The sequence below is a fragment of the Halichoerus grypus genome, chromosome X, assembly GCF_964656455.1.
Source record: "Halichoerus grypus chromosome X, mHalGry1.hap1.1, whole genome shotgun sequence".
Classification (NCBI taxonomy): domain Eukaryota; kingdom Metazoa; phylum Chordata; class Mammalia; order Carnivora; family Phocidae; genus Halichoerus; species Halichoerus grypus.
This window is the reverse complement of record NC_135727.1, coordinates 58,686,323-58,758,411: the sequence shown is the minus strand read 5'-3', so window position 1 is coordinate 58,758,411 and position 72,089 is coordinate 58,686,323. Positions and strand designations below refer to the sequence as shown.

The 72,089-nt window shown below is 36.7% G+C and overlaps 1 pseudogene; it reads right to left on the bottom strand.

Moving 5' to 3' along the window:
- Nucleotides 1-39,287: 39,287 nt before the first annotated feature.
- LOC118521672 (protein lin-28 homolog A-like) lies at nt 39,288-40,239 on the bottom strand (annotated as a pseudogene).
- Between the last annotated feature and the right edge of the window lie 31,850 nt (nt 40,240-72,089).

Sequence of the window (72,089 nt, the reverse complement as noted above, 5' to 3'; positions counted from 1 at the left end):
TAAATGGAGATTAAACAACATGTTACTAAACAGTGAATGGGTCAACCAGGAAATAAATGAAGAAATGAAACAGTATACAGAAACAAAAGATGAAAACACAATGGTCCAAAACCTTTGGGATGCAACAAAAGTGATTCTAAAAAGAAAATTTTTAGCAATACAGGCCTACCTCAAGAAGGAAGAAAAATCTCAAATAAACAGCCTACCTTACACCTAATGAAGCTAGAAAAAGAAAAACAAACAAAACCTAAAGCACCAGAAGGAAGGAAATAATACAGATTAGAACAGAAGTAAATGATATAGAAATTTAAAAAGCAGTAGAACAGATCAATGAAACCAAGAGGTGGTTCTTTGAAAAAACAGATAAAATTGATAAACCTGTAGTCAGACTCATCAAGAAAAAAAGACTCAAATAAAGAAAATTAAAAATCAGGAAAAATAAAAATAAACAGCACAGAAATATAAAGAATTATAAAAGAATATTATGAAAAACTATATTCCAACAAATTGGGTAACCCAGAAGGAATGGATAAATTCCTAAAACATGTAAAGCACTAAAAATGAAACAAGAAGAAATAGAAAATGTGAAGAGACCAATGACCAAAAACAAATTGAATCAGTAATCAAAAATCTCCCAACAAGCAAATGTCCAGGGCCAGATGACTTCCCAGGGGAATTCTACCAAACATTTAAACAAAAGTCAAATTAAAAAAAAATTTTTTTTAAATAAAGAAGAGTTAATACCTATTCTCAAGCTATGCCAAAAAATAGAAAAGGAAGGAAAATTTCCAAATTCATTCTGTGAAGCCAGCATTACTCTCATACCAAAACCAAAGCCTCCACTAAAAAAGAGAACAACAGACCAATATCTCTGATGAATATACATGCAAAAATCCTCAACAAAATACTAGCAAACTAGATCCAACATCACATTAAAATAATCATTCACCACAATCAAGTGGGATTTATTCCTGGTTTGCAAGTATGGTTCAATATTCACAAATCAATCAATGTAATACATCACATCAATAAGAGAAATGATGAGAAACATGATCATTTCAATAGACACAGAAAGAGCATTTGATAAAATATAATATCCATTCATGATAAAAATCATCAAAAAGTAGGTTTAGAAGAAAAGATAGAAGCATAGTGATTCAAAGGGTCACATGAACCCCAGTGTTTATAGCAGCAACATCCACAATAGCCAAAATATGGAAAGAGCCCAGATGCCCATCAACAGATGAATGGATTGATGTGATTTTATATATAAATATATATATTCATATCTAAAGATATATTTATATATTAATATTTATATATGGAATATTACTCAGCCATCAAAGAATGAAATCTTGCCATTTGCAATGATGTGGATGGAACTAGAGGGTATTATGCTAAGTGAAATAAGTCAGTCAGAGAAAGACAAGTACCATATGATTTCACTCATATGTGGAGTTTAAGAAACAAAACAGACGTGGGGCGCCTGAGTGGCTCAGTCAGTTAAAAGGCTGCCTTCAGCTCAGGTCATGATCCCAGAGTCCTGGGATCAAGCCCCACATTGGGCTCTCTGCTCAGTGGGGAGCCTGCTTCCCCCTCAGTCTCTGCCTCCTGCTCCACCTGCTTGTGCTCTCTCTCTCTCTGTCAAATAAAAAAATAAAATCTTAAAAAAAAAATAACTGATGAACATAGGGGAAGGGAAGGAAAAATAAAATAAGATGAAAAAAGAGAGGGAGGCAAGCCATAAGAGACTCTTAAATGTAGGGAACAAACTGAGGGTTGTTAGATGGGAAGTACGTAGGGGGACGGGGTAACTGGGTGATGGGCATTAAGGAGAGCACTTGCAGTAATGAGTACTGGGTGTTGTATGCAACTGATGGATCACTGAATTCTACCTCTGAAACTAATAATACAGTATATGTTAATTAAATTGAATTTAAATAAAAAATTAAAAACAAACCAAAACAAAAAAATTGCTTTAGATGGAACATACCTTAACATATTAAAAACCATATATGAAAAACCCAAAGCTAACATAATCCTTAATGGTGAAATCTGAGAGTATTTTCCCTCTGGTCAGGACAAAACAAGGTTGTCTACTCTTACCATTTTTATTCAACATAGTACTGGAAGTCCTAGCCAAAGCAATCAGACAACAAAAAGAAATTAAAATCATCTAAATCCATAAGAAAAAAAGTAAAACTTGCACTATTTGTAGATGACATGATACTATATATAGAAAACCTGAACGTCTCCACCAAAAAACTGTTAGAGCTAATAAACAAATTCAGTAAATTTGCAGGCTACAAGATCAATGTGCAGAAATCTGTAGCATTTCTACACACGAAGAGTGAAGCAGCAGAAAGAGATATTAAGAAAACAATCCCATTTACAATTGTACCAAAAACAACAATATATCTGGGAATAAACTTAACCAAACAGGTGAAAGACCTATACTCTGAAAGGTATCAAACACTGATGAAAGAAGTTGAAGATGGCACAAAGAAATGGAAGGACATTCCACGCTCGTGGATTGGAAGTACCTATATTCTTAACATGTATTTACTACCCAAAACAATCTACACATTTAATGCAATCCCTATCAAAATACCAACACCATTTTACACAGAACTAGAACAAACAATCATAAAATTTGTATGACATCACAAAAGGCCCTAAATAGCCAAAAGAAACTTTAAAAAGAAAGGCAAAACTGGAAACATCGCAATTCCATACTTCAAGTTATATGAATAAGCTGTAGTAATCAAAGCAGTATTGTATTGGTACAAAAATAGACCCATGGGTCAAAAGAACAGACTAGAAAACCCAGAGATAAAGCCACAATTATAAGGTCAATTTTTAAAAAAGGTCAATTAATCTTCAGGACAGGGAAGAGAGGGTTAAGATGGTGGAAGAGTAGGGGGACCCTAAGCTTGCCTCCTCCCTCCAACACAGCTAGATAAATATCAAATCATTCTGAACACCGAAGAAACTGATTGGAAGTCTTAGAGAACAAAGCTGCACATCTACAAAGAGAAAAAGTGACCCATGCAAGTTAGGAACTGCAGGAATTTGATTCACAGGAGAAATGAGCAGTGGGAGCCGTGTAGGGGAGGGAGCCCTGGTAGCGGAGGGAGTAGCAAGAGAGAATGAGAGAGACAGAGTGAGAAAAAAATAAAAAGAGTAAAAGCATGTGCAGGGGACTGCACAAGAAAACTGGTCCTTAAAACCACTGACTGGGAAAAAGGAGAGGGTTTCAATACTGTCAGTATTTTATAAACAGTGGAGCACAGAGTCTGAAATTTCAGAGGTCAGTGTCATAGGCAGGATCATACCTGGTGTTGCTCTAGTGGGGAAGCAGGGTGGAGCCCCGAGAGTGGGCACCATGGTCTGAGGATCCCCTGGGTTGCACAGGGAGAAGTGGTTCCCTTGTTTGGAGTACATTTGGTAGAGGTGGTATGGCCTGTCTGGGGACAAAGGACCCTGCAGTCACCATTGAGCTGCCCTGGTCACCAATATAGGAATAAAGATGCTGGCTGAAGACAGCAATCCCTGGCGCCAGCAGTGTGTTGCTATTTGTTGTGAACTCCGAACCACTTCCCAGTCATGTGACTGCTTTCTGAGAGAAGCCAGCTCTGGCCACAGTGCAGCAAGATCATCCCCCAGAAGATCAGTGCAGGGCCACGCCATGGGGGCGGGTCTCTCTGAATTGTGGGGTTTTAAAACACAGCCATATCTGAGATAAACCACAGGAATGTTTCACCACTTGACAGGCAAACAACTTGGTCAAGGACAGGGTGAAGGCGGGGATCTGATGGAAGTCAGGAACACAGGAGGGGTGATTGTTTGCACCTCTGTGAGGGCTTCCTGAAGAGTGGTGGGTACAAATTTCATGCTCCAGAGACAAGAAAGGAGGGCAAAGTTTTTCACCTCTCTTCCACCAGGATTAATCAAATTCAGTGAGCTAAACAGAGTCATCAAGTGGAGAATGGAGATGCTACACCAAGTCCCGCCCCTCTGAACCCTGCAGGTGCATCTCCACTGGGGCAAATACACCTGAGAATCAGAGCAGCAAGCCCCTCCCCCAGAAGACCAGGACAAACTTCTTGCCTGCACCAACTCTACTGATCATAGAGTGCTGCAAAACTTCAGCTCTAGGGGAAACAGTATCTAGTTACCTTTGGGTTTTTGTTCATTTGTTTGCTGTGTGTTTGTTATTTTTTTTTTGTTTTTGTTTAGATACAGAAAGAGCAATTATTTTATTTTACTTATTTTATTATTTTTTTAATTTTTAATTTTTAAATCTTTTTTCTTTCTTTTTTTCTGTCAAGCTTCTCTTAAAAAGCAGACCAAAACAGACCTAGCTTCCTACAGTTTTTAAATTTTAAAATTTTTATTTTATTTTATTTTGCTTTTTTTTTTACTTCCAAAATAAGAAGACAGAGAAATTCACCCCAAAAGAAAGAACAGGAAGAAATGTCAGCCGGGATTTAATCAATACAGATATAAGTAAGATGTCTGAACTAGAATTTAAAACAACAATTATAAGGATACTAACTGGGCTTTAAAAAAAAAGAAGCATAGAAGACACCAGAGAATCTCTTACTGCAGAGATAAAAGAGCTGAAAGGTAGTCAAGCTGATACATGGATTCAGCAAAGTTGTAGGATATAATAACTTACAGAAATCTGTTGGATTTCTATACACCAATAATGAAGCAACAGAAAAAGAAATCAAGGAATTGATCAAATTTGCAATTGTACCAAAACCAATAAGATACCTAGGAATAAACCTAACAAAAGAGGTAAAAGATCTGTACTCTGAAAACTATAGAACACTTATGAAAGAAATTGAAGAGGACACAAAGAAATGAAAACACATTTCATGCTCATGGATTGGAAGAACGAACATTGTTAAAATGTCTATGCTACCCAAAGAAATCTACACATTTAATGCAATCCCTATCAAAATAACACCAGCATTTTTCACAGAGCTAGAACAAACAATCCTAAACTTTCTATGGAACCACGAAAGACCCCAAAGAGACAAAGCAATTCTGAAAAAGAAAAAATGGAGCCATCAAGATTCTGTATTTCAAGCTATATTACAAAGCTGAAGACATCAAGACAGTATGGCCCTGGCACAAAAACAGACACATAGATCAATGAAACAGAATAGAAAACCCAGAAATGGACCCACAACTACATGGTCAACTAATATTTGACAAAGCAGGAATGAATATCCAATGGGAAAAGGGCAGTCTCTTCAACAAATGATGCTGGGAAAACTGGACAGCAACATGCAAAAAAAAAAAAAAAAGAAAGAAAGAAAGAAAGAAACTGGACCACTTTCTTACACCGTACACAACAATAAATTCAAAATGGATTAAAGACCTAAATGTGACACCTGAAACCATAAAAATCCTAGAACAGAACACAGGCAGTAACTTCCTTGGCATTGGCCATAGCAATTTTTATCTAGATTTGTCTCCTGAGGCAAGGGAAACAAAAACAAAAATAAATTATTCTGGCTATATCAAAATAAAAATCTTCTGCACAGTGAAGGAAACAACCAACAAAACTAAAAGGTGACCTACAAAATGGGAGAAGATATTTGCAAATGACATATCTGATAAAGGGTTAGTATCCAAAACATATAAAGAACGTATAAAACTCATCACACCAAAAATTAATAATCCAATTAAAAATGGGCAAAAGAGGGGGGCCTGGGTGGCTCAGTCATTAAGTGTCTGTCTTCGGCTCAGGTCATGAACTCAGGGTCCTGGGATCCAGCCCAGCATTGGGCTCTCTGCTCAGCGGGGAGCCTGCTTCTCCCTCTCCCACTCCCCCTGCTTGTGTTCCCTCTCTCGCTGTGTCTCTCTCTGTCAAATAAATAAATAAAATCTTAAAAAAAAAATGGGCAGAAGACATGAACAGACATTTCTCCAAGAAGACATCCAGATGGCCAACAGACACCTGAAAAGATGTTCATCATCACTTACCATAAGACAAATGGAGTTTGAAACTATAGTGATATATCACCCCATACGTGTCAGAATGGCAAAAATCAACAACATAAGAAACAACAGGTGTTGGTGAGGAAGTGGAGAAGCGGGAACCCTCTTACACTGTTAGTGCGAATGCAAACTGGTGCAGCCATTCTGGAAAAGAGTATGGTGGTTGCTCAAAAAACTGAAAATAGAACTTCCCTGTTATCCAACAATCACACTATTGGGTATATACCCAAAGAATACAAGAACATTAATTGAAAGGGATACTTGTACCCCTATGTTTATAGCAGGATTATTTACAATAGCCGAGATACGAAAGCAGCCCATGTGTCTATCAATTGATGAATGCATAAAGAAGAGTGGTGTACACACACACACACACACACACACACACACACACACACACTGGAATATTATTCAGCCATAAAAAAGAACAAAATCTTGCCATTTTCAGTGACATGGGAGGAGCTAGAGAGTATAATGTTGAGCAAATAAGTCAGCCAGAGAAAGAGAAATATCATATGATTTCACTTATACATGGAATTTAAGAGACAATACAAATGAGCAAAGGTGAAAAAAGAGAGAGACAAATCAAGAAACAGTCTCTTACAAATACCATATGATTTCACTCATATGTGGAATTTAAGAAACCAAACAGGTGAACATGGAGCGGGGAGAGGCAAACCATAAAACACTCTTAACTATAGAGAACTAACTGAGAGTTGCTGGAGAGGAGGTGGACGGGGACATAGGTTAAATGGGTGATGTGTATTAAGGAGGGCACTTGTGATGAGCACTGGGTGTTATATGTAAGTGATGTCACTTAATTCTACTCCTGAAACTAATATTACACTAATGTTAACTAGATGGAATTTAAATACAAGCTTGAAACAAACCAGCAAAGAAATAAAAACAAACAAACAAAAAAAGTCAAACAAAACAAAAAAAAAAGAAAGTTTATTTTTTTAAAGATTTATTTATTTATTTATTTGAGAGAGAGAGAGAGCATGGGGGAAGGGCAGAGGGAGAGGGAGAGAGAGCCCCAAGCAGACTCTGCACTGAGTGCAGAGCCCAACTCAGGGCTCCATCTCATGACCCTGAGATCACAATCTGAGCTGAAACCAAGAGTCAGATGCCTAACCAACTGCACAGTCCAGGCGCCCCAAAATGGTTTCTTAACTATAGAGAATAAACTGGTGATCACCAGAGGGTAGGGATTTGGGAGAATAGGTTAAATAAGTGATGGTAATTAAGGAGTGCACTTGTTGTGATGAGCACTGGGTGATGTAAGGAATTGTTGAACCACTATATTTTATACCTGAAACTAATATAACACTGTATGTTAACTAACTGGAATTAAAATAAAAACTAAAAACAATGAGGGTGTCAAACTTAGGTTCTTTGAATTCCCTACTGGCTCTAACATTCCAGGATCCAAGTAGACATATGATAATAGAAATAGTTTCTATTTCTGGTAATAATTTCATTATTCCATAATTTTTTAAAGATTCTATTTGTCTGAGAGAGAGAGAGAGTGAGCACGAGCAGGTGGAAGGCAGAGGGAGATGCAAACACCCTGCTATGCAGGGAGCCCAACACAGGGTTTGATCCCAGGACCCTAAGATTATGACCTGAGTCGAAGGTAGATGCCCAATTGACTGAGCCACCCAGGTGCCCCCTTCATTATTCCATAATTTAACAAATTCACATAATAAAGATAATGTGGGCTAGGATACAAACCAGGCTTTCACTAATTACTTCAGAAGCATGTGAGGGAAGTGGAGATTGTGAAGCAGAGGGTATGTTTTGCTTTTATATATCTTTGCACTCTATTTTTTTTCATTTATTTCCACAAGCATGAGCTATTATTTGAAAAAAAAATAACATAAAGTAAAGAAACTAAAAGAAAAACAATTCATCCATTCCTTCAAGAAATATTTATCAAGCACTCAGTACTGCCACGCCCTGTACATTAGAACTGTGAACAAGACAGATACGGCTTTTTCTTTCATGGACCTTAAAACAAGGGATCTCTGAAGAAGTATAGAGACATCTGATCTACTCAAGACATGTTTCTTAATTGTGGTCTGGAGATTGCTTGTATAGGAATCACCTACGCACTTGAAAAATTCAGATTCTCAGGTCCCATCATAAACTTATTGAATAAAATATCGGGGTGAGACCAGGAACTCTCAAGTTTTAATAAGCAGCACGGGTGATTCTTCTGCACAATATAGTTTGAGAATTTCTATTCTAGGGCATGGGGTAGTTTTACATTTTGCTCTCTTTGCATATCTGCATTTTCTACAGTTTCTTCAGTGAATATGCAATATTTAAGAAAAAAAACTAGGTTACTTAAGAAAATTTAACCAAATGTATAGTTAGAATACCTGCTAACAGAAATCAGTGTTGTAATCAGGGTGTGAATTTTAAGATAAAAAATCAAAAGTTAGATTTTGAAGGATGGGATACCAATAGATTGGCTGAGAAAATATTCCAAAAATGTAACACAGACTCTGTTAAGAAATACATGGAGATAAGAGTAAACAAAATATGGTCAGAGAATTAATGAAGCCTATCTGCCCAAAGCAGAGAGGTTTTTAGTGAGGAAACTGATGATGTTGAGGAGCAAAAAAGGTAACATATTAAAAAAAAAAAAAAAAAAAGTCTTGTTTATCAAGCCGAGGTGTTTTGATTTGATTCAGGTCAATCAATAAATTTCATTGACCAGGGGTGGATGGAATAATGCAAATCAAGCCTTGGGAAGATTTGTTTGGTAGTGTTATGCAGGCTAAAGAGAGAAGAAGAAAGACTAGAATAAAGGGGATTAGCTATAAGGCTGGTGGAGTAATACAGACCTAAACAACAGTGATGGCTGTAAAACTGTACTAAATAAGGGGTTAAAATAGTAAGTAAAATTTTAAAAAATTGATGCTTATAAAAACCTCTATTCTCCATATTTTTGTATTAATAGACACGGTGTTTTGCTCTTTGATTAGAGGACAGTGCTTTCTGTATTAGGGTAATGGGCTCTTTCAGACATGATGACCCGACTTGCCATGTTTAAGCATTGACTCCTTTGAGCATTTAGTCTATACATTGTAAATTTTAGTAACGAGAAATTTATTCTTTTTAAATGCCAAAGAACAAAACAGCCTTTATACACTTTACTTGCTTATGAGTTATGAGACCCTAAGAGCAGAGCTTTAAGGGGGCATTATCTTATAGATTGAGGGTACAGTAATCTGATCGGAGAAAATCTTCACTGGATTTAGATAATTGTTAAATGTTAGAGCTGAAGGGGACTATGGAGATAATCTAGTCTTACTATCTGACTTTATTAATAAGGAATTTGAAGCCCAGAGAAGTTTAGCAACTAGATCTGCATTTCCAATAAGCCAGGGTCAGAGTCTGAAGCAGAACCCAGAGCTCTGCCTCCTAGTCTTGGTTCTTTCTGCTACACCATGTAGTTTCCTGATATCATTGCCTTATTTTGCTTTTGGCCAACATTTTTGATTGTCACCATCTCTGCCTTTGAAAAAAACCTCATCTGTTAACCTAGTAGTATTACAGGATTTTTTTGCCCCGTTAGTGCCTGCGGTTCTTGGTCCTGCTGCTTCGAAGAATGAAGAGGTAGACCAGACAGAGAGTGGTGGGCAGCAAAGTAAAGTTTACTAAATGAAAGTATAAAGCTCCCAGAGAAGGAGGGACCTTGAAGGGTTGCCATTTTGGTGTTCAAATATAGGGGTTTTAATAAGCTCTTTTGCAGAACTATCTTGAGCCCCCCGAGTATGAGCCCCCCGTGGATGGGCTGCTATGGTGTGCCCATTAGGGCTTTGATCATGCACCTGTCTACCTATCGGGTTATTGTTCACGTGTTGATGGTCTTTTGGGCTGACATGTGGAGACTAACTGCGTCAACTTGTGATAGTGACCGATGTTTTATGGTTGTTTTGTTTCAGGATGTTTTGCAAAAGTCGCTTCTGCAGAGGATGCTAGACAGGATGCTATTGTGGTCTTGTCTAAGTTGTAAAACAGGATGCTAGTGTGGTTTCATCTTAGCTGTCCCGGCTCCCTGCTTTCTTGTTGGGGACCCTGGCCCTGACTACCTAAGGGTCCAATTAACTCCTAACGGTAGGTTCCTTCTCATAAGCTTAGTCAAGTAGTGTCACATTTGCTAATGTTGATCAAAATGTACTAGTCTTCCTGTGAGAAACTTAGACATAAAATTTAAAGTTCTTTGGATCCGTATTTCCAGTTTTAACCTAATACACTTCCCACTCCTCAATTAGATAGCACTTTCAATGCCACATTGGAACTTCAGAGCCTTAACTTTTAAAAAATGGGGAAAAAAGATGCTGGATTTTATGGTTTTGTGCATGTAATATCACACTAGAACCATTTGGGTGTAAAAATTATTCCCATATTTAGATGGTCAAGGACAAATGTACGAGGACTAAGATCATAGGCAAAATTTGAAATATTGTGAATCCAACTATATTTACCCAGAGAACAAAAATGTAAGCTCGTTGTTATAGTACAGCTTGTTTGTTGCCAGCCTTTTCTGTGCTAAAAGAAGAAGCAATGCAGAGGGAGTGGGGGAGGGGATATTCCCTTCCTCCCATGGGACATACATGTAAAATTATAATTGTAATCTCTGGCAAGGAGAAGGTTTCTTTAACACATAAAAAAGACCATCAAGTTTTAACAAAGACAGTGAAAGACACTTTATGGATTTATGATCCGCCAAATCTAAGTCCAAGTTATTAAACAGAGTGTTCACCTTTTAGCACCAGGCATTTCACTCCAAGACCCAGGCCAAATGCCTGGTTGCCTTTCCTATATGCACCCTCACAATAACTGATCACCCCATGGCCAAATAAGGATGGGTCTCTCTGCATATGCAACGGCTGGACTTGCTTGGGGGAAAAAGGTAGTTCCACCTATCTCTCTCTTTCTCTCTCTCTCTTTCTCTCTCTCTCTCTCTCTCACACACACAGCAAAACCTCCAAATAAGAACCGTATCTTGTATTCAGCAATTGAAGTAATTACTGCATTATTTTTACTTTACTTTATCTTGACCTGACAGAGCATTCTTTACTAGTGTAAGAAAGTGATGCAGATGTAGAGGTTCACATAGAAAAGGAAAATAATGTATCCTGGGTATTAGAAAACTCCATCTGAAATCATACTTATGAAACCAGTTCATAGAAGGATACTCCCCAACACATAACTCCTTCTTTTCTTTTCTTTTCTTTCTTTCTTTCTTTCTTTCTTTCTTTCTTTGAGAGAGAGAGAGCACAAGAGGGGGTAGGGTCAGAGGGAGAAGCGGACTCCTGCGGAGTCCGATGCGGGACTCGATCCCAGGAATCCAGGATCATGACTTGAGCCGAAGGCAGTCGCTTAACCAACTGAGCCACCCAGGCGCCTGCCCGCATAACTCCTCCTTAATTACACATTTGCCCTCCTTCCTTTCTACTTTCACTGTGTAATCATTTTCTTTCCTTGACTGACCTTAAACCATGAAGTCCCAGCTGTCCCACTCTTCTCTAGTTTAGCAGATCAGCCCTTCTAAACTGTACTGGTCTGATTGCTAAAATAGCAACTTTTGCCCAGCCCATTAAAATATTTTAGACAAACTGATTCTGCCCTTGTTGACCCACCCATCTAGCAATTGTTATTCTCAGAACAGAGAATTCTGCATTAGATACTTTGTATAAATAGGTGGGCCTGGGTGGCTCAGTCAGTGGAGCATCTGCCTTTGGCTCAGGTCGTGATCCCAGGGTCCTGGGATTGAGTCCCACATCGTTGGGCTCTCTGCTCAGTGGGGAGCCTGCTTCTCTCTCTCCCTCTGCCTGCTGCTCTGCCTGCTTGTGCTCCCTGTCTGTCAAATAAATAAATAAAATCTTTTTTAAAAAAGATACTTTGTATAAATAAGCTCAAGTATTTTGTATCAAATACTATCAGTGTACTAAACAATGTACTGACATTGTGTGCTTTTATGTATGGAAGGAAAGAACATGTGGAAGGGAGTTGTTCAAGGACAATAAAAAAGTTTCCTCTAACCTCAAAGTACTTCCAATCTATTGAGAGGAAAACAAATTAAGCTACCTAGAATTTAAAATAACTTTTTACAAAGAACAAGAAAGTCATAGGAAAATGTCGCTTTAGCTATACTTTGGACCCAACAGATGATAATATCAATTACAACTATTTAACTACTTCCTTTCAGGACAAAGTAGACAAGACTCATAGCATAGTAGTTTTCTTTGAACTTCATTAACCAGTGTCTTCAAACATTTTCTGGATGTTCTGATACCTCTTTTCTGGTAAAGCTCATCTCAATGTTGCAATATATAAGATAAAGTAAAAAAAATCCAGATAACATTGATTTAAAGAAAATTAGTCTGAAGCTTTTTGGTGTTTTTGGTTAAGTGTCAACAAAGGAGATAAGAAAACTTCACCTTAAAAAAATATTTTCCAAGTGCAGGAAACAAACAAGAAAAACCTCATCTGTATTTAACTCCTAATAATTAATTTGGGAGTAAACCAAATTTGCGTCTGGAAAAATGTGTTAAAAATGTGTTACTTGTTACTGAAGGCAAATATTTTTGAGGGAATATATGCTTGGCAACACTAGAAGTTTTACTATCCTCCTTGACCTCTTAAAATACTTAGTCGCCCCATTGCTTTTTATAATCATATCTCCCCTTCTCTCTCTCTAACATAGAAAATTCTTCCATGAAATGCCAATAGTAACCATATCATTGCCAGACACTCTTTGTGCAGCAGGATTCAGCTAACCAAAATGGTAAGTGAGTCCATGCAGCAAACTGAATAGGATCATGACTGCAAGTCAGAAACATTCAAATTCCAACTTTGCCACAAACCAGTTGGACAAATCATATAACTTCCCTGTGCCCCAATCATCTATGAGTTAAATATAGCTGTAGAACTATGTAATCTCTTGGGGCCCTTAAAATTCCCACAATCTATTATTTCTTTTTAAAAATTTTTTAATTTAAATTCAGTTAGCCAATACATAATACATCATTAGTTTTTGATGTAATGTTCAACGATTCATCAGTTATGTAAAACACCCAGTGCTCATCACATCATGTGCCCTCCTTAATGCCTGTCACCCGGTTACCCCATCCCCCCACCCATCTCCCTTTCTGCAACCCTCAGACAATCTATGGTTTTAATTTAAAAGATTTAGTCAATAGGCACTGAAATCCCAGTAATGTTTCACAATCATATACCTTATCTTATTTGATACTCATAAAAACCCAGAGGTAAGGGAATGTTATCACTCCCACTTAAAATATGAACATATGTATTATAATCACAATGTTTAAGGGCCTTTTAACTAAGCCCACACAGTAAGTGGTAGAATAGTTATTCAAAGCCAAATTTTTTGGACCTTGATTGTTCCCACAACACCATACAGTTAGCAGCTTCCTCATATGGTATTTCTCCCAAAAGGCAGATAAATCAATTTACCTTATTGTTATTAACTATAGTCACCATGTTTTACATTACATTCCCATTGAGTAAGGAAAGGGTTAAGGTATAGGCAGGGAGAGATAGGAGGCCCCTGACTCCCCTGACTAGGCTCACACAGGGGTCTACATGACGGGGCTCACAGAAATCCCAGATGTGGAGAAATGCTGAAGCCTGCAAAACCAGAGACAAGGGAACATAAGGAATCCACCTTGTTTGTCTACAACATTTATGTTGTAGTCGAGATATTTTCATAATAGTTACAAATTGACCACTGAAAGTTATCAAGTTCCCTGGTCAGTTTTCTATAAAAGACCCACCATAAAGGCCCTCAGTGGCAACCCGTTCATGACCCCTCTCACTCTAGAGAGCTTTTTTCTTTCCTTTCTGTTCTCACCTTCACTTAATAAACTTTCACTTCACCTTTTTGTGTCAGGAAGATTCATTCTTCAACTCTGTGAGATAAAAACACTGCAACCCCATGACTTATTTTATAACTGAAAGTTTGTACCTTTTAAACCCTTCAACCATTTTGACCACCCAAATCCCCCACCTCTGGTAACCACCAATTGTTCTCAGTATTTTTGAACTTCATTGTGGTTTTTTTTGAATCCACATATAAGTGAGGTCATACAGTATGTCTCCTTCTCTGTCTAACTTATTTCACTCAGCATAATGCCCCCAAGGCCTATCCATGTTGTAGCAAATAACAAGATTTCATTCTTTTTTATGTCTGAGTAGTGTTCCATTGTGTGTGTGTGTATTCATATACACTACAATTTTTATCCATTCATTCATCAATAAGTAATCGTTTCCTGTATCTTGACTATTGCAAATAATGCTGCAATGAATATGGGGGTGCATGTGTCTGAATTATTGTTTTTGTTTTCCTTGAATACCAAAAAGTGGAATGGCTGGATCATATGGTAATTCTATTTTTAATATTTTGAGGAACTTACCATACTGTTTATCCACAGGGGCTACAACAATTTACATTCCCACCAACAGTACACAAGGGTTCTCTTTTCTCCATATCCTTTTTTATTTTAAGATTTATTTATTTATTTGACAGAGAGGGACACAGAGAGAGAGGGAACACAAGCAGGGGAAGTGGGAGAGGGAGAAGCAGGCTTCCTGCTGAGCAGAGAGCCTGATGGGGCAGGAAGCTCCTTGTGTACCTGAGAGGGACATAGCTAGCTGAGATAAAACTGAATCTCATGGAGTTTGGGCTTGTGAAGAAAAGATAACATAAATTATCTATGTCTTAGATGCTAACCTGGATAAATGAAGAACCACCTGGATATCACCTTCTATTACTGATACCTACATACTACATAACCCCTAACCCAACCCTGACACTCAGATTCAACCCTGGAAGATGAGGAAACAGTTGGTGGAATGAGGGCTCATGGTAAAAATTAAGTTCTGTCATATAAAAATAAATTTTATTTCATATGCACTTGTGTTTTTGCATTGAAATCTGTACTCTGTACACACTGAATACACATTATCCATTATTTTGTGTGATTATTTGATTAATGTCCATTTACTCCACAAGATTATATAATTGGTGTGAATTGAGACTGTCTTTGTTCTTGTTCACTAATATATCCGCCACACCTAGCAGTTCATGATACATAGTAGGAAATATGTTTATTTTCTAAGAGGATGATTAGTCCAAAGTTAAATTGATAAATGGTTTGTAAAAAAGAAACCCACTGTATTAGTTTCCTAGGACTTCTAAACAAAGTACCACAACTTGGGTGTCTTGTTCCAACAGCAATTTATTGTCTCACAGTTCAGAAAGCTAGAAGTCTGAAATCAATGTGTCAGTAGGGCCATGCTCCCTCTGAAATCTATAAGAAAATCTTTCCTTGCCTCTTCTTTTTTTTTTTTTTTTTAAAGATTTTATTTATTTATTTGACAGAGAGAGACACAGCGAGAGAGGGAACACAAGCAGGGGGAGTGGGAGAGGGAGAAGCAGGCTTCCCGCGGAGCAGGGAGCCCGATGCGGGGCTCGATCCCAGGACCCTGGGATCATGACCTGAGCCGAAGGCAGACGCTTAACGACTGAGCCACCCGGGCGCCCCATCCTTGCCTCTTCTTAACTTCTGGTGGTTTGCTGGCAATCTTTGGTATTTTTTGGCTTAAAGCTGCATAACTCCAATTTCTACCTTTGTCATCATATGATGTTCTCTGTACATATCTTTGTGTCTTGATATGGTTATCTTCTTATAAAAATATCAGTCATATTGGATTAAGGGCCCACTCTACTCCAGTATGAACTCATCTTAACTAATTACATCTATAATGACACTATTTCTGAAAGAGAGACTTATAAATTCAAAAACACTTGGGATTCAGACTTCAACATACCTTTTTTTTTTTTTTTTTTTTTTGGAGGGGGAAGACACAACTCAACACAAAATACCTATATTCCTCAAATATTTCAATGGTGATATTAAGTACCAGGCTGTGTGTTTGCTGTTGTATATTCGTTATATCAATCATTCAATCCTCACAGAAAATATTATTCCCATTTTACAGAAAAGAAAATGGAGGTTCAGTAAAGTTAACTCACTTATTTAAGGTCATTTAGCTAATTAGTAGTGAGTTTGGTTGTGTCTCACTCCACATAGCATGCTCTCTCAGAAATCTAAAGACAATAAAGTGTATTTTTGTGTTTTCCCCACCTATGAACAAATATATGAAAATAAAGCTTTACTCAGTGTTTGTATACACATTTTTACTTTATTTGTGCATCACTGATGGAAAATATGTTATATATACTACATGATAGGTAATTAAAATAATAATGGTACTCTTACATCTGTTAAGAACTCAAGTTTTGAAAGCATTTCCATGTAAATTTGTAAATTTTCTAAGTTAATGTGACCATAAACTTGCAGTCCACTAATACTCTGAAAGAAATAATACAAAGTGGATCAATTCACCCAGCCAAATAAGACAATATGTTGATCATGGAAATCAGTGCAGGATATCTCTTTCTAGTCTCAATATCTCTGATTAAACAGAAAGGCTTTTTTTCCCCCTTAAGAATGATTTATGGCTCTTACTTCTAGTATTTTATCCCATTTGTAAGTATGTTGTCTACTTGGTGTAAGGTTAAACTATACATTACAAAACTCAGAACTGCCTGGGGGTGGAAATGGGGCCATATTACTTAAGCACTTAATGGTTGATTTTGTGATATCTGTACATCCTTGGGGAGTGAAGCATTTTAGGATTTACTATAATAAATAAAGAAGCAGATGTTAGTTTATAGGGGAAAAATCAATATTGAGAATAATCCCAGAAGACATTTGTAACAACGAGCTCTTCATCTACTGTATAAAATTGTAACTCCCACTGGTTTTATTCTATTGAATATTCTATGAACAAGAGTCATAGCAAAATGTGCTAAGAAAATTTTCAAGAGTTCTGATATTCTTAACAGACGTGGTGTCTGAACAAATTGCTGGGTATCCTATGCTTATCTTCTATGCCTTCTATCTGAAATAAAACATCTTCCTTCTATAAGGACCCAGTACCCTTGTACTGTCTCCTTGCATTCATCCAGATCTGTTCTGCCTAAATGATGTTCTGAGCTTCTCCTTTGACTCTCCTCATTATAAAATTCTCTGAATCTTTTATAATCCAAACAATTAGACAGAGTAGAGATGACTGATAATATGTTATTCCACATAGGAAGATTGATATATCAATTAAAAATGCACTCTGTTGAATGATATATTTGATAAGGGGTTAATATCCAAAATATATAAAACTTATACACCTCAACACCAAAAAACCAAACAATATGATTTAAAAATGGGCAGGGCACCTGGGTGGCTCAGTTGGTTAAGTATCTGCCTTCGGCTCAGGTCATGATCCCAGGGTCCTGGGATTGAGTCTCACCTTGGGTTCCCTGCTCAGCGGGGAGCCTGCTTCTCCCTCTCCCCCTCCCCCTGCTTCCTCTCTCTCTCTCTCTCTGTCAAATAAATAAATAAAAATCTTTTTAAAAACTAAAAAAATAAAAATGGACAGAAGATCTGAATAAGCTTTTTTTTCCAAAGAAAGCATACAGATGACCAACAGACACATGATAAGATGCTCTACATCCCTAATCATCAGGGATATGCAAATTAAAACCACAATGAGATATCACCTTACACCTGTCAGAATGGCTAAAGTCAAAAAGAAAAGAAACAAGTGTTGGCAAGGATGTGGAGAAAAAGGAACACTTGTGCACTGTTGGTGGAAATGTAAATGGTACAGCCACTGTGGAAAACAGTATGGAGGTTCTTCAAAAAGTTAAAAATAAAAATACTATATGATCCAATAATTCCACTACTCACTATTTATCCAAAGAAAACAAAAGCACTAATTTAAAAAGATATATGCATCCCTATGTTTATTGCAACATTACTTACAGTAGCCAAGACATGGAAGCAACCCAAGTGTACATCAATAGACAAATGGATATGGAAGATGTGATAAATATATATATATATATGATATATATATACGATATATATATATATATATATATATATATCGTATATATATATATCATTTAGCCATAAAAAATAATGAAATCTTGCCATTGGCAACAACATGGTGTACATATAGGGTATATGCTAAGTGAAATTAGTAAGACTGAGAAAGACAAATACCATATGATTTCACTCATGTGGAATCTAAAAACCAAAACAAATAAACAACAAGCAGAATCAGACATGTAAATACAGACAACAAGCTGATGGCTACCAGAGGGAAGGGGAGTGGAGATGGGCAGAACAAAGGAAGGAAAATGGGAGATATGGGCTTCTAGTTATGGAATGAATAAGTCATGGTAATAAAAGACAAAGCATCAGGAATATAGTTAATGATATTGTAATAGTGTTGTACAGTGACAGATGGTAAGTATAGCATAACCTATAGAGAAGTTGAATCACATTGTGTGTCAACTATACTCAAATAGAATAAAAATTTTAAAATGTACTCTGCTATAAATAAAAAAAAACTTTCCATAAAAGCGTAAAGAGGTAAGCTTGGGGTCAGCAGTCTAAGGTTATTACTACGATGCCATCAAAAACCTGGATTCTTTCCAATTTTCTAATTACCATTCTTAGCAATATAGCCTTTTGCTCTCATGCTGGTTGCCTCATGATTTTGAGATAACTACTGTATCTCTGGGTCTCACGATTGAAACGTTGGCACAAAAAAAGGGGAGTGTGAAGGGGCAAAATGGTGTAGGACTTTGCCTTAGCTGGGTTTCACCTTTCAAATCAGGAAGGTATGCCCTTTCCAGAGACTTCCTCATACATTTCATTGATCAGAGTTATGTCTCATGGGTACTCCTAATTATTTAATGCAGCGACAGGGAAATTGGGAAATGAGAGTTGTTTTTAGCTGGCACATTCCCACCATGGACAAAATAAGGCTTCTGTTAGTAAGGAAAAAGGAAGAGATGTCACAGGGATATGATAAGCAAGCAAAAGCAACATCTGCCTAATAGGTATTTTGACAGTACATGAGAAAGAAGGATGGAAGGAAAGAGGGAAGGAAGGAATGAAGTAAAAAAAGAAAGAAGACAGGAAAGACACCAGTGAAAAGACCACGGGAGAGATATTTTGGAGAATAAGAGGCCTTTTTTGAGACCATTCAATATCCATATAGATAGAAGCCTACTTCATCAATATAATAAGAGATATCAGTTACAGAATGCCTACTTTATGCTATGCATTAAATGTATTTTATTTTCACAATAACTCTATAAGAGTGCAGTCTAACTGTGATACCATATAAGAAGTGCTAAAAATAAGACATATTTGCAATGGAAACACAGAAGACTAATGTATATATTTCAGATCTGAGCCTTATAGAAGTTGAGATTGTATCTGTCTTCAAGATTCTTATATTGGTAGTATAAAAGAATATGGTATGGTAGAAAGGGAAGATGACAAATCTAGGTTTTTACTGTAATCCAATAAAAATGTATGCATGAATTTATACTAGGCCTGTATGCTATTGTTGTTTTTGAAACTTTATATCATGTCTACCCACTGCAGGCAAATGTGGCCTGATTTTTTAGCAGTCTTGGAAGTACACTAACATGATTTGTCTTGACAGAATTGCTCATTCTGGGGTATCTGTCAATAACAATCCCACAAGAACTAAATTTCTTTCTCAATTTTTAAAATCATTTATTTTACTGTGGCTTTTTGTTTATTTGGCCAGTTGGGGAGTTTTTGTTTGTTTGTTTGTTTTGTTTTGTTTGCATTTTACCCAGGTCAGATAAGGTAGCCATCACTTTATCTTAATTGCAACCACTGCTATTGGTTATCTTTCACAAGATATTTTTTTTGCAAAGACTGCAAGGGGATGTTTTGTGTGCCTTTCTGAACAACTTACAGCGGATTGAGAAGTTTCCTAATGCATTTGAAATGTTTGTTTTTTATTTTTTAATTTTTTATTATTTTAAAAATTGTTATTTAAATTCAATTTAATTAACATATACTGTATTATTAGTTTTAGAGGTAGAATTTAGTGATTCATTAGTTGCAAATAACACCCAGTGCTCATTACATAAGGTGCCCTCTTTAATGCCTATCACCCATTTGTACCTTCCCCACCCCCCACTCCCCTCCAGCAACCCTCAGTTTGTTTACTAGAGTTCAGTGTCTCTTATGGTTTGCCTTCCTCTCAATTTTCATCTTATTTTATTTTTTCTTCTCTTCCCCTATGCTCATCTGTTTTGTTTCGTAAATTCCACATGTGAGTGAGATCATATGGTATTTGTCTTTTTATTTTTTAATTTTTTTAAGATTTTATTTATTTATTTGAGAGAGAGAGAGAGAGCACAAGCAGGGGGAGCAGCAGACAGAGGGAGAGGGAGAAGCAGGCTCCCCGCTGAACAGGGAGTCCCACATCCCAGGACCCCGGGATCACGACCTGAGCTGAAAGTAGCCGCTTAACTGGCTGAGCCACCCAAGCACCCGGTATTTGTCTTTTTAAAGAGCACCAGGTGGCACAGTTAGTTAAGTGTGGGATTCTTGGTTTCAGCTCAGATGATGATCTCATGGGTCCTGAGATCAAGCCCCACGTCAAGCTCCATGCTCAGGGGGGAGTCTGCTTGAAGATTCTCTCCCTCTTCCCCTCCGCCCTTTCTCTCTCTCTCAAATAAATACATACATACATACATACATACATAAATCTTTTTTAAAAAGAGCACCAGGTGTTCAGTGCTACATACAAGACTGCCATTGTGAAAAATATGAAGGAATGAATTGAATATTTGGGCACTCTCTTAATATGGTCTTAACAAAAGAGAGATTTCTCAGTGTCTCAGATATACTTATTCAGTGTTGGATGATTGGTCTTTATTAAAAAAAAAAAAGAAAGAAAGAAAGAAAGAAAAGAAAAAAAGTAGGCTTTCACTAACAGCTAACAAAATGTAAACTTACCCACCTTGAATACTGAAAAAGATTTGGAAGTCTGGTACTGTAGACAGATAATCCAGAATTAAGGTAATTCATACTCATATAGCTATTACAAGTGTGCTTGTGTGCTTTCCTCTCTACATCAGACATTTAAACATCTCAGTTTTTAGGTCTATTTTTGTTGTATTTGGTTTTTTTAAAAAAATTAGTTTGTAATTCAGGTAACCAGATATTGTCTCAACAGTGGAAGCTAGCATAGCTGCCAATGTTATTTTGACTTTTCAACAGTGGAAATTTTCTACTGCTTTTAGGCCAGAAATAAATATATAGTAGTTAAACACATATCTGGTTCACTTCTATTTTCTAGATCAATCTGGTATCCATAGTTGATGAAATTGTTGTGAGCCATCATTTCCTTGGGATTTAATTAAGACTATAAATTCCTAAACCCATGAATCTCATCATCTGTACGTTCTAGACTACATATACTGTGACACTATGAACCTTATCCTCTCAGGTGTCTAGGCAACATGTGTATTTGGTCTGATTGTACTGCAGAAAACAGGCTCCTTATAATTCTGTCCCGGATCCTGGCTCTGGCTCTAATTCTAATCAGCTCCTGAAATGACTTATTCATCCTGCAACCATAGCTACACTTAGTCACTGACCCTGAGACTTATGAAGTCTCTAAAAGGTACAAAATTAAGGCATGAAGCTGACTATTGAGTCTGGTCTGATTTCCAGAGAGTTTTTAAGGAAGTACACAATGCCCATTCATCACAGAAACTCGATGTAGGTTTACAGCAGCTCATGTTCTATGGGCTTAAAGGATCAGGCAAAACAGAATTAATCAGGATTGAGTATCAACAATGTTGCTTCTAAACTGTTTATTCCACCTCCAGGAATTGGTTTCAGTCTCAGTTTAAGCAACACAATATGATTCCCTTCATTCTCAAATACAATGCAGGTTAACTCCATATATCCAAACAAATAGAAGTTATATCACACAAGCAACTTTCAAAAGGACTACCTTATTTTTAAATAGACAATGTGTATGCAATATGAATTGCTATAACAGCAAACTCTTTTATGGTCTTATCATAACTGATCCTTTTTTAACAATTTTTTCTAAGTACAAAAGTAAATATATATCAAATGCAGAAAATTGTTAAAACAGTAAAGAGTACAAGGACCAAAACATTATATGTAATACTACCACCCGGAGATAATCATTGTTAACATTTTTGCATATATATATACATATATATACATATATATATCTTTAGTTACATTCATAACTACATTTTTTAAACTGCCTTTTTTTTAAAAATTTTATTATGTTATGTTAGTCACCATACAATACATCATTAGTTTTTGATGTACTGATCCACGATCCACTGTTTTCGTATAACACCCAGTGCTCCATGCAGTACATGCCCTCCTTAATACCCATCACCGGGCTAACCGATCCCCCCTCCCCCCTCCCCTCTAAAACCCTATTTGTTTCTCAGGTCCATAGTCTCTCATGTTTCATCTCTCCCTCCAATTCCCCGCCCCCACCATTTTTCCCTTCCTTCTCCTAATGCCCTCCATGTTATTCCTTATGTTCCACAAATAAGGGAAACCATATGATAATTGACTTTCTCTGCTTGAATTATTTCACTTAGCATAATCTCCTCCAGTCCCATCCATGTTGATGTAAAAGTTGGGTATTCATCCTTTCTGATGGCTGAGTAATATTCCATTGTGTATATGGCCCGCATCTTCTTTATCCATTCATCTGTTGAAGGGCATCTCGGCTCTTTCCACAGTTTGGCTATTGCAGATACTGCTGCTATGAACATTGGGGTGCATATGGCCCTTCTTTTCACTACATCTGTGTCTTTGGGGTAAATATCCAGGAGTGCAATTGCTGGGTCATAGGGTAGCTCTATTTTTAAATTTTTGAGGCACCTCCACACTGTTTTCCAAAGTGGCTGTACCAACTTGCATTCCCACCAACAGTGTAACAGGGTTCCCCTTTCTCCACAACCTCTCCAACATTTGTTGTTTCTTTCCCTGTCCATTTTTGCCATTCTAACTGGTGTAAGGTGGTATCTCAGTGTGGTTTTGATTTGGATTTCCCTCATGGCTAATGATGATGACATTTTTTCATGCGTCTGTTAGCCATTTGTATGTCTTCTTCAGAGAAGTGTCTTTTCATAACTTCTGCCCACTTTTTGACTTGATTATTTGTTTTTTGGGTGTTGAGTTTGAGAAGATCTTTATAGATCTTGGATACCAGCCCTTTATCTGTAGTGTCATTTGCAAATATCTTCTCCCATTCTGTGGGTTGCCTCTCTGTTTTGTTGACTGTTTCCTTTGCTGTACAGAAGCCTTTTATCTTGATGAAGTCCCAAAAGTTCATTTTTGCTTTTGTTTCACTAGCTTTTGGAGATGTATCTTGAAAGAAGTTGCTGTGGGCGATGTCAAAGAGGTTACTGCCTATGTTCTCCTCTAGGATTTTGATGGATTCCTGTCTCACATGGAGGTCTTTCATCCACTTTGAGTTTATCTTTGTGAATGGTGTTAGAGAATGGTCGGGTTTCATTCTTCTGCATGTGGCTGTCCAATTTTCCCAGCACCATTTATTGAAGAGACTGTCTTTTTTCCATTGCATGTTTTTTCCTGCTTTGTCAAAGACTATTTGACCATAGAGTTGAGGGTCCATATCTGCGTTCTCTATTCTGTTCCATTGGTCTATATGTCTGTTTTTGTGCCAATACCATGCTGTCTTGGTGATCACAGCTTGTAATATAGCTTGAAATCAGGCAACATGATGTCCCCAGCTTTGTTTTTCTTTTTCAACATGTCCTTGGCGATTCGGGGTCTTTTCTGATTCCATACAAATTTTAGGATTGTTTGTTCCAGCACTTTGAAAAATGTCATTGGAATTTTGATCGGGATGGCATTGAAGGTATAGATTGCTCTGGGTAGCATAGACATTTTAACAATGTTTATTCTTCCGATCCATGAGCATGGAATATTTTTCCATCTTTTTGTGTTTTCTTCAATTTCTTTCATGAGTGTTTTGTAGTTCCTAGAGTATAGATCCTTTACCTCTTTGGTTAGGTTTATTCCAAGGTATCTTATGGTTTTTGGTGCTATTGTAAATGGAATCATTTCTCTAATTTCTCTTTCTACAGTTGCGTTGCGTAACTACATTTCTATATATATTCTAAAGTGGTATCATATTGTACATATTTTTGACCCCTAAATTTTTAACTTAACACTGGATTGTTTTTTCCCATGTCAACAAATATTCTCCAACAATATGATTTTTAAAGGCAGTATATACCTTACCTCTATATAGAGTTAGTATAATTTACTTAACACAATTTTCCATTGCTGGACATTTTGATTGTTTCTAATTTTTCACTATTATAAATAATGTTATAATGAAAATCATTATGCATTAATTTTTGCATAAATCTCTGATTATTTTCTTAGTATAAATCCGTAGGAGAAGAATTTCTAGATGAGGGGCGCCTGGGTGGCTCAGTCGTTAAGCATCTGCCTTCGGCTCAGGTCATGATCCCAGAGTCCTGGGATCGAGCCCCACATCGGGCTCCCTGCTCCGCGGGAAGCCTGCTTCTCTCTCTCCCACTCCCCGTGCTTGTGTTCCCTCTCTCGCTGTGTCTCTCTCTGTCAAATAAATAAATAAATAAATAAATAAATAAAGACTTGCTAGATGAAAGATCATGCATAGTATAAGACTTTTTACACTTTTTGTCAAGCTAGAGCTGGCCTTATGCATGTTTGCATTATATGTTTATATTATGTTGCTGTAGAAAAAGTATCCATCAGTTTTTGTTCTTGTTTTTACATGAAGAAATAGCTACACATATATTCAAGGATTTATACAGGTTATTATTTTTTGCACTTGATATAATATCTGTATGTAAGTGCATTTATTTCTTTCCGGCTAATATTGTAGGCCAAATCAATGTTCCATACATTTATTTTTTTATTAAATTCAGGACACTACTCAGAAGCTTGCAGCTGAACACAGATATCACCAAATGAGAGTGGAAAAAAGCAGAGCACCAGATGATTTTCCATCAGCAGAGCTGAGCATTTTCAGAATATGTGTACCCTTGACATACAACAGAAGTGAAAGTGTAATGGGGTCAAAATGGCAAGGGTCTCTCAACAAGCTTACATCAAGTGTTTGCTTTATACAAGTTATTATGCTGACTACCCTGTATTTGCATGTGGATAGGTTTGGGGAGATTGATGCAATGTCATATATTCAAAAGCAAAAACAGAAGCTCTGCTTTCAAGGACTGCCAGGAAATGGTTGTTGGGCAATGAGATATTCAGTAGAAAGGCTATATGGGGATGTAGCAAAGCCATCTCACCAAATAAAAACAAATCCAGATGAATAGATTAAAACTAAAAATTGGTTTGTGATGATCAGAATCAAAAGCTTGTTCTTACAACTCTATTTTAATCTCATTACTGTTCTTTTAACATGAAAAAGGATTCCCTAAAATTATGCTGTAATGCAAAAGAAAATATTCACACAAAATATAGATAAATAGCACATTTCATATCAGTCCTGATGGTTAATGTTGCATTGTGAAAAATTGTTGTAGAAGGAGGAATAGATTATCACAAAAGGCAAACAGCTTTAGAATTGAGGTGGAAGTAAAGAGAAGTCTATCGAATTCCCAAAAAGCATTTGTGCTTTTATTTATTAAACCTTATATTGATTCTTTGACTACTGACCCTATCATTGTCACTGTGCTAGGTTCTGTGGAGACAAAGACAAAGCAAAGTGTCTGCCTTTATCTAATAGCAGCAGGAAATAATAATAGATAATTTATATTGAAGACAGTATATGTATTAGGGTTTTGGGCTGCAAGAAAGAGAAAATGACTATGACTAAATTAGGCATAGAAGGGTAGTTCATACACTCACAGTCTAATGGGACCAGAGAAACAAACTTGAAGGTTTCACAGTTTGCACTGATGAGATCACTGACTCTGGAAACTACCACTAAAACTTATACCACCACTGACTCCAGTAATTGGACATAGTTACTTCTACTGCCATCACCCATCACCAAAATTACTTCTGAATGACTCCAGTGTCCTCACATTTCTAGCTTCCATTCAAAGTAGGCGATTTTGACTGACAGAGTCTTAATATTCTCGAGCTTTACTTGCAAGGGAAGTTGGTAAAGGGAATATCTGGTATTTTCAGTTTCAATAGTGGGAGGTGGGATATGCCTCATAAAGTGAAGAATTGCCAAAACATAAACAGTTGTTCAAGATGCAGAGCAGCTACAAAGAATTACAAGTATCCATTATGGTTAGAAACTGTGCTAGGTAATTTAATACCTTCTTTTTTTTTAATCTGCAGGGAACCACTATATTAGGTGGATGTGTCAGTCTAATTAGGCAAAGTTAGATTGGGAAAAACCTGCCAAATTTGCTCCCATTTCATTGACCAGAACTACTCATGTAATCATGTCTAAAATAGAGGGGGTGGGGAAACGTAATCCTCCATATATCCATAAGCAGAAAAAGAACCAGCTTTAGGGGGAATATTAATAATGTATACAAAGTAGGCACTATTTTTATTAGTACCTTCAATTTTGAGGAAATGTAAATACAGAGTTTAAGTCAGTAGTAAATGACAAAACTGGAATTTGAAAATTTTCTAAAATTACATTTTTTAATAACAATGATATCTAATATGCATTGAGAATCACTATTATTTTAATTTTAACAACAGCCCTTTCTGACAGATTTAATCAGTGTCTCAATTAAATAGATAAGGACACAAGGGCTGTGAGAGGTTTGATCATTTGTTCAAGTTTACCCAGCTAGTACATGATGAATCAGCCTGAAAGCAGTAGTGTGATTTCAAAGCTCATGTTTTAACTACTCTACTACACTGCCTCCACATACTCTGCTTTCTTTTCTTTTTTTTTTTTTAAAGATTTTATTTATTTATTTGACAGAGAGAGACACAGCGAGAGAGGGAACATAAGCAGGGGGAGTGGGAGGAGAAGCAGGCTTCCCGCAGAGCAGGGAGCCCGATGTGGGGCTCGATCCCAGGACCCTGGGATCATGACCTGAGCCAAAGGCAGACGCTTAACGACTGAGCCACCCAGGCGCCCCTTCTTTTCTTTTTTTAAAAGATTTTATTTATTTATTTGAGAGAGAGAGAGTGAGAGAGAACAGGAGCGGGATGAGGGGTAGAGGGAGAAGTAGACCCCTGGCTGAGTAGGGAGCCTGGTTGCAGGGTTCTATCTGGGACTCCGGGATCATGACCTGAGGTGAAGGCACACGCTTAATGGACTGAGCCACCCAGGCACCCCTGTACTCTGCTTTCTAAGGCAATATAAATAATGTATAGTTACCAGCTTATTTGAATGAATGTAATTAAGTACTCAAAATGGGTTTTTCATAATACATCTTTAGAGCAGCAAGGGACTTTAGAGATTGTCTAGTCCAATCATGTGCTTTTAGTTTGTTTCTTTGTTTGTTTTTAAAGATTTTATTTATTTATTTGACACACAGAGAGCGAGCATAAGTAGGCAGAGCAGCAGGCAGAGGGAGAGGGGAAGCAGGTTCCCCGCGGAGCAGGGAGCCCGATGTCGGGCTCGATCCCAGGACCCTGGGATCATGACCCGAACCGAAGGCAGTCGCTTAACCAACTGAGCCACCCAGGTGCCCCAGTTTGTTTGTTTGTTTGTTTTCCTTTTTCCATATTTTATTTTTTATTGAAGTATAATCAATATACAGGGTTATATTAGCTTTAGGTGTACAGTATAATTCTATACATTACTGAGTGCTCATCATGATAAGTGTATTCTGTGGAGTTAATTTTAGAAAATATGATTTGGGGCACCTGGGTGGCTCAGTTGGTTAAGTGACTGCCTTCAGCTCAGGTCACGAACCTGGAGTCCCGGGATTGAGTCCCACATCAGGCTCCCAGCTCAGCGGGGAGTCTGCTTCTCCCTCTGACCCTCTCCCCTCTCATGCTCTCTCTCACTCTCATTTTCTCTCAGATGAATAAATAAAATATTAAAAAAAAGAAAAAGAAAATATGATTTGAACCTCTGGGCATGAGTCTAAGGCATTTGCTGAAACGTCAGCATGAGCTTTGCCTCAACCCCTTGCAAGTATTGGTATTTGAGATAAAGCTCTCATGACCCTTATGAGGCTCTAGGGGGCAGGGATAATTATAGCCAATCTTTTTTCTATATGTACTTTCTGAGTAATTGCACATATCCTATGCATGATTTAGTAGTTAATGTTTAAAAGTAATAGCTCCCCTTTGTTTTACTCCTTCCTTGCTTTGAATTTGTTGATGAAACCTCCAGATAATTTTCTGAATAAAAACCATGTCTAAACTGGTGCAATTCACTGTTCTCCTCTGGAGACAGTCCTGCACATCCATTCAGTATCAAGTCTGAGTGTATTATTTTCAGTGCGCAGCAACAGTATTCTTAATCCCTTTTATCTAATGTCATCTATCCCCCCATGCACCTTCCCTTTGGCAACCATGTTTGTTCTCTGTATTTAAAAGTGTATGGTAAAAAATAAAATAAAACAGAATTAAAATTTTAAAAAAGAGTCTATAGTTTGTCTCTTTTTTTTCTTTGCTTTGTTTCTTAAATTCCACATATATGAGTGAAATCATATGGTATTTGTTTTTCTCTGACTTATTTCACTTAGCGTTATACCCTCTAGGTCCAGCTATGTTGTTGTAATACCTAGGAATAAACTTAACAAAGAAGATGAAAGACCTGTACTCCAAAAACTACACAAGATTGACGATAGAAATTGAAGATGACACAAACAAATGGAAAGACATTCCATGCTCATGGATTAGAAGAACCAGTATTGTTAAAATGTCCATACTATCCAAAGCAATCTGTAGATTTAATGCAATTCCTATCAAAATAGCAACATCACTTTTCACAGAACTAGAACAAATAATACTAAAATTTGTATGGAACCACAAAAGACCCTGAAGAGTCATCTGCTTTTTTCACATTAGAAGATTGAGGCCAAAAGAGGGAAAGAAGTTTATGTAAAGTCATAGTTATTTAGTGGTAGAACTAGGACTCAAATGCAGGCCTTAAACAATACTCAGTTTTATAATGAAACTAGAAGGAGTTTTCTGCATCTTACATGGTAGGATTACTGTACAAGCTCATCTTAGACCATATCTCATCCAGGCTCATGGATATATCATCTTTCGTTTATTCACAAAAAATATTCTCACCTGTTGGCAGGAAGGCTATGGGAGAGTGGGAGAAAGAAAGGTAAACCTATTTGAGTAGACCAACTAACAAAAATTAAAAGGGGATGATTAATTAAGGGTCTTATAGAGCCTGTTTCTTCTTTTAGTTTTGAATTGACTGTAGGAAGAGGAATAGAAACATGGTTTATCATACTTAATCAGTAAGAGAATATCTGGAAATGCGACAGCTGTCCTAAATATATCCAAGTCAGTAACTGATGTAAAAAGGTGAGGTGAGAAAAAAGATGAACAGGTTGTATCTGCTTCTGATACCCCCTGTGGTATTTTATTCCAATCCCAGTATTTATTTATTGTGATAGTTAGAATAGCTCTGTTTAGTAAGTTTCAGTCATATGGTAAGGACTCTCTACTATTATTTATATTTTATTTATATTTTACTTAACAGATAATTCTATAGGGATCTAAATTACACAGAGATCTCATTGTGCATTCTTGGAAAAAAAGTGGCTAGAAAACACTGTTTAACATTTATAGCCCTTGCCCCGGTATGTGGAAAGCATCATGCAAGGTATTTCTTCCCAAAACTTTTATAATCATTTGAAATCAGGAGCAAGGAGGGCTCCTGATAGGGAGGAGAAAGAATTTACTTATTAGTAGAATAAGATTACAAATAGTTGAGATTAATGCTATAAGTGTGTCCTTCTGATATATAAATAATATCATTTCTGAGTACATAGGGCTGGGAATTAGTTAGAAGTTAGAGTCTGTTTTTATTAATGGTTATCCAATTAAAATTAATGAGCTGTTTCCATGCATTTTGGTGGTTTTATGTGAGTGATTACAACTATCATCATTGGAGCTTTAACATGAATTCTGTACCTGTTGGAAATGCACAAAATCTAATTTATAGCTAAAAGAAACTTCCTCCAAACAAATTGTTACATGCCACAAGCAGAAATCTATTTATTTGTTTGTTTAAATTAGGCTTGGAGAGTATGGATGGTAAGCTATCAGCTTTGAAAAATTCCTTTTGGTGGAAGTAAGAAGAATGTATTAAAAAACAAAATTATCTTTCTCTCAAACTAGCAAGTCCTGACTTTTCTGTTTCTATTTTATTTCTCCATCTCCCTGCTGTCAACATCCAATAAGTGATTGAATTCAGTAAATTCTAGAGCCATGAGGAATCTCAAATCCATTTTTTCCCTTGCAATTATCTTAACCCAGACTTTTAATATATTTCACTTAAATCATTACTGTTGTCTCAAATGGTTTTTTTGTTTGTTTGTTTGTTTGTTTGTTTTACCACTGGCCTTTCCTCTTTCCTATCTAGTAGTTCACAAACTTTAGTGTGTATTAGAATCACATGAAAAGCTTATAAAACAGAAACTTTAGGATTTTGTTCAGTTTCTGATTCAGTAGGTCTGGAGGGGGGTAAGAATTTGTAACTAGTAAATCAGTGTTGACGTTGCCAGTTCTTTTTTTTAATTTTTATTTTATTTTAATTTTATTTTTTTTTTTTTGATGTTGCCAGTTCTGGGATCACACTTTGAGTAGCCCCACTCTAATCCACCTTTTTCCCTGTACACTGCTGGCCAAGTCCAACTTCTTAAAGCATAGCTCTATTTATGTTTCTGATGTTTACAGAATTTCTGTGGATCTCCATTCTCTAACAAAATTCTCTGCATCCTGACAGAAAAGCTTTCTTCTGTTTTCTTAGCCCCACCTACCTTCCTGCCTAATCTTCTATCTTTACTTTTTAATATGTTAGGTTGCATAATCAGTTATATACAAGAGATCTGGAATTGGATATCCTCGGGTTTGAATCCTATCTCCCCCATTTAAAGAGTGGAAAGTTGGAGAATTACCATAGGCCTTGGTTTTCTAATTTGTAAAATTAGCATAATAGTACCAACCTCTTAAGATCTTTGTTAGGGTTAATTAATACACATACAATACTCAGAAGAATGTCTGACACTCAATGAATGGTAGTTATTATTATAAATAGATTACACTTTAGTCTAAATATACATCTCATCATTTCCTGAAAAAACCTCCCTGGTTTCCTTCCTTATAATTATGCTTATACTCATAACTCTCCTTCCCCTGGTAAATCTTTTCCTCAATTTCTACCTTTGGCAAATCCTTCTCATTTATTAAGGTTTGTCTCAAATGCCAAATGACAACTCTTTCAGGAAATATTTCTTTACCCTCATCCCCCAGCCAGGAGGAATGAGATCTGTCTCTCCTGAATATACATATCACACCTATATGTACTTCTTTCACTGTGTATTTTTCTTTGTATTATAAAAAATCAGATGGTTTTCATGTCCCCCTACTTGATGGTAAATTCCTAGAGAATAGGGTTTAATGTCTTTTACCCTCAGTACCCAGTAGGTACTTTATAAGGTTTAACAGAGACTACATGATCTAGTACCCACCTACATATTAAGCCTCCTCTTATCTCATTCTACCCCTTATTTTGTGTATTTTGGTCATATTGAAATTTTCAAATGAAATGGAATGCACCATGTTCTTTTCTGCTTCAGGGCCCTCATACATGCTATTCCTTCAGCCTGCAACATTTGTTTTGGAAGACCTTTCCTGTTATATCATCTGGAAGCACCCTTCACTTCTTTGTCATAAATAATACCACTTTTGTATGTAGTTGTTTTATGTTTATTTTCCCCATTTCTCCAAGAAGAAAGAAAACATATCTGTTCTGTTCACATCTTATATCCCAATGTCTAGGGTAGTGTTTTTAAACTGCTTTGCTTGCCTAACATTATATAATGAAAACTTGACAGGAATTGCATTGAATCTATAGATGACTTTTGGTAGTACTGACATATTAACGATGTTAATGCTTCCAATCCATGAACATGAGATACCTTTTAATTTATTTGTGTTTTCTTTTTTTTTAAATTTTATTTATTTATTTGACAGAGACACAGCGAGAGAGGGAACACAAGCAGGGGGAGTGGGAAAGGGAGAAGCAGGCTTCCTGCCGAGCAGGTAGCCTGATGCTGGGCTCAACCCCAGGACCCTGGGATCATGACCTGAGCCGAAGGCAGACGCTTAACGACTAAGCCACCCAGGCGCCCCTTATTTGTGTCTTCTATTTCTTATATCATTGTCTTATAGTTTTCAGAGTAGAGTTCTTTCACCTCCTTAGTTAAAAATTTTTAAAGACTTATTTTTTTTTTATTTGAGAGAGAAAGAGAGAGAGCATGAGTGGGGGGAAGGGTAGAGGGAACGGGAGAGAAACAGACTCCCCATTGAGTACATAGCCTGACATGGGGCTTGATCTCAAGAACCTGAGATCATGCCTTGAGCCAAAATCAAGAGTTGCACACTTAACCAATCCAGGTGCCCCAATTCCTAAGTATTTTATTGTTTCTGATGCTATTGTAAATGGAACTGATTTATCTCTTTTTCAGAAAATTCATTTTTAGGGTATAGAAATGCTACTGATTTTGTGTGTTAATTATAATTATAATTATATAATTATATATATATTATTATATATATAATTATAATTAATAAACTATACTGAATTCATTGATTGGATCTAACAGTTTGTTGGGCCTTCAGGAGTTTCTAATATATAAAATCATTTCACCTACACATAAGAACAATTTTACTTCTTCCTTTCCAATTCTTTTTTTTAAAGATTTTATTTATTTATTTGAGAGAGAGAGAGCGTGCATGCAAGAGTAGGAGGAGGGGCAGAAGGAGAAATGCAGACTTCCTGCTGAGCAGGGAGCCTGACATGGGGCTTGATCCCAGGACTCTGGGATCATGACCTGGGCAGAAGGCAGATGCTCAACTGACTGAGCTACCCAGGCATCCCCCTTCCTTTCCAATTCTGATAGCTTTTTATTTCTTTTTCTTGTGTGATTGCTCCAGCTAGGACTTCAGAATAGGAGTGGTAAGAGTGGGTATCTTTGTCTTGTTCCTGGTTTTAGAGGAAAAGTTTTAAATTCTTCACCATTAAGTATAACGTTAGCTGTGGACTTATATATGGCCTTTATTATGTTGAGATATGGTCTTTCTATACCTAGCTTGTTATCATGAATAGATGTTAAATGTTGTTAAATGTTTTCTCTGTGTCTATTGAGATGATCATAAGATTCTTTTCCTTCATTCTATTAATGTGACCTACCACATTGATTGATTTGCATATGTTGAAACATCCTTGCATTTCAGGGATAAATCTCAATTTATTATGGTGAATGATACTTTCAATGTGCTTCTGAATTTGGTTTGCTGGTAATTTGTTGAGAATTTTTGCATCTATATTTATCTGGGATATTGGCCTGTAGTTTTTTTTTTTTTTTTTTCTAATAGTGTTGTTTTGTGATTTGGTATCAAAATAATGCTAGCCTCATAAAATGAGTTTGGGATTACTCCTTCCTCTTTGATTTTTTGGAAGAGTTTGAGAAGGATTGGTGTTAATTCTTTAAATTTTTGGCAAAATTCACCAGTGAGGCTTTTGGGTCCTGGGCTTTACTTTGTTGTGAGATTTCTTATTACTGATTCAATCTCTTTACTAGTAATTGGTCTATTCAGACTTTCTATTTCCTCCTCATTCAATATTGGTAAGTCCTAGGTTTTTCAACCAAGTGAGATAAAACTTGTAAGTTTATCCAAGAATTTTTTTCATTTCTTCTAGTTTGTTCACTTTTTTGGCATATAGTTGTTCATAGTAGCTTCTTATTATCCTTTGAATTTTTGTATTATCAGTTGTAATGTCTCCTTTTTCATTTTGTTAATTTGGGTCCTTTCTTTTTTTCCCTTGGTTAATCTAACTAAAGATTTGTGAACTTTATCTTTTGAAAGAACCAACTCTTAGTTTGCTTTTATTTTCCATCATTTTTCTGTTACCTATTTCTTTTATTTCTGCTGTAATATTTATTATTTCCTTTCTTCTAACTTTGGGGTCAGCTTGTTTTTCTTTTTCTAATTCCTTAAGGCATAGAGTTGGATTGTTTATTTAAGATCTTTCTTGTTTTTCAATGCAGGCATTTATTGCTATACACTTCCCTCCTAGAACTGCTTTTGCTGTACCCTACAAGTTCTGTTATGCTGTGTTTCCATTTTCAATTTTCTCAAGAAACTTTTTTATTTCCCCTTTAAGTTATTCCTTGATCCATTGGCTGTTTAGGATAGCATTGTTTAATTTTATGTGTGTGTGAATATTCCAGTTTTCTTCTTGTTACTGATTTCTAGTTTAATGTCATTGTGGTCAGAGAAGATACTGGGTATGATTTCAGTTTTCTTGAATTTGCTAAGATTGTTTTGTGGCCTAACATATGATCTATCCTAAAAACAAACAAACAAACAAACAAAAAACACACAAAAAAACAAAAAACAAAACAAAACAAAAAAACATTTCATGTGCTCCTGAGAAGAATGTGCATTCTGCAGTTGTTGGATAGAATGTTCCATTTTCTGTTAGACCCATTTGGTCTATAGTGTTGTACAAATCCACAGTTTCCTTGTTGATTCTCTGTTGGAATCATCTGTCCATTGTTGTGAGTGGAGTATTAAAGTTCCCAACTATTATTGTATTACTGTTTATTTCTCCAGTTTGTTCTGTTATTTTTTGCTTTATACATTTAGGTGCTCCAATGTTGGGTGCATAAATACTTATAATTGCTATATCTTCTTGATGGATTGACCACTTTATCATTACATAATAAACTTCTTTGACTCTTTTTACCGTTTCTTAAAAATGAATTTTGTCAGGGCGCCTGGGTGGCTCAGTCAGTTAAGCGGCTGCCTTCGGCTCAGGTCATGATCCCAGGGTCCTGGGATCGAGCCCCACATCAGGCTCCCTGCTCCGCGGGAAGCCTGCTTCTCCCTCTGCCACTCCCCCTGCTTGTGTTCCCTCTCTCGCTGTGTCTCTCTCTGTCAAATAAATAAAATCTTAAAAAAAAAAATGAATTTTGTCTGATATAAATATATCTCTGCTTTTTGTTGTTTGGTTTTGGTTATCATTTGTTTAAAATTTCTTCTTCCATCATTTCACTCTCAGCCTATGTGTGTTAAAAAATGTGAAAGTGAGTCTTTTGTAGGAAGCATATTGTTGGATTTTTTATATCCATCATCCATTCTCTGTCTTTTAATTGCAAAATTTAATCAGTTCATGCTTAAAATAATTACTGACAGGTAAGGACTTACTATTGTCATTTTCTTAATTGTTTTCTGGTTGTTTTGTAAGATCTGTTTTTCCTTGTTTCTTATCATGCTGTCTTTGTGTTATGTCTTTTGGTATCACTATGTATGCTTTGGCTTCTTTATTGTGTTCTTTTATGTAATACCATAGGATTTTCTCTGGTGGTTACCATGAAGCTTACATAAAATATCTTAAACTTATAACACCCTATTTTAAACTGACAACAACTTAACTTCTATAGGATTCATAAACTTTACACTTTTCACTTCTCTTCACCTTCACATTTGAGGTTGTTGCTGTTATAATTTACAGTTTTTTTTAAATATTGTGTAAGTAATAACAGATTAATGTTGTTATGATTATTTTTACCATGTTCCTTTTTTGAAAAAAATTAGACTAGAGTTATAAGTGAATTATGCACCACTATTACCATATTGCAGAACTTAATTATGACTATATATGTACCATCACCAGGGAGATATATGCTACATTTTTTCTGTTTTTATGATATTAATTAACATTCTTTTACTTCCACTTAAAGAACTCCCTTTAACATTTCTTGTAAGGCAGGTCTAGTGGTAATAAATTTCTTCAGCTTTTGTTTGTGTAAGAAAGTCTTTATCCCTCCTTCATTTCTGAAGGACAAGTTCACTGGATATAGAATTCTTGGTTGACAGGTAGTTTTTTTTTCAATTCGAATATATCATCCCATTCTTTCCTGACCTAAAAAGTTTCTGTTAAGAAATCCACTGATAGTCTTATGGGGGTTCCCTTGAATGTAATTTCTCTCTTTCCTCTTGATGCTCTTAAAATTCTTTATTTTCCTTTGATTTTTGACAACTTAATTATAGTGTCTTGGTGTAGCCCTATTTTGGTTGAACCTATTTGGGATCCTTTGGGCCTCATGGATAAGGATGTCCATTTCTATTGCAGGCTTTGGAATTTTTCAGCCATTATTGCTTCAAGTATACTTTCTATTACCTATTTCTTTCTGTTTTCTTTCTGGAATTTTCATAATGCAAATATTGTTTCTTTTCATTGTGTCCCATAATTCCCACAGCCTTTCTCCACCCTTTTTCATTCCTTTTCCTATTTGTTCCTCTGGGCAATTTCCAGTGTCCTATCCTCCAGGTTACTGATTTTTTATTCTGTATGATCAGGTCTATTTTGAAACTCTTTGTTGAATTCTTCAGTTCAGTTATTTTTTAACTCTAGGATTTCTGTTTGGTGCTTATTGATGGCTGCCATTTCCTTTTCAAATTTCTTGTTTTGTTTATGCATTGTTTTCCTAATTTTGTTTAGTTGTCTGGCTGTTTTCTTGCAGTTCATTAAACTACATTGAGAGCATTATTCTGAATTATTTGTCTGATAGTTCACAGGTCTCCATTTCTTTAGGGCTAATTATTGGAACTTTATTAGTTTCCTTTGGTGGTGTTGTATTTACTTGGATTTCCATGATCCTTGATTCCTTACATTGGTGTCTGCTCATTTGAGTAATCAGGTTCATCTTCCAACTTTACTATTTTACTTTGGCAGAGACAGTTCTTCACCAGGTAGCTCAGTTTGGGATTTTGATTGTATCTGCTGAGAATGTCCTGGGACAGTTGTGGCTTGCAATTATGGCCTATTTTTGGTGAGGCAACTGCTTGAGCTCTGAGGACAGAGATGGCAGAGTATGCTGCTGGCTGAAAAGAGTTAGATAGGACTGCTGGCTTGGTTCTGTACTTAAGTAAGGCTCTAGTATGGGCTTCATGGTTGCCTGGATTTTCTGGTCAGTCCTATTAGATGGTTAGAACTGACTACTATATTAATATAGTAAGTGGGGCTATGAATTAACTTCCTTGGCCTGGTAGGGCAGCAGGGTGGGACCCAGGGCCTGTATAGCTCATTGTTTAGGGATCTTAATCAGGCCAGAGTGTACACCAACTTCCCTGGTCAGGTAAGGCCACTGGTTTTGTTCTGCAGGTGAGGGAAGCCACAGGCTGTGCTCTCCATTTTAGTGCCACTGTATGTAGGGATATTAAGTAGTTATACAGCTTCTTATGTGCTATGGTAAGGATCCCTAGTCAAAGAAGCTATAGGCTGTATTCAGTGATGAGTAGGGATACAAGGTAGATTATCTGCCCAGGTGTAATGAGAAAAGCATCTCTAAAACTGGTAAATAATTTTGTTGTCTTAATTCAAGTTGACTCAAACCCAAAGTTCCTTGATCAACTAAGCAACTGACTTTGCTCTACACACTATTGGCTATGCCCACCCACCTCTTAGCTCAAATGTTGTGGTCCACAAATCTTCCTGGAGTTGTGTCCAGCCCTTCTGGGAAGATGGGGCCAGAAGACACCTTCCACAGTAGCTGTGGCTGTGATTCAACTTCATATCTAGGAGGAGGGGAAGGGGCCACCCCAGACTATTCTCAGTATCGCCGAATATTACTAATACCCAAACTGAGCAAATAACAAACAGTAACAATTTTTGAAGAGAATGTAGGGCAATGGGAACACTCATTTCTTTAATTTCCCGGTTGACCCATTCATTTTTTAGCAGGATGCTCTTTAACCTTCAAGTGTTTGAGTTCCTTCCAAATTTCCTCTTGTGAATGAGTTCCAGTTTCAAAGAATTATGTTCTGAAAATATGCAAGGAATAATCTTAATCTTTTGGTACCAGTTGAGACCTGATTTGTGACCCAGTATGTGGTCTATTCTGGAAAATAATGAGTATTCTGTTGTTTTAGGATGCAACATTCTGTGTATATATCTGTTAAGTCCATCTGGTTCAGTGTGTCATTCAAAGCCCTTGTTTCTTTGTTGATCTTCTTAGATGATCTGTCCATTGCTGTGAGGAGGGTGTTGAAGTCCCCTACTATTAATGTATTATTATCAATGTGTTTCTTTACTTTGCTTATTAATTGGTTTATATAATTGGATGCTCCCATGTTGGGTGCATAAATATTTACAACTGTTATATCTTCTTGTTGGATAGACCCTTTAAGTAGGATATAGTGTCCTTCCTCATCTCTTACTACAGTCTTTGGTTTAAAATCTAATTTGTCTGATATGAGAATTGCTACCCCAGCTTTCTTTTGAAGTCCATTAGTGTGATAAATCATTCTCCACCCCTTCACTTTCTTTCTTTTTTTTTTTTTACAAAACCAGAATATTTATATTACGAAAACAAATGCACAAGATACGTCATTTACACACATTAGTGCCGTCGGCATCCTGGAGAAAGCAGGGGCCGAGGTGTGGTTATCCATGGGAGCAAATAAATAAAATTCTATCAGCCCAGAATGGGGTGGAAGTCAGCTTCGGAGCAGTAGGTCTTCAGCTGTTCCCCCAACAATCCTGTGGCTACTGTCACAACCCATTGCTTGAGACAGTACTCAGCACCCTATATCCCAACAGTGGGTTATGAGACAAGATGTGGAAAAACCCTGCCTTACCCCTGAGAGACTACCTCCCACAGAATGTAGTGGTTCATGGGTTGGGCCCATTAGTCTGGTTTCATGCTTAAATCTCTACATTCTGGCATGGGTAAAATTATTATTACATATCCTTCTTTGAAAGGAAAATAATTTCCCTTTCCAGGCCACTTTCAAAAGCTGGAGATCTGGGGGCAGAGACTCAGATAAAGCACACAGGGACGGATTTTCTCCAGAACCCTCTCGAGCATATGGATAAAGCACTGTTGGAGATCATTGGCCTCACCCCTTCCCCCCTACCCTGTGCCAAGAGGGAAGAGGGGGTGATGATGTGGACCCCGGCCTGAGATGCATGGCAGAGCCAGCTGCTGCCCTACCCACCTTGCCCCCATTTTCTCCACTCTGCCAATTGATGCCTGCTCCTCAAAACTTCCTGATGACAAAAGAGTTGCTCCCACCCATGGTAGCTCAATTCTGGGCCTCTGGGAGTAGGGCAGGGCTATGGATCTCTTCTTCTTCTTTCTTCTTCTTCTTCTTCTTCTTCTTCTTCTTCTTCTTCTTCTTCTTCTTCTTCTTCTTCTTCTTCTTCTTCTTCTTCTTCTTCTTCTTCTTCTTCTTCTTCTTCTTCTTCTTCTTCTTCTTCTTCTTCTTCTTCTTCTTCTTCTTCTTCTTCTTCTTCTTCTTCTTCTTCTTCTTCTTCTTCTTCTTCTTCTTCTTCTTCTTCTTCTTCTTCTTCTTCTTCTTCTTCTTCTTCTTCTTCTTCTTCTTCTTCTTCTTCTTTCTTCTTCTTTCTTCTTCTTCTTCTTCTTCTTCTTCCTTCTTCTTCCTTCTTCTTTTCTTCCCCTTTCTCTTCCTCGTCCTGAAAGTAGGCTGGCTTTCCCTGTGAGCTGGGGGCCTACTGGATCTTCAGTAGACACGAGGTCACCATATGGCTGATGCTCTGGCAGAAGTGGCACTTCTTGGGCTGGGGTGGCAGCTTGCATTCCTTGGCATGGTGGTCTAGACCTCCACAGTTGTGGCACCTGTCTCCCTTTGATCTGTGCTTCTGCATGTTCTTCCTTTTGGGTCGCCCCTCTTCCCAATACAAAACACCCCACCAGGGCCGATGACCCTGATAGACTCTAGGCCCATAGCCGACTTCTTAAAGCTGAACTCCACTGCCTCACCCTCCTTCAAGCTCCAGAAGCCCTCCATGTACAGCTTGCTCTGGTGCAAAAAGATATCCATGGGGGGTCAAGCACGACCCTGGCGCGGGCGGTCATGGATAGGAAGCCAAACCCCATGCACACATTGAACCACTTACAGACAGCGGCAACAAGCAGCAGCTGTGGCTCCTCTGCTGCTAGGGCGGCATCCTCCGGCGCCTCCTAGGCATCATGGCACAGCCACCTGCAAACTGCTGGTTTGACACAGAGCCCATGGTAGTCCGCTAAGCACCTGGCCAGGGCCCCTGGTCTGGTGGCTGCTAGCTCCAGAGAAGTCCGGAGGCCTCACCACCTCACTTTCAGTCTGGAGGTGTCTTTGGGTCTAAAATGAGTCTCTCATAAGGATGCCTGGGTGGCTCAGCCAGTTAATCGGCTCCCTTGGGCTCGTGTCATGATCCCAGGGTCCTGGAATCAAGCCCCACATCAGGCTCCCTGCTCAGCGGGGAGCCTGCTTCTTCCTCTCCCTCTGCCTGCTGCTCCCTCTGCTTGTGCTCACTCTTTCTCTGTCAAATAAATAAAATATTTAAAAAATAAAATAAAATGAGTCTCTTGTAGGCAGCATATGGATGATTCTTGCTTTTTCATCCAACTTGATACCGTGTCTCTTGATTGAAGCATTTAGCTCATTTACATTTGGAGTAACTATTGAAAGATATGAATTTAGTGCCATTGTATTGCCTGTAAAGTCCCTGTTTCTGTAGATTGTCTCTGTTAATTTCTGATCTATATTACTCTTGGGTCTCTCTTCGCTTACAGAATCCCCTTTAATATTTTTTGCAGGGCTGGCTTGGTGGTCACATATTCTTTCAGTTTCTGCCTGTCCTGGAAGCTCTGCATCTCTCCTTCCATTCTGAAAGACAGCCTTGCTGGATAAAGTATTCTGGGCTGCATATTCTTCTCATTTAGTATCCTGAATATAACATGCCAGCCCTTTCTGGACTGCCAGGTTTCTTTGGATAGGTCTAATGTTATTCTGATGTTCTTCCCTTTGTATATAAGGAACCTCCTTTCCCTAGTTGCTTTCATGATAGCTTCTTTTTCTCTAAGATTTGCAAGCTTCATTATTATATGTCGGGATGTTGATCTACTTTATTGATTTGGGGAGGTGTCCTCTCTGTTTCTTGGACATGAATGCTTGTTCTTTTCCCAGATTAGGGAAGCTCTCAGCCATGATTTGCTCAAATATACTGGCCCTCTCTCTCTCTCCACTCCCTTGGGCACCTTAATAATTCTGACATTTTTTCTTTTCAGGACATCATTAAATTCTCGAAGTCTTTCTTCATGGGCTTGAGTTGTCTTTTCTCTTTTTCTCAGCTTCCTTCCTTTCCATCAGCCTGTCCTCTAGATCACTTATTCTCTCTTCTCACTGACCCTAGCTATTAGAGCATCCAATTTAGACTGCATCTCATTCATAACATTTTAAAGTTTGACCTGATTAGATCTCATTTCTGCCCTTAGAGATTATGTACTGTCATTTATGCTTTTTTCAAGCCTAGCTATTAAATTTATAATTGCTATCCTGAAATTCCATCTCTAACATCTTACTTATATCCATATCCCTTAGCTCTGTGGCAGAGAACATTGTCTCTGATTCTTTCTTTTGTTGTGAATTCCTCCTTCTAGTCATTTTGCCCAAAGAAGGATGGGTGAGCAAGTGAGCAGAGTCCAAAATATCAACCATGATCCAAACAAAATACACCCTAGACAAATCTGAAGAGGTCAGAAACCACAACAGAAAAGCAAACAAAACCAAAATGAAACAAAAAAGGGCAGGGGGAGAGACTATAATCTCTCAGGGTGGACAAAGCATGGTGATCCTCTTGTTCCTGATTGAATTTTGGTCTGTGTGTTAAAAGACACTACATTCCAAATTTACAAAGAAAGCAAAACTTTATATATACATTATATTATTTATGTATATAATATATAATGTATATTATATATATTAATTGAATGAAGCATATATCTATAAAATGTAGATGTAAAAAATAAAAGTTAAAAACCAACTTAAAAACATAAGTTGGTACAATAAGAATCTAGTTGAAATGGGAAAAAGGTAAAAAAAAGAAATGGAAAATTTTAGACTGTAAGATAAATGAATTGTGAGAAAACACCTGGAGCTGAATATACTATTTTCCCCGGCACTGTAGTTTTACAGTCTTGTGGGATCCATACGCTTGTTGTTCACCTGTTCTTCCAGTTTGTCTTCTGAAAGAGGGGCCTGCTGTGCTGCTTCTCAGGTGTCTTTGCCTGGGCGTAGTTGCCCCACTCCTTGTCAAGGGGTGAGCTCAGTGGAAGCTGGTCCTCTGTGTGGCTTTTGTTCCCTGGAGGCTTTCTATGCTTCTTTAGAGGATCAGAGTAAATATGGCCGAGCCTGGATCTGCGGCCCATTGCTCAGAAATCAGAGGCCCCCCTCTTCAATAAACCCTCTGGGACAAACAGTTTTCACTTTTGTGTGCGTCAAACTCCGCAGACTCTTGCAGTGCTTGCCCATTGTAATCCTCCCAGGGGGAGTCTGAGGGACCCGTGCCACTGCCCTTTGTGTGCCCAGGAACTGAGAGTGTTTGCTGGCTCTTGAATGTACCTACTCTTCTGCTCTGGGGGGAGTAATGGGTGTTGCTCTACTCTCCTTTCTGGGACCACCACCGCCCTGAGAGTTGTTGCCTGGTCGTGGGTGCAGCCGTTTCACCCCTTCCAGGGGATGGTAAATGGCTGGCCTGTTTATTCCAGTGCTTTTCAGGGTGCTCAGGCAAAGAGTGGTCACCCAACTGGCCCAGCTCATGGTTTATGGTGACCTGAGCTGAGAGTCCCCTCTTGGGCTTGCTGACTGTGACCAGTTTCCCTGCTCCCCTGCTTTGGCACTCTACTGGTTCAGGCACCCCCATTAGTTCTGTGTCTCCTCAGATCCTGAGACCACAATGACCAACCTAGAATTCTGCCCTCTTCATCCCCTTAGCCCCTTTCAGAAATGGTTGTCTCTCACTGGAGCAGATTTCTAAGGGTTCTGATTTTGTGCTCCAGTGTTATATCACTTTCCAGTAGCCAGCTTATGGAGGCTCCCCCTCCCCCTCCATTTATCTTCTGATATCTCCCCACAGATTCATGACTCCACATCTCCTACCTTGCAAAAAGCAGTCACTCTTCTACTTGTACTTCCTGATATATTTTCCTACATCTCAGTCTGAATTTGTGGTGTTCAGAATGGTTTGATAGATACCAGCTAAATTCAAGGGACCAGATGAAATGAGGTCCCCTACTCTTCTACCATCTTGCCTCCTCCCCTGCCCATTGTTTAAAATCTACCTCACTTTTTCATTTTATTAAATAGTTACTGTGTTATATATGTGATATGGAATGTGTCACTTTTTATGGAAGTTGTAATAAGAAGTACATCACACTGAAAAGATGCATCAAATAAAACATTTAATAAGTTATAGGAGATCAGCATATCCCCAAATTTAGCAGTTAGTTATCCCAGTGGGTTGGCTTTTAACGTACCTTATATTTACGTATATGGAATTTGATAGCAAAATGAAAGTTTTTTCACATAATTAATGCAATAAAAGTTTATGTCTGTGCATGAAACTCTTAGATACATACCAATAAACTAAAGATAATAAGAAATAATTTCTAATTTTTCTCAGAAATAAAATATTTCCTAAAAAATAGAGTATTTCCTAACATCATTCTTATTTATTTTTCCTAATATTGTTCCTACTTTTTGAAGGAATAATAACTATAATTTTGTAGCAATTAGACTTTACCTTTATAAACATTCAAATAATGCATAAAGAAACAAATAATGTACTTTTTAAAATTATATTATACCACTCAGAAGCAACCATTGTTAACATTTGATAGACATCACTCCAGACATCTCAATTGGTGCATATACTGATAAAAGAATGGATGAATGGATGGATGGATAGACACTGTATCAGTCATCTATTGCTGTTTAAAAAATAATCACAAAACATCAGTGGTATTAAAAAATAAGCACTTACTTCTCATTCATATTTCTGTGGGTCAATTGGGGAAGGGTTTTCTACAGCCTGCAGGTCTGTCAGTTGCTCCTTATGTTTCACTTTGCTGCTCAGATTGGAGGAGCAGTGGTTACAATGTATATTTTTTTCACGGTGATGGCAAAAGTACAGAAGAGCCAATAAAACCTGGGCAGACACATCTCAGGTCTCTGTTTGTATCTTGACTGTTAAAATCCAATTGGCCAGGGCGCCTGGGTGGCTCAGTCGGTTAAGCAACTGCTTTCGGCTCAGGTCATGATCCCAGGGTCCTGGGATCAAGTCCCACATCGGGCTCCCTGCTCTGCGGGGAGCCTGCTTCTCCCTCTCCCCCTCCCCCTGCTTGTGTTCCCTCTCTCGCTGTGTCTCTCTCTGTCAAATAAATAAATAAAATCTTAAAAAAAAAAAAAATCCAATTGGCCAAAGCAAGCCATGTGGTTAAATCCAAGGTCAAAGATCAGACAAGTACTTACCTTGAGGCAAAAGTGTGGATATAGAATTCTATTTATAGGGGATTGAATAATTGGGACAAATAAGTCAATCTATCACAAATGGATAAATGGAAAGAAAGAAAGACAGTCTGATCATCTGGTAGAATTATATAAAAATATAAGCTAACTATTTAATTCTTGAATATAACAGAAAAAGAAAATGCATTACAGGAATTGTTTAATGTCAAGTAAATGTTTTTCCATCATAGGATATATTTTGTTTGTTGTTGTTGTTATGTTCAGTTAGCCAACATATAATACGTCATTAGTTTTTGATGTAGTGTTCAACGATTCATTAGTTGTGTATGACACCCAGTGCTCATCACAACACATGCCTGGTGATAGGTATCATGGATATATTTGTTTTTTAAAAAATATTTTAAAATTTCTTTCTTTAACTTTTTTTAAAAAATTGAGGTATAATTGACATAACATTATATTATTTTCATGTGTATAATGCAGTAATTCAATATTTGTATTATTACAAAATGATCACCACAATAAGTCCAGTTAACATCCATCCACCATACATAGTTATAACTTTTTCTCATGATGATAAGTTTCAAGATCCACTCTTCCAGATATTTTAATATATGCAAGACAATAGTATTAACTATAGCCACTATCCTGTACATTGCATCCCCATGATTTACTTATTTTATAATTGGAAATTTGTACCTTTTTCATCTCTATTCATTTCTATCTTTCATCTCTGACATTTTACTTTTTCTTTATATTTCATGTATCTACGTAACTTTTAGAACAGAAATACAGTTATAACTGTTTTAATGTCCTTGCCTGTTTCTTTTTTTTAAAGTTTTTATTTAAACTGCAATTAGTTAACATATAGTGTAATATTAGTTTCAGATGTATAATATAGTGATACAGCACTTCCATATAACACCCAGTGCTCATCACAGCTAGAGCAGGCCTTAATCCCCACCACCTATTTAACCCATCCCCCTCACCCACCTCCCCTCTGGTAACCATCAGCTTGTTCTCTATAGATAAAAGTCTTTCTTTGTTTGCTTCTCTCTCTCTTTCTTTTTTCCTTTGCCATTTGTTGTTTCTTAAATTCCACATATGAGTAAAATCATATGGTATTTGTCTTTCTCTGACAGATGTATTTTGCTTACCATAGTACTCTCTAGTACCATACTGTGTTGATAACTACAGCTTTGTAATGTATCTTGAAATCTGGGATAGTGATACCTCCAGTTTTGTTCCTCTTTTTCAAAATGGCCTTGACAATTTGGAGTCTTGTGTTGTTCCATACAAATTTTAGTATTATTTGTTCTGATTCTGCAACTGATTTTGATAGAAATTGCATTAAATTCTTACATTTTTTTGGGCAGTATGAACATTTTAACAGTACTGGTTCTCCCAATCCATGAGCATGGATTATCTTTCCATTTGTTTGTGTCATCTGCAATTTCTATCATCAGTCTTTTATAGTTTTTGGAGTACAGGTCTTTCAACTATTTGGTTTGATTTATTCCTAGGTATTTTATTATTTTTGGTGCAATTGTAAATGGGATTGTTTTCTTAATTTATCTTTCTACTACTTCATTATTAGTGTATAGAAATGCAACAGATTTCTGTACATTAAATTTCTCTCCTGAAATTTATTGACTTCACTTATCATTTTTAATAATTTTTGGTGGAGTTTTTAGGGTTTTCTCTATATAGTATCTATCATTTGCAAACAGTGACAGTTTTAGTTCTTCCTTACCAATTCAGATGCCTTTTATTTCTTTTTCTTGTTTGATTGCTTGGGACAGGAGCATAGAAGAGGAAGACTGTTATTATATTTATTATTTTTATTATATAAACAATTTATATAGTAATGTATAATACATAATGCTAATTTATTCATTACATAATTTACATTATAATTCTTATTTATTTATTATAGAAATTATTTATGCAATGATTATATAAATAATAAATAAATAAATGTTATTTATATAATACTGTTGAATTTATATTGAATGCTGCTCTTATATTTGTGCCATGATGTCTCTCTCCAAAACCCAGATACCAAGGCTACTCTGGGAAAGATACAGTCAATAGGACAAGATAGTAGCGTGTCAAAAATCTTGCCTGCCAAAAGTAATTGTAATTTCCACCATTAGAAATTAGAAGACACATGATGAAGTTTATCTTTATTTGGATGTGACCAACTAACCCAGTGGGTTTATATTTAAGATACATTATTATCATTTGGGAAATTTCCCAAAATGCAGATTTTGAGTTTCCATTCCCGGAGAGTCTATTTCAGATAGAAACAAGACCTCTGGCAAAAAATAAGATGTATCAAATGCCAAAAATATTGTTAATACAAGTCTTTTTCAAAATTGTATAGGGAAAGTGAGCAAAAAGAAAATATATAATGACAATAAAGACTGAGTCAAAGCCTAGAGTGATAAAATCCTGTTGACAAATTAAATAACACTTATTACTTCTCAAACCTGCACTAATACCTTTGAAGCAAATTTAATTAAATCTTGGCTAATGTGTTTGTTTTGGGGAACTACCTATATATTTCTCTACAGATGATTAGTTTGTCATCTCCACATAATAAATTCTGTTTCTCCATATTTAATTAGGCTGTCCATGTTATTATTCTTAATATTTTGTTAATATAATGGGAGAAATATTTACCAGTGTAAGACTCTTGCATTTTCTAATGTTCTTACATGCTTTTGCACAAGTTAATTGTTAAATACAACAATTTGAGAATGTCTACTGTAGTAACCAGTAGGTTTGTAAATATGAATGAAAGCACACATAAACTGACAATTGTTTATTACTAAATTTATATGCCTATTTTGGGGACTTATAATTATCTCAGGGGTACTGGCTCTACACGTAGCCCAGGATATATTTTCCAACTCTGAAAAAAAGTCATAAAACTATGTTTTAAAACATTTACATTTATCTCACTAACCCTTTATATTGTGCATTTTCATTACAAGGAATGTCATTTAAAAGCTTACGTAGTGTCATAGTGCTTTAGTCTTTCACTTACCAGAAAGACAAGAAGTAACTTCCCTGTAGTTTTCCTAATTAGTGCCACTTTGCTGCCTGCATTTGTCAGAAGGCTATTTCATTACTAACCAAGATGAAACTCTATATTGAACACTACATCTGAAATTAATGATATACTATATGTTGGCTAATTTAATTTAAATTAAAAAAGAAACTCTAGAGTATTTCTGATATTCAAGTGATATCTACTGTCTTCATAGGAATTGCCTCAGACTCATCCACTGGCTAGGCTTTACCTCTTAAATATATTGGAATGCCAAAGACTGATTAGAAACCCTTTCTTTTCCTGATATATTATGGCTGCTCCTTTGGATAAGTTACATTTATTTAAGATCTACAGTCAACTGTGAAAAAAGTCAGCCATTTTCAGAATATCATAGGTATATAACAAGAAATTCAATTATGGGGATGCTCAGTCAGTTAAGTGTCTGCCTTCAGCTCAGGTCATGATCCCAGGTTCCTGGGATGGAGTCCTGCATCAGGCTCTTTGCTCAGCGGGGAGCCTGCTTCTCCCTCTGACTGCTGTTCTCCCTGCTTGTGCTCAATCTCTCTTTCTCTGACAAATAAATAAATAGAATCTTTAAAAAAAAAAGAAATTCAATTCTGGGTTTAAGGCTGGTAAACTCTGGCAGTCAAGGCTGGTAAACTCTGGCAGTCAGCCTGGTATTTGATTATTATAATCAGGTTTCACTAGTATTGATGGTAGTGAGATTTCTGTTTTTTTATTTTCTATAAATAAAATAATTTGCATATAAACATATATAGGGATTAAAGAACATTTGATAGGAGTCTCAAATACATATATCCCTGTGTAATCATGATGGAAATAAAAGCTAAAGTGATGAGGGGATGCTTCATTTAGGGAGGGCTGATTCAAAGGCTTTTAGCAGAATACATCATATTCTATTGATAATTCACAGCAACAACTTAACAAAATTACCAGGTATTTATTAAGCACTTTTTTGTGTCTCAGGTACATGTAAGAAAAGTAGAATAAAGCTGCATATACTGTATTTTGTTCAATTGTTAATTGATTGTTTAAGTAAAGGCTGCAACTGGATGCTAAGCCTATTTAGAAGGTACATTCATTCTAAGAAGCATTGGCTGTATGTGGTCAAGGCAATTATTACATACTGATTATAATGTACCTATTATAACAGGAAATGCATTTAATAAGTAGTTACAGGATTTCTTTTTAAATGTTGCTAACAACAGTCAACTTGGGTTAAAGATTAATTATACAGGTTCTGAATTATACAAATTATTGCTTTTCTCCTTTCTTCTCCTGTTTTTGGTCCTTTTTTGTCCCCTGAAGCCTGGGCAGGTAAGAATTTATACATTCCATTTTACTACTTATTAGTTCCCATGGGAAAATATTTAATAGGAGAAGTGAAATAAGGGTTTAAGACAATCTGTGGATTGATTTCAATTATTCATGCTACCTTTAGACACCAGTATCATGACTAAATAGGAGTTGACCATAATATCAAAGTATAACCTAAGTGTACCAGTCACATCAAAGAACTCATCAATAATTTTTGTTCTAATATCAAATGTGACTTGACCTTTCATAAATACAGAAGCAAAAAGAAAAGCAGATATTATGCAGAATTTTGCTACCATATGAAGTCCTGATTGAGTCTTACAACTAAAACAAGAATTTGAAATGAAGAGAGTCTTGAAGATTAATTAGTAATGTAGAAGTTTAGAGATCAAAAATAAAATAGACATTACCATTTAAGACAGAGTCTTTAGTACAACCAATAAAGAGATTTCTTTTTAAATGTTGCTAACAACAGTCAATTTGGGTTAAGGATTAATTATATAATTAAGTAAGCTTCCAGATATCATCAATGGTGTTTACCCTGCTAAACTGTAAACCAGTTTTGGCTATGTAAAAGATTAAGTGGAACTGCCACCAGCAGATGGGTTTGAATCCCCCCTCCCTTTTAAAAAAAACTTTTATGTAAGTATCAAAAGTGAAAAAGGAAATAAAGATTTCAGCTGCTAAGGTATGGTCATTACTGAGGATTTAATTTTGCAGAAGGTAAGAAATTATGAAAAATATGAGAAACAATGTAAGTAAAGGAAATAAGAATATAACAGTCAGATGCTAGGAAACACCACCAATGCGGATGAGATATTAGCTTATGGTGGGAGATTCCTTTTTTAAATGAACCAAACATCACTTTACTGAATGGCATCCTAGGGATGACTCTTAAAATATAAGCAGTTTTTGGTTATCTACATGAATGGGGGTTTATTGTGGTATGGGTATTTGGACATTGTGTATATTTAACCAAAATTTGTTATATGTTATCTAATATATTATAAAACTATTTTTTTAGTGGGGCATGGTGAGTCTAACTTCCTAGTTGCATACTATATTAGGCTTACAAGGGCAAGAGAGAGAGGATAGAAGGCAGAGAAAAGCTAGACTAGGATTAAAAAATGCAATGGATAATACATATGAAGTTAATGGAGACTTAACTGCTTATTTTAACATTCTGTTTGATGTTCTGTTGAATAATCACTGAAAGAACTGTTTTTATTTTATATTTTTAGCCTCTGCAAATGTCTTCAGAGGGTAAAATTTTAATACACTGAAATAAAATAAATAATATAGGATTTTCGCATATATCTATATACACTACCATCACAGACAGCAGGATTAATTTGCCCAAATTCATGTTAGTCATGGAAATTCTAGAGTCCTTAAGGAGGCAATTTAGATGACCCTTGAACAATGCAGGGATTAGGGGCACTGACCATCCCCTTCCCCATGCAATTGAAAATCTGCTCATAACTTTTGACTCCTCCAAAACTTTACTAATAGCCTACTGTTAATCAGAAGCCTTATCAATAACATAAACAATTGATTAACACACATTTTGTATGTTATATGTATTATTCTTGCAATAAAGTAAGGAAGAGAATAAAAGGTTATTAAGAAAATCATAAGAGAAAATACATTTACAGTACAGTAATGCATTTATTTAAAAAAATATGCATAAAAGCAGACCTGTGTAGTTCAAACCCTGTTATTCAAGGGTCTAATGAAATGGTAGTTTTAGAGAGGCTTGATGGAGGAGAGGTAGTGGACACAGATAGTAATTTCTCTCCTCTCATGAAGGTGTTTAACTGCGTGACTTACAACTACTGAAATATTTTGGACACCATGAAGGAACTTACTTGCCATAATTCTATCTTGAGTTAAAAGCCTCTTTTAGAGTCAGAGATTGTGTTTGGTTAATGGGTTCTCACTTGCCAAATCCAGATGAGGTCATTTCTGATCGTTCTATATATTTATTTTTATTGGTTATTTTATACTTCAGTTCCTTTTAATAGTCAATCACTGCAGTTTTTATAGACACAGTCATGTCAGTAATTAACCAAAAGCATTTCCAACTAATATACACATAATAAAATAATTATAGCCCAGGGGGGCGGAGCAAGATGGCGGAGGAGTAGGAGACCTGGATTTCGTCTCCTCTCAGGAATTCAGCTGGATAGGGATCAAACCATTCTGAACACCTACAAACTCAACAGGCGATCGAAGAAAAGAATAGCAACAACTCTCTGAACAGAAAAGCGACCACTTTCTGGAAGGTAGGACGTGCGGAGAAGTGAATCCGAGGCGTTATTCGGGAGGATAGACGGCGGGGGAGGGGCCTCCGTCGGCCGCTTCTGGCAAGTGATAGAGCCACGGAGCACAAAATCGGAACTTTTAGAAGTCGGCTCCGCTGAGGGACGTCACTCTGGGGGCGAAGTGGGGGGTGGAACCCTCGCGGGACAGTGTGGTCTCAGGACCCTCGGGGTCACAGAAAGACCGGGGGTGCCTGAGTGCGGCAGAGCTCCCAGGTATCGGAGCACGGAAGCCGGCTGCAGAGACGGAGCCCAGGCGCGGGCTCTCAGCTCGGGGGTGCCATAAACCGTGATCCGCGGCACAGTCGGGCCACTGCTCCTCCAGCAGGGACCCAACAAGCGGCAGATCCGGGGAGACTCACCTTCTTCCCCCAGGAGGAGAGGTGCGGGAGCGCACCGCGGGGATCTGCTGGGTTTGGAGACTCCACCCGGGGTCGGGTGCCAGATAGAAAGGCGCGGTCACAGGCCGGGTGAGCGCGGAGTGTGGCCGGAGACCGGGGAGACGGGAGTGACTGACTGCTTTTCTCTGGGGGCTCGCTGAGGAGCGAGACCCCGAGTTCTCGGCTCCGCCGGGGCGGAGACTGGGAGGCCGCCATTTTCACTCTCCGCCTCCAAAGCTGTACAGAAAGCTTGCAGGGAACAAAAGCTCCGGAGAACAAACCCGAGCAGATTCCTTAGCCCCGACCGGCAAGGGCGGGGCAATTTTGCCTCCGGCAAAGACATTTGGGAACCACGGCAACAGGCCCCTCCCCCAGAAGATCAGCGAGAACAGCCAGCCAAGACCAAGTTTACCAATCAATGAGAACGGCAGAACTCCAGCGCTAGGGGAATACTGCACATAGAATTCATGGCTTTTTTTACCATGATTCTTTAGTCTTTCAAAGTTAATTATTTTTTTTAACTGTCTTTTTTTCTTTTTTCCTTTTTTCTTTTTTTTTGAATTTTTCTTTTTCCCTTTTTCAACCAACATCTTATCAATCCCTTTTTTAAAAAAAAAAAAATTTATTTTTCATTTTTAAAGTCATATTCTATCCCTTCATAGTAGTTACCCGTATTTTTGGCATATATATATAAGTTGTTCTCTCTTTAAAATCTTGAGATAGTTTCTTCTAACAGATCAAAATATACTCTAAATCTCTAGTGTATGTTTTTTTTTTTTTTAAGATTTTATTTATTTATTTGAGAGAGAGAGAGAGAGAGAGCACATGAGAGGGGGGAGTGTCAGAGAGAGAAGCAGACTCCCTGCTGAGCAGGGAGCCCGATGCGGGACTCGATCCCGGGACTCCAGGATAATGACCTGAGCCGAAGGCAGTCGCTTAACCAACTGAGCCACCCAGGCGCCCCTAGTGTATGGTTTTTTTCTACTCCCCTGCCTGATCACATTCTCTCCCTTTTTTCTTTCCTTTTTTTTTTAATCCTCTTCTTTCTTTTTTCAAACAACTTATCAAATCCTTTTTTAAATTTTTTTATAATTTCCATCTTTACAGTCATATTCCATCCCTTCATCATATCAACCCTTATTTTTGTACATATATAAGTTTTTCTTTCTTTAAAATTTTGGGAGGGACTTTCTTTTAACAGACCAAAATACACCCAAAATCTAGTGTGTGGCACTGATCTATAATCCAGCCTGATCATATTTGATCACATTCTGTTTTTGTTTTGTTTTGTTTTGTTCTGCTTTTGTTTGTTTTTATCTTTATCTTTTTCTTTTTTCCTTTTTTCTTTCCTTTTCTTTTTTCTCTCTTTCCCTTTCTTTTCCCACTGCTTCAGGTCTTTTCTGATTTGTTTAGAGTATATTTTCTGGGGACGTTGTTACCCTGCTAGCATTTTGTTCTCTCATTAATCTATTCTCCTCTGCACAAAATGACAAGACGGAAAAAATCACCTCAACAAAAAGAACAAGAGGTAGTACCGACTGCCAGGGACCTACTCAATACGGACATTAGTACGATGTCAGATCTAGAGTTCAGAATCATCACTTTAAAGATACTAGCTGGGCTTGAAAAAAACATGGAAGTTATTAGAGAAACCCTTTCTGGAGAAGTAAAAGAACTAAAATCTAACCAAGTAGAAATCAAAAAGGCTATCAATGAGGTGCAATCAAATATGGGGGCGCTAACTGCTAGGATAAATGAGGCAGAAGAAAGAATCAGTGAGATAGAAGACCAAATGATGGAAAATAAAGAAGCTGAGAAAAAGAGAGATAAACAACTACTGGATCACGAGGGCAGAATTCGAGAGATAAACGATACCATAAGACGAAACAACATTAGAATAATTGGGATCCCAGAAGAAGAAGAAAGAGAGAGAGGGGCAGAAGGTATAATGGAGCAAATTATAGCAGAGAACTTCCCTAATTTGGGGAAGGAAACAGGCATCAAAATACAGGAAGCACAGAGAACCCCTCTCAAAATCAATAAAAATAGGTCAACACCCCGACATCTAATAGTAAAACTTACGAGTCTCAGAGACAAAGAGAAAATCCTGAAAGCAGCTCGGGAGAAGAGATATGTAACCTACAATGGTAGAAACATTAGATTGGCAACAGACTTATCCACAGAGACCTGGCAGGCCAGAAAGGACTGGCAGGACATATTCAGAGCACTAAATGAGAAAAATATGCAGCCAAGAATACTATATCCAGCTAGGCTGTCATTGAAAATTGAAGGAGAGATAAAAAGCTTCCAGGACAAACAAAAACTAAAGGAATTTGCAAACACAAAACCACCCCTACAAGAAATATTGGAAGGGGTCCTCTAAGCAAAGAGAGAGCCTAAAAGCAACATAGACCAGAAAGGAACACAAACAATATACAGTAACAGTCACTTTACAGGCAATACAATGGCACTGAATTTCTATCTTTCAATAGTTACCCTGAGTGTAAATGGGCTAAATGCCCCAATCAAAAGACACAGGCTATCAGATTGGATTAAAAAACAAGACCCATCGATATGCTGTCTGCAAGAGACTCATTTTAGACCCAAAGACACCCCCAGATTGAAAGTGAGGGGGTGGAAAACCATTTACCATGCTAATGGACACCAAAAGAAAGCTGGGGTGGCAATCCTTATATCAGACAAATTAGATTTTAAACCAAAGACTGTAATAAGAGATGAGGAAGGACACTATATCCTACTTAAAGGGTCTATCCAACAAGAAGATCTAACAATTGTAAATATCTATGCCCCTAACATGGGAGCAGCCAATTATATAAGGCAATTAATAACAAAAGCAAAGAAACACATTGACAACAATACAATAATAGTGGGGGACGTTAACACCCCCCTCACTGAAATGGACAGATCGTCTAAGCAAAAGATCAACAAGGAAATAAACACTTTAAATGACACACTGGACCAAATGGACTTCACAGACATATTCAGAACTTTCCATCCCAAAGCAACGGAATACACATTCTTCTCTAGTGCCCATGGAACATTCTCCAGAATAGATCACATCCTAGGTCATAAATCAGGTCTCAACCGGTACCAAAAGATTGGGATCATTCCCTGCCTATTTTCAGACCACAATGCTTTGAAACTAGAACTCAATCACAGGAGGAAAGTCGGAATGAACTCAAATACATGGAGGCTAAAGAGCATCCTACTAAAGAAAGAATGGGTCAACCAGGAAATTAAAGAAGAATTTAAAAAATTCATGGAAACAAATGAAAATGAAAACACAACTATTCAAAATCTTTGGGATACAGCAAAGGCAGTCCTAAGAGGAAAGTATTTAGCAATACAAGCCTTTCTCAAGAAACAAGAAAGGTCTCAAGTACACAACCTAACCCTACACCTAAAGGAGCTGGAGAAAGAACAGCAAATAAAGCCTAAACCCAGCAGGAGAAGAGAAATAATAAAGATCAGAGCAGAAATCAATGAAATAGAAACCAAAAGAACAGTAGAACAGATCAACGAAACTAGGAGCTGGTTCTTTGAAAGAATTAACAAGATTGATAAGCCCCTGGCCAGACTTATCAAAAAGAAAAGAGAAATGACCCAAATCAACAAAATCATGAATGAAAGAGGAGAAATCACAACCAACACCAAAGAAATACAAACAATTATAAGAACATATTATGAGCAACTCTATGCCAGCAAATTAGATAACCTGAAAGTAATGGATGCATTCCTAGAGATGTATCAACTACCAAAACTGAACCAGGAAGAAATAGAAAACCTGAACAAACCTATAACTACTAAGGAAATAGAAGCAGTCATCAAAAATCTCCCAAAACACAAAAGCCCAGGGCCAGATGGCTTCCCAGGGGAATTCTACCAAACATTTAAAGAAGAATTAATACCTATCCTTCTGAAACTGTTCCAAAAAATAGAAATGGAAGGAAAACTTCCAAACTCATTTTATGAGGCCAGCATTACCTTGATCCCAAAACCTGACAAAGACCCCATCAAAAAGGAGAATTACAGACCAATATCCCTGATGAACATGGATGCAAAAATTCTCACCAAAATACTAGCCAATAGGATCCAACAGTACATTAAAAGGATTATTCACCACGACCAAGTGGGATTTATCCCTGGGCTGCAAGGTTGGTTCAACATCCGCAAATCAATCAACGTGATACAATACATTAACAAAAGAAAGAACAAGAATCATATGATCCTCTCAATAGATGCAGAAAAAGCATTTGACAAAGTACAGCATCCTTTCTTGATCAAAACTCTTCAGAGTATAGGGATAGAGGGTACATACCTCAATATCATAAAAGCCATCTATGAAAAACCTACAGCGAATATCATTCTCAATGGGGAAAAACTGAGAGCTTTCCCCCTAAGGTCAGGAACGCGGCAGGGATGTCCACTATCACCACTGTTATTCAACATAGTATTGGAAGTCCTAGCCACAGCAATCAGACAACAAAAAGAAATCAAAGGCATCCAAATTGGCAAAGAAGAAGTCAAACTCTCACTCTTTGCAGATGATATGATACTTTATGTGGAAAATCCCAAAGACTCCACCCCAAAACTGCTAGAACTCATACAGGAATTCAGTCAAGTGGCAGGATATAAAATCAATGCACAGAAGTCAGTGGCATTCCTATACACCAACAACAAGTCAGAAGAAAGAGAAATTAAGGAGTCGATCCCATTTACAATTGCACCCAAAACCATAAGATACCTAGGAATAAATCTAACCAAAGAGGCAAAGGATCTGTACTCAGAAAACTATAAAATACTCATGAAAGAAATTGAGGAAGACACAAAGAAATGGAAAAACGTTCCATGCTCATGGATTGGAAGAACAAATATTGCGAAGATGTCAATCCTACCTAGAGCAATCTACACATTCAATGCAATCCCCATCAAAATACCATCCACTTTCTTCAAAGAAATGGAACAAATAATCCTAAAATTTGTATGGAACCAGAAAAGACGCCGCATAGCCAGAGGAATGTTGAAAAAGAAAAGCAAAGCTGGCGGCATCACAATTCCAGACTTCCAGCTCTACTACAGAGCTGTCATCATCAAGACAGTATGGTACTGGCACAAAAACAGACACATAGATCAATGGAACAGAATAGAGAGCCCAGAAATGGACCCTCAACTATATGGTCAACTAATCTTTGACAAAGCAGGAAAGAATGTCCAATGGCAAAAAGACAGTCTCTTCAACAAATGGTGTTGGGAAAATTGGACAGCCACATGCAGAAGAATGAAACTGGACCATTTCCTTACACCACACACAAAAATAGACTCCAAATGGTTGAAAGACCTCAATGTGAGACAGGAGTCCATCAAAATCCTAAAGGAGAACACAGGCAGCAACCTCTTCGACCTCAGCCGCAGCAACTTCTTCCTAGAAACATCGCCAAAGGCAAGGGAAGCAAGGGCAAAAGTGAACTATTGGGACTTCATCAAGATAAAAAGCTTTTGCAAAGCAAAGGAAACAGTCAACAAAACCAAAAGACAACTGACAGAATGGGAGAAGATATTTGCAAATGACATATCAGATAAAGGGCTAGTATCCAAAATCTATAAAGAACTCATCAAACTCAACACCAAAAGAACAAAGAATCCAATCAAGAAATGGGCAGAAGACATGAACAGACATTTTTCCAAAGAAGACATCCAAATGGCCAACAGACACATGAAAACGTGTTCAATATCGCTCGGCATCAGGGAAATCCAAATCAAAACCTCAATGAGATACCACCTCACACCAGTCAGAATGGCTAAAATTAACAAGTCAGGAAATGACAGATGTTGGCGGGGATGTGGAGAAAGGGGAACCCTCCTACACTGTTGGTGGGAATGCAAGCTGGTGCAGCCACTCTGGAAAACAGTATGGAGGTTCCTCAAAAAGTTGAAAATAGAGCTACCATATGATCCAGCAATTGCACTACTTGGTATTTACCCCAAAGATACAAAAGTAAGGACCCGAAAGGCTACGTGCACCCCAATGTTTATAGCAGCAATGTCCACAATAGCCAAACTGTGGAAAGAGCCAAGATGTCCATCAACAGATAATGGATAAAGAAAAAGTGGTATATATATACAATGGAATATTATGCAGCCATCAAAAGGAATAAGATCTTGCCATTTGCAACGACGTGGATGGAACTGGAGAGTATTATGCTGCGCGAAATAAGTCAAACAGAGAAAGACATGTATCATATGACCTCACTGATATGAGGAATTCTTAATCTCAGGAAACAAACTGAGGGTTGCTGGAGTGGGGGGTGGGGTGGGAGGGTTGGGGTGACTGGGTGATGGACACTGGGGAGGGTATGTGTTCTGGTAAGCGCTGTGAATTGTGCAAGACTGTTGAATCTCAGATCTGTACCTCTGAAACAAATAATGCAATATATGTTAAGAAAGAAAAAAAGAAGAAGAATGTAGCAGGACGGGAAGAATGAAGGGGGGGAAATCGGAGGGGGAGAAGAACCAGGAGAGACAATGGACTCTGAAAAACAAACTGAGGGTTCTAGAGGGGAGGGGGTTGGGAGGATGGGTTAGCCTTGTGATGGGTATTGAGGAGGGCACGTTCTGCATGGAGCACTGGGTGTTATGCACAAACAATGAATCATGGAACACTATATCTAAAACTAATGATGTAATGTATGGGGATTAACATAATAATAAAAAAAATTTTAATAAAAAAAAATAATTATAGCCCAATTGTTCTCTGCTACAGCAGGAAGTCCCTTTTGTAACAGATAAAAAGAATTAAATCACCATAACTATAAACTTACATAGTGACTATAGATTAACTACAGTGCAGCTTTTGTTTATCTATATTCTTTTTTTTTTTATTTTAGAGAGAGAGACTGTGCACTCGTGTGTGCAAGTAAGGGTGGGGGGAAGGAGCAAAGGGAGATGCAGAGAGAGAATCTTAAGCAGGTTCCACACCTAGCATGGAGCCCGATGTGGGGCTTGATTTCACAACCCTGAGATCATGACCTGAGTTGAAATCAAGAGTCAGATGCTTAACCAACTGAGCCACCCAGGCACCCTTGTTTATCTGTGTTCTTGATGCAGTTACTAAAGCAGCTACTGAGTGCCTCAGAGACACAGCTAAAAGAGAAAACAAAGAGAAGGGAGAATTTCAGGTGGCTATAAAAAGATAAGCAAGGAGACTTCTGAAATTGTTTATTAAATATTTTAATAATTAAAAAGTTTGAAGTGAATGTTTTACTTAGTGATGACAAATCTGAAGGGAAAAGGTTTATTTCTACTGATAATATGGCAGTTCTGTTTGGTGTGTAACAACAAAACTGAAGAATTAATAGAATAATCCTATTCTTTAAAAATGGCATTCAAATTATATACCTCTGTCAGTGTTTCACTGATATGTTAGTAATGAAGCTTCAAATATCTCTGGTAATATAATTTCTTCTGTGGTATATGAATAATACCTTTCTGTTATCACACAGTTTCTATTTATTTTGGGGTAGTTCATAATTACAGAAAGAAAGTCTAAATATCCTTTAAAATTTTAAGGACAGAATAGTGAAAGCTTAAAATGTCCACAGCTGTGAAGAAAACAAACAAATTACCTTCCTTTTAATATTGTCAATACAAACAACTTGACCTTTCTTGTTACCTGGATGACAGTTACATACAAGGGAAACCCCATAAGGCTATCAGAAGATTTTTCAGCAGAAACTTTGCAGTACAGAAGGGAGTGGCATTATATATTCTAAAGTGCCAAATAGGAAAAATCTGCAGCCAAGAATACTCTATCCAGCAAGGCTGTCATTCAGAATAGAAATAGAGATAAAGGATTTCTCAGACAAACAAAAAATAAGGGAGTTCATGAAAACTAAACCAGCCCTAAAAGAAATATCAAAGGGGACTCTTTGGGGAGAAGGGAAAGACCATAAGTGAGATTATGAAAAGTTGGAAGTAAAAAAGCAGTAAAAATAAGCATATCTGTAAAAATCTGTCAAAAGATTCACAAGATAAAGGAATGTAAAATATGACACCAAACCTAAAATGTAGGGGGCTGATGGGGGCAGGAGTAAAGAATGGGATCAAACTTAAGTGACCATCAACTTAATATATGTTGCTATATGGATATTATATACAAACCAAATGGTAACCACAAATCAAAACCCACTAATAAATATACAAAGAATAAAGAGAAAGGACTTTAAGTATATCACTAAGGAAAGCCAACAAACCATGAAAGAGAGAAAGAGAAGAAAGGATCAGAGGGGTGCCTGGGTGGCTTGGTTGGTTAAGCAACAGCCTTTGGCTCAGGTCATGATCCCGTGGTCCTAGGATTGAGTCCCACATTGGGCTCCCCCTACTCTGTGGGGAGCCTGCTTCTCCCTATGCCTCTGCCTGCCATTCCCCCTGCTTATGCTATCTCTCTCTCCCTCTCTGTCAAATAAATAAATCTTTAAAAAAAGGGAAGAAAAGATCAGAGAAAAACTACAAAAACAGCCACAAACAAGTAACAAATGGCAATAAACACATATCTTTCAATAATTACTTTGACTATAAATGGCCTAAATGCTCCAATAAAAGACAAAAGTTTATAGAATGAATAAAAATACAAGACCCATTTATATGCTGCTTACAAGAGACTCATTTTAGAACTAAGGCACCTGCAAATTGAAAGTGAGGTGATGGAGAAACATTTATCATGCAAATGTATGTCAAAAGAAAGCCAGAGTAGAAATACTTCTATCAGACAAACTAGATTTTAAGACAAAGACTGTAACAAGAGAAAAAGGAGGACACTGTATAATCATAAGGGGAACAATCCAACAAGAAGATATAACAATTGTAAATATTTATGCACCCAAATGGGAGCAACCACATACATAAAATAACAAACATAAATGAATAATTGATAGTAATAAAATAAAGGTAGAGGACTTTAATGCCACACTTGCATCAATGGATAGACCACCCAAACAGAAAATCAACAAGGAAACAATGGTTTTAAATGACACACCAGAACAGAGAGATTTAACAGATATACTCAGAATGTTCTATCTTAAAACAGCAGAATACAAACTCTTTTCTTTTTTTTTTTTTAAGATTTCATTTATTTATTTGACAGACAGAGACACAGCGAGAGAGGGAACACAAGCAGGGGGAGTGGCAGAGGGAGAAGCAGGCTCCCCACTGAGCAGGGAGCCCGATGTGGGGCTCGATCCCAGGACCCTGAGATCATGACCTGAGCCGAAGGCAGATGCTTAACGACTGAGCCACCCAGGCGACCCCAAACTCTTTTCAAGTGCATACAAAATATTCTCCAGAATAGATCACAGTTTGGGCCATAAAACAAGTCTTAAATTAAAAAAGATCAAAGCCATTCCATGCATCTTTTCTAACCACAACATTATGAAACTGGAAATCAACCACAAGAAAAAAATCTGAAAAGAACAAATACATGGAGGTTAAATAACATGCTACTAAACAATGAATGGGTCAACCAGGAAATCAAAGGAGAAATAAAAAATTACTTGGAAACAAATGAAAATGAAAACACAATGACCAAAATATTTAGGATGCAGCAAAAGCTGTTTTATGTGGGAAGTTTATGGTAAAACAGGCCTATCACAAAGAAGTAAGAAAAATCTCAAATAAGCAACCTAACCTTACCAGTAAAGGAGCTAGAAAAAGAACAATAAACAGAACACAAAACTAGCAGAAAGAAGGAAATGATAAAGATTAAAGGAGAAATAAATAATACAGAAAATTAAAAAAAAAACCCTATAGAACAGATCGATGAAACAAGAAGCTGATTCATTGAAAAAATTATTAAAATTGCTAAAACTCTAGACAGACTCATCAAAAAAGTGGACTCAAATAAAAAAAAAATCACAAATGAAAGAGGACAAATAACAACCAACACCACAGAAATACAAACAATTGTAAGAGAACATTATGAAAAATTATATTCCAAGAAATTTGACAACCTGGAAGAAATGGATAAATTCATAGAAACATATACTCCACTAAATCTGAAGCATGAAGAAATAGAAAATTTGAAAAGACTGATTACCTGCAATGAAATATAATGAGTAATCAAAAAATTCCCAATGAACACAAGTCCAGGACCAGACAGCTTCACAGCAAATTCTACCTTACACTTAAAGAAGAGTTAATACCTATTCCTCTCAAACTATTCCAAAGAACAGAAGAGAAAAGAAAACTCCCAGATTCATTTTATGGGGCCAGCATTACCCTGATACCAAAGCCAGATAAAGACACCACAAAGAAGAGAACTGTATGCCAATATCACTGATGAACATAGATACAAAATTCTTCAAGAAAATACTACCAAACCAAATCCAACAATACATTTAAAAGATCATTCACCACAATCAAGTGGGATTTATTCCTGGGATGCAAGGATGGTACAATATTCACAAATCAGACAATCTGATGTATTACATCAATAAGAAAAAGGATAAAAACCATACAATCATTTCAATAGATGCAGAAAAAGCACTTCACAAAGTACATCATTCATTCATGATAAAAACCCTCAACAAAGTAGGCCTACAGGTAACATACCTCAACATAATAAAGCCTTATATGAAAAACCCACAGTGGGCATCATACTCAATGGTGAAAAACTAAGAGATTTTCCCCTAAGGTTAGGAATAATACAAAGATGTCCACTATCACCCCTTATACTCAACATAGTACTGGAAGTTCTAGCCACAGCAATCAGACAAAAAATATAAATAAAAGACATACAAATTGGTAAGTAGGAAGTAAAACACTTATTCTTTGTAGATGACGTGATACTATATATAGCAAAACCTAAAGACTCCACCAAAAAATTACTAGAACTGATAAATAAATTCAGTAAAGTCACAGGATATAAAATCAATATACAGACATCTGTTGCATTTCTATACACCAAAAATGAATCAGCAGAAAAAGAAGTTGAGAAAATAGTGCCACTTAAAATTGCCAAAAAAATAAAATACCAAGGAATAAACTTATCCAGAGGTGAAATACCTGTGCAGTGAAAATTATAAAGCATTGATGAAATAACTTGAAGATGACATAAAGAAATGGAAAGATATTTCGTGCTCATGGGTTGGAAGAACAAATATTACCCAAACCAATCTACACATTTAATGTAATCCCTATCAAAATACCACCAGCATTATTTTATTTATTTATATAAAGATATATCTATATATGTCACCTCTTCTTTATCCATCCATCTACTGATATATACATGAGCTACTTCCATAATTTGGCTATTGTAAATTGCTGCTATAAACATAGGATGCATGTAACCCTCCAAGCTAGTGTTTTGTAATTTGGGGGTAAATACCCAGTAGCACAATTACTGGATTATAGGGCAGTTCTATTTTTAACATTTGATGAACCTCCATACTGTCTTCCACAATGGCTGCACTAGATTACATTCCCACCAACAGTACACAAGGATTCCTTTTTCTCCACATCTTTTCAACATTTGTCTTTTCTTGTGTTTTTGATTTTAGTCATTATGACAGGTGTGAGATGATCTCTCATTGTACTTTCGTTTTGTATTTCCCTGATGATGAATGATGTTGAGCATCTTTTCATGTGTCTGTTGGCCATCTGGATATCTTTGGAGAAATGTCTGTTCATGTCTTCTGCCCATTTTTTAATGGGATTATTTGGTTTTTGGGTGTTGAGTTTTATAAATTCTTTATATATTTTGCATACAAACACTTTATTGGATATATCATTTGCAAATATCTACTCCCATTCAGTAGGTTGCCATTTAGTTTTGTTGATTGTTTCCTTAACTATGCAGAAACTTTTTATTTTGATGTAATACCAAATAGTTTATTTTTGCTTTCATTTCCCTTGCCCCAGGACACATACCTAGAAAAATGTTGTTGTTACAGCGAATGTCAGAGAAATTACTGTCTGTGCTCTCTTCTAGGATTTTTTATGGTTTCAGGTCTTACATTTAGGTCCTTAATCCATTTTGAGTTTACTGTGTGGATGATGTAAGAAAGTGATCCAGTTTCATCCTTTTGCATGTCACTGTCCAGTTTTCCCAACATCATTTGTTGAAGAGACATTCATTTTCCCATTGGATATTCTTTCTGCCTTTATGGAAGACTAATTGACCTCATATTTTTGGGCTTATTTCTGGGTTTTCTATTCTGTTCTATTGATCTATGTGTCTATTTTTGTGCCAGTACCATACTGTTTTTATTACTACAGCTTTGTAATATAACTTGAAAGCTGGAATTGTGATACCTCCAGTTTTATTTTCTTTTTCATGATTGCTTTGGCTACTTGGAGTCTTTTGTGGTTCCATACAAATTTTAGGATTGTTTGCTCTAAACAACAATGCTGGTGGTTTTTGATAGGGATTGCATTAAATGTATAGATTGCTTTGGGTAGTATAGATATTTTAATAATATTTGTCCTTCCAATAGATTACATTAAATGTGTAGATTGCTTTGGGTAATATTTGTTCTTCCAGTCTATGAGCATGAAATATCTTTCCATTTTTTTTGTGTGTGTCATCTTCAATTTATTTCATCAATGGCATAAGGTTTACTTAAAAAAAGACAGAGAAAAAAACCACAATTTCATTGTTTTCATAATAATATATCTGTTGTTATTGAATTTAAATTTCTTTGTATATGTATTGGCCTATGTATTTCTTTTTTCATTTTTTCAATGCCTCTGCACATTTTTCTAATGTATTAGAATATTTTATTATTGATATGTAAGAACATTTTTATATGAAATATTAATCCATTATATTTGTTGTAAATATTTTTTATCAGTTTATCATTTGACTTTTAATGTTTATGGCATTTTACATATAGAAAACTTACCAAACTTTTGTCTTCAGCCTTCTTCAGGAGTTCTTATGCTTAAAAAGACCTTACTAATCTTAGATCCAACAAATATCTACCCTTATTTTTCTCATTACATATTTTTTACTGAACTATTTGATCCATTTAGAATGAATTTTGATATTAGATATGAGTAGTAATACCCCTTTATTATTTTTCCAATTAGCTAAAATAATAGTTTCATAAAATTTTATTGAATCATCCTTCCTTTTTTTTCACTGATTTGTGATGTCCTGATTCTAATAAAGTGTTTTCCTTTAGAAATGTACTATAATAGCATTTAACCCTGAAAATTCTGAACTACTTAGTGCATTCCATAATGTTACCCATAGCTGTGTATTTGCACATTCCATGCTCTTTTATCACACGGGCCATAGCTTCTTTCAAATATTTTCATGAACCCACACTCTTAGTGCCTAAAACATTGCTAGATATAACAATGGGTATTCAATATGACCCGATGGCTAAGGATGATGGTTCTGGACCTGGGCCTTCTCACTTTCAATCCTGGATCTGCCAAATATTGCTTTTAGCAGGTAACTTAACTTCTATAAGTCTTAGTTTCCCCATCTGTGAGATAGGGGAAAATATTCATACCTATCTTTTTTTGTGTGTGAGAGTTAAATGAGATAAAGCATGCAAAGTCTTTAAGCCAGTGCCTGGCAAATAATAAGTACCCAAATGTTGACGCTTTCAAAGTTACTACTGTTGTTGTTATTGCTGTTATTATTACTGCAGCGAATAATATAGCAATGGTGAAGGTCAGTGCAGTGAACAATATAACAATGGTGAAGGTCAGTGCTGACAATAGAAGGGCCTTATTGAGGACAGTGAAGTTCACAGCCTCCTGGATAGAAGCTGACCTAGAAGCAGAGGCACTCTCAGAGATAACTTAGTAGTGATAGATATGTGGTTTCTTCTTTGTCATAGTGTCATGCCAACGTGAATCAAGGAACAAGGGGAGAAAAAATGCTAGAAAGGGATTCTCTAGGTATGTAGGTAACATACTTATTCTATAATTCTTTAGAAACAGATTTCTGTACATTAATTTTGTATACTGCAACTTTGCTGAATTCATTTATCAATTCTAGTAGTTTTTTGGTGGAGTCTTTAGGCTTTTTATATATAATATCTTGTCATCTGCAAATAGTAAAAGTTTTACTTCTTACCAATTTAGATGTTATTTATTTATTTATTTATTTAGTTTGATTACTGTGGCTAAGACTTCCAATAATATGTTGAATGAAAGTGGTGAGGATGGGCATCCTTGTCTTGTTTCTGACCTTAGGGGAAAAGGTCTCAGTTTTTCCTCATTAAGGATGATGTTAGCTGTGGGTTTTTCATAAATGGCCTTTATTAGGTTGAGATATGTTCCCTATAAACCTACTTTGTTGAGGATTTTTATTGTGAATGGATGTTGTACTTTCCAAATACCTTTTCTGGATCTATTGAAATGATCATATGGTTTTTATCTTTTCTCTTGGTAATGTGATACATTATGTTGATTGACTTGTGATCTCTGGAATAAATCCACTCGATCATGATAGATTATTTTTTAATATATTGTTGGATTCAGTTTTCTAATACTTTGTTGAGGGTTTGTGCATCTATGTTCATCAGATATATCTGCCTATAGTTTTCTTTTCTTTTCTTTTTTTTTTTTCTAGTGTCTTTACCTTGTTTCTATATTGGGGTAATGCTGGCTTTGTAGAATGAATTTGGAAGCATTACTTCCTCTTCTGTTTTTTGGAATAGTTTGAGAAGAATAGGTATTAACTCTTCTTCAAATGTTTGATAAAATTCTTCTGTGAAGCCATCTGGTCCTGGACTTTTTTTTGTTGAGAGTTTTTTGACTACTGATTCTATTTTGTTGCTAGTAATTGGTCTGTTTGAATTTTCTATTCCTTCATGATTCAGTTTTAGGATTTTTTGTTTCTAGGAATTTATCCATTTCATCTAGGCTGTCCAATTTGTTGGCATATAACAATAGAAAAATATAACCAGTTTCATTTGTTGGTTGTGGTGGGCGTTAAGGTAAATAATCATTTAAAATAGCTTCATTGTTGACTTCTTGGCCTTAAAATGAAAAAAAAAACATAGAATGTTACACATAAGGAATAATCTAATGCAAACCCCTTATTTTACAGATGAAACACAGACTGGCACAGAGAGGTTAAATGACTTACCTAAGGTTACGTAGAAACTTACATGTTAAGCTTGGAGTTTGAACTCAAAATTCTTAAATACAGCCATGTGTTCTTTATATTGCCTCCCTACCCATAGCTTAATTTGAAAATGTAGATAGAATACATGACTCATAAAATACTATCTCAACAAATTTTTATGATTCCCAGCCCTAGGGTAGATTAGCAATGTTGTTTTGTGTTATAAAATACATTTAATGAAAGATAATTGGACATTGTGGTTAGAAATCAAAACAAATTTTATCCTGAAATTGATAGCATTAACATGTTTACTTTAATATGGTTATCAAGTTGGAGTTTAGAAAATAAAATGGACTGCACTTCAACTGTGCCCCTTCTGGTAATAACTTCATATAAAGCCAGTTATTCCAGGGTGCCTGGGTGGCTCAGTTGGTTAAGCGACTGCCTTCGGCTCAGGTCATGATCCTGGAGTCCTGGGATCGAGTCCCACATCGGGCTCCCGGCTCAGCGGGGAGCCTGCTTCTCCCTCTGACCCTATCCCCTCTCATGCTGTTTCTCTCTCTCTGTCAAATAAATAAATAAACAAAATCTTTAAAGCCAGTTATTCCAATTGGTACTGATTGATCCCAGTGATTATTTGCAGAGCAGCTGGGAAGAAAGGCATGTTCCAAAATGACCACTCATATATAAACACTTCTTTTATAAATGTTACTTACTTTTCATTGGTATTATTCCTTGATCCCTGTATTCCTACCGGGTGCTCTAGAGACAGAAATTAAAATAAAATTAATTAATTCAGTTGGTAAGCTAAGAGGGCTACATTGATTCTCATTCAGATTAATTAAATTTGGGTAAATGGTTTTCCTTAAAATATAATTCCCTGATTTAAAAGTGGCTCATAAATGAGGAAGGGTCCAAGAGGGAGCAAAAATACTGGTGATGTTAGTGGATCTCATTAACTTTCCAATCAAACAAGCTTGCTGTGACTCCCTTTCAGTTTTTTTTTTTTCTTTTCATTTAATCAGCTACTTTGTGTTATTACAGCATGTTGAACTCTTCAGTTTGTATAACATTTTTAAACAGTGATTTAAATTGTGAGCAAAATAATAAATATAAGAATATGGTATACTTTTATGTGCATTGCTCAGAAGCTTGCAGTTCTCTTCTCTTAAAACCCTATCCCTTTGATCATCCATAGTAAATAATAAAATTTTAGAATTCTAGAAAGGGGCACAGAGCAATATCGCTAACTGTCATAACTGAGGCCAAAAATACAGATTTGACTCAGTAGCAAAATAAGGCACAGGGGTAATGGAATACCTTTAACTGAGAGAGACAGAGAATTAACAACACAATTTCAGGCACAGGTACTTTTCTTTTAGGTTTTTACCAGGCTTTCCTTACCATCCAAATAAAGAAACAAAATGAAGTATTTATCGTTCCAGTCCAAAATAGGCCTGGGATGCTTGAAAACATATGTCATGTGCCACTGGCATGAACTAAGGTGTGATACTTATGAGGATATTTTACCAATAGTATAGTCATGATTAAACAGGTGATGTGAGTTCTCAGCCACTAGGCTCATTTCTAGCCTTTCTGTGCCTTCCTCTATTACATCCTTTTTCTCAATAGAAAATTGAAATGGCATTGTAATTTGAGGCAGTCCAATTGTAGCTCTGTAGCCAGTTAAACTGTCAGGCCCTCGAGGAAGGCCAGTATTTTTCTGCCAAGTACTACTACTGCAAAATGTTGAATTATTATAAAAACCATAAGCCAGGTGGTCGGTATAAAAACTAGACTGTGATGAGCAATCTACTCTTATCTGTGTGTTTATCTCTTTTCCCTAATGAGGCTCATTAGGGGCTTGTACATGAGAGGGACAATTCAGGGTTGAACACTCCTTTCTAAATGTCCCTATTCAGTTTCCTCTTTGTATAAAGGCAGAAAAAATATTAAAGGTCATTCCATCATGTTTGTTTTATGATATGAAAAATAAAGTTTTCTTTTTTCTCTTTCTAATGTTAAACAAGAATGGGCAACTAGTTTTTTTTTAAAAAAAATCTTATCTTTTATTTGTGTAGTATTCCTATGAAATGATTCACCTTACATTTACTATACAAAACATTTTCTCATAAATTATGTAATTTGATTTTCAAATTAGCGCTAATTTTATCTTCAAACCAGCACTTTGAAGTGCTCTTAGCCCAATTTTGCAGATGAAGAAATTGAGGCTCAGAAGTATAAAATGACTTGACAAAGACAATTAAGCAATAAAGCGGCAATAAAACTGTTGGGTTTCTAAAAGGAAAAACAGAAACTCGGACCCGTGAAATACTTTAGATGATAAGAAGGTTGAGAAGATTAATTTGCCAGTTCCAGAAGCAAGTGGATATAAGGCTCTTAATGTTTTTTCCAGGCTAATGCAGGAATTTTCAATGTAGTATAAATCAACACAGTCAAACCTCCATTTACAACCACCAAGAAAAATAATAATGCAATGAAGTATTTTAAATCTGTCCATTCGGAATCAGTGCACCATGTCAAAGCTTTTTTAAGTATCTTATTTGAACAGACAAATCACTATTTTGTATAGTAAAGAAACAGGTAAAGTCATATTCTTGGTCAGGAATCACTTGGCCTTTAGAATAGGAAAAAGTACTATTACTGAAATTCTATAAGGTATCTGCTGTCCCCATGCATACACACTTGTGGTTTCTGAAGTTATTATAGATATCAAGGCATTTCCTTAGTGAACAAAGAATTTTGAGAATGCAGCCAGTTTTCCCTTATGTGTAACTACTTTTGCTATGGTGATTATACTATTTTCTCATGACACTGAGCCACTAAGAAATTTGGAAACTTTCTTTACAAGTAGATGGGGAGTATTTTTGCAGGATTTGGACTAGCAAAGTACAGTAAGTGTTCAGCAAAGCTATATGTATTTCCCTTCAGATATTTTTGAGCTTTGCTATTTTGACATTAGCCTCTCTCCCTTTAATATTTTGCAGTGTAGTTTTTGAGGAGGGAATCTGTTTGGTTTGTCTGATAGAACATATTTACTTAGGAAAGAAGCCAGAGCAAACGCCAAGCTTTTCTTTTGAAGGAATTGTGCTGAAATTTGAAAGAGCACAAATTGATGGATGGCAAAGCAAAAGCATAAGACTGGCTCTTTGCTCAAACTGAGAAATAGGACAAGTCTGTCTTAATCCCAACTTCCCACCTTTCTGTTCATGTAACATCTGAAGTTCTGTATCTTTTCCTGGTGGATTTTTCCTTTTACCACTTATCATACTGAAACTTTAATGTCCTCTGCCTCAATCTCTTGGCTAGGAAATTGATAAATCACCAGTAAATTGTTAATGAGCGCAAATGATATTCAATTTGTCATTCTCTGGACCTTTACATTTGGGTATTAAGCCATAGGAGGGATTGAAAATGTTGCCCAATGTGACAGGCTATTAGCTACCAGGGAATTGGAGGATTGATGTGTGTTTTACGTGTCCCTCATTTGACACTATATACAGAGATTCTCACTACCTGCATATGTACTCTAATTTCTGGTGGAGGATTTAAAAACCAAGGGTGTTAAGGTGGTAAAAAGAAGAATTAGGAGATTTACCTCAGATTAATGCTCTTGATTTCAAAACATGAAAGATTCTACACTTAGCCACATAATAACGATTTCTAGAATTAGTAGCACATAGACTTTCTGCAGAGTAGTTTTCACTGGGATAATTTATACATTCTCTATGCTTACTAGAACACATCTGGCAAGTGCCATACTGAGACTTCAGTTCAGGACTCTATGCCTAATTGAATTCAATTCTACTTATTCATATGTCCCTCCTCCTGCCTCACCCATCCACTTTTCTGATAGCTCATCTCTTGTGTGTTTGACACTCTCATTTTCTTGTGAACAAACACTTCCATATCTATGTGCAAGGAATCTGGAACCAGATTGCTTGGGTTCAAATTGAGAATCTACCACTTATTAGTTTTTTTAATGTGAACTTAAGCTGGATACTTAACCTCAGTTTCATGACCTATAAATATGGAGACCATTAGTTCCTATATTACAGAGTTGTTTATTGGCTTAGATGAGTCAAAATATGTAAATCACTTAGAAGAGTGCCTGTATTATTTTGTGTTCAATAAATGTTGGCTGATTATTATATTTCTTCCACTGTCTCACTTTAATTAAAGCATGGATTTTACCTGAAACGATACTTAAAACTTCACCTTACCCTTGTGCTTCTTATTCGTAATACAGATGGACTCTCTTGCTTCTACAATCTCCACTCCATCTCAGTCTTTCCCCATATGTTCATCCTCCTTTCCTTCTGTTGTAAAAGAACATGTTTCTGTTTTTCTTGGTTAACCCTGTATCTCCCATTTCTTTAGCAACCTAACTTTTCTCTTTCTTGTATCTTTGATCATTTCCTCTCCACTAGTTCCTTCCCCTTAGTCTGCAACTATCCTCAAGGATCATCTCCTTTCAAATCTTCCCTCAGCTTTATTGGTTACTCAAATTTTAGTCCTATATCTATCCTTCATATTGCTGTTAAACTTTTAAAAAGCATGTGTGGCATGAACTTTGCAGGTAGAGGAAAATATTCCAAACCCCTCTCTATTATTTACAAACTGGGTAATCTTGAACATGCGAACATCTCTGAACCAGTTTTCTCATATTAAAAAATGGGAACAAGAATAACTACCTCATTGAATTGTTGTAAGGATGAAATACTGTATTTTAAAAAGTGCTTAGTGTGAGTAATGTTCTACTTTTTGATCTTGGTACAATTATATAGGCATGTTCAGTTCTGGAAAATTCATTGACCTCTACACTAATGACATGTGCCCTCTTTTGTATATATATTATAATGTATGTTATATTTTTATGTTTGAAATTAAATAAATGGTAGTGCAGTTTGTAGCATGGAGTAGGTGCTCAATAATTGTGGCTATTATTATTTTTATTGCTAGTGATTGCAGTTTGAATTCCACTTCTACCACTCCAAGTTCATCAGTGACCACTAAAAAATTATATCCAATGCCTTTTCCTATTTGAAGAATAAACACAATTACTTTAAATCTTTTTTATTCCTTTGGCTTCCTTGATATACCTGGGCTACTACATTCAAATACCACTCAGCCAGGTTTTTGTTAACAGTTCTCTTTTTAATTATGGAAAGTTCTGTGAATTCTCATACATTTATACATACATACAGAACTTTCCATAATTTGCACATATATGGGGGACAGAGAAGGAATTTTTGGAGAGTTAGGGTTGGAGTCACAATAGTGTATTTTTGTCCAGACAACCAAATCTTGTGCTTGTGATATGCAATTAATTGTACATTAATCTCTGAAGGTAAA